Source organism: Oncorhynchus nerka, unplaced genomic scaffold (assembly GCF_034236695.1).
Source record: "Oncorhynchus nerka isolate Pitt River unplaced genomic scaffold, Oner_Uvic_2.0 unplaced_scaffold_1542, whole genome shotgun sequence".
NCBI classification, from domain to species: Eukaryota; Metazoa; Chordata; class Actinopteri; order Salmoniformes; family Salmonidae; genus Oncorhynchus; species Oncorhynchus nerka.
The window spans coordinates 26,421-98,301 of NW_027039772.1; the positions used below are offsets into that span (position 1 = coordinate 26,421).

Below are 71,881 nucleotides of genomic sequence, written 5' to 3' on the forward strand. Positions count from 1 at the left end.
GCTAAGACAGACCTCAGCCACGACCAGCGGCTAAGACAGACCACAACCACGACCAGCTTCTAAGACAGACCTCAGCCACGACCAGCGGCTAAGACAGACCTCAGCCACGACCAGCGGCTAAGACAGACCTCAGCCACGACCAGCGGCTAAGACAGACCTCAGCCATGTCAGACTTCAGCCACAACAGACCTCAGCCATGAAAGACCTCAGCCACAACAGACCTCAGCCACGACAGACCTCAGCCACGACAGACCTCAGCCACGACAGACCTCAGCCACGACAGACCTCAGCCACGACAGACCTCAGCCACGACCAGCAGCTAAGACAGACCTCAGCAACGACAGACCTCAGCAACGACAGACCTCAGCAACGACAGACCTCAGTCACGACCAGCAGCTAAGACAGACCTCAGCCACGACCAGCAGCTAAGACAGACCTCAGCCACGACCAACTGCTAAGACAGACCTCAGCTACGACCAGCGGCTAAGACAGACCTCAGCCACGACCAGCGGCTAAGACAGACCTCAGCCACGACAGACCTCAGCAACGACCAGCAGCTAAGACAGACCTCAGCCACGACAGACCTCAGCAACGACCAGCAGCTAAGACAGACCTCAGTCACGACCAGCGGCTAAGACAGACCTCAGTCTCGACCAGCAGCTAAGACAGACCTCAGCCACGACCAGCAGCTAAGACAGACCTCAGCCACGACCAGCGGCTAAGACAGACCTCAGCCACGACCAGCGGCTAAGACAGACCACAACCACGACCAGCTTCTAAGACAGACCTCAGCCACGACCAGCGGCTAAGACAGACCTCAGCCACGACCAGCGGCTAAGACAGACCTCAGCCACGACCAGCGGCTAAGACAGACCTCAGCCATGTCAGACTTCAGCCACAACAGACCTCAGCCATGAAAGACCTCAGCCACAACAGACCTCAGCCACGACAGACCTCAGCCACGACAGACCTCAGCCACGACAGACCTCAGCCACGACAGACCTCAGCCACGACCAGCAGCTAAGACAGACCTCACCTCAGCAACGACAGACTTCAGCAACGACAGACCTCAGCAACGACAGACCTCAGACCTCAGCCACGACAGACCTCAGCCACGACCAGCAGCTAAGACAGACAGACGACCAGCGGCTAAGACAGACCTCAGTCACGACCAGCAGCTAAGACAGACCTCAGCCACGACCAGCAGCTAAGACTGACCTCAGCCACGACCAGCAGCTAAGACAGACCTCAGCCACGACCAGCAGCTAAGACAGACCTCAGTCACGACCAGCAGCTAAGACAGACCTCAGTCACGACCAGCAGCTAAGACAGACCTCAGTCACGACCAGCAGCTAAGACAGACCTCAGCCACGACCAGCAGCTAAGACAGACCTCAGCCACGACCAGCAGCTAAGACAGACCTCAGCCACGACCAGCAGCTAAGACAGACCTCAGTCACGACCAGCAGCTAAGACAGACCTCAGCCACGACCAGCAGCTAAGACAGACCTCAGCCAGTCAGACCTCAGCCATGAAAGACCTCAGACCAGCGGGTAAGACAGACCTCAGTCACGACCAGCAGCTAAGACAGACCTCAGCCACGACCAGCAGCTAAGACAGACCTCAGCTAAGACAGACCTCAGCCACGACCAGCAGCTAAGACAGACCTCAGTCACGACCAGCAGCTAAGACAGACCTCAGCCACCACAGACCTCAGCGACAGACCTCAGACGACAGACCTCAGCCACGACAGACCTCAGCAGACCTCAGCCACGACAGACCTCAGCCACGACCAGCAGCTAAGACAGACCTCAGCAACGACAGACCTCAGCAACGACAGACCTCAGCAACGACAGACCTCAGCCACGACAGACCTCAGCAACGACCAGCAGCTAAGACAGACCTCAGTCACGACCAGCGGCTAAGACAGACCTCAGTCTCGACCAGCAGCTAAGACAGACCTCAGCCACGACCAGCAGCTAAGACAGACCTCAGCCACGACCAGCGGCTAAGACAGACCTCAGCCACGACCAGCGGCTAAGACAGACCACAACCACGACCAGCTTCTAAGACAGACCTCAGCCACGACCAGCGGCTAAGACAGACCTCAGCCACGACCAGCGGCTAAGACAGACCTCAGCCACGACCAGCGGCTAAGACAGACCTCAGCCATGTCAGACTTCAGCCACAACAGACCTCAGCCATGAAAGACCTCAGCCACAACAGACCTCAGCCACGACAGACCTCAGCCACGACAGACCTCAGCACGACAGACCTCAGCCAGACAGACCTCAGCCACGACAGACCTCAGCCACGACCAGCAGCTAAGACAGACCTCAGCAACGACAGACCTCAGCAACGACAGACTTCAGCAACGACAGACCTCAGCAACGACAGACCTTAGCAACGACAGACCTCAGCCACGACAGACCTCAGCCACGACCAGCAGCTAAGACAGACCTCAGCCACGACCAGCGGCTAAGACAGACCTCAGTCACGACCAGCAGCTAAGACAGACCTCAGCCACGACCAGCAGCTAAGACTGACCTCAGCCACGACCAGCAGCTAAGACAGACCTCAGCCACGACCAGCAGCTAAGACAGACCTCAGTCACGACCAGCAGCTAAGACAGACCTCAGTCACGACCAGCAGCTAAGACAGACCTCAGTCACGACCAGCAGCTAAGACAGACCTCAGCCACGACCAGCAGCTAAGACAGACCTCAGCCACGACCAGCAGCTAAGACAGACCTCAGCCACGACCAGCAGCTAAGACAGACCTCAGTCACGACCAGCAGCTAAGACAGACCTCAGCCACGACCAGCAGCTAAGACAGACCTCAGCCATGTCAGACCTCAGCCATGAAAGACCTCAGCCACGACCAGCGGGTAAGACAGACCTCAGTCACGACCAGCAGCTAAGACAGACCTCAGCCACGACCAGCAGCTAAGACAGACCTCAGTCACGACCAGCAGCTAAGACAGACCTCAGCCACGACCAGCAGCTAAGACAGACCTCAGTCACGACCAGCAGCTAAGACAGACCTCAGCCACTACAGACCTCAGCCACGACAGACCTCAGCCACGACAGACCTCAGCCACGACAGACCTCAGCCACGACAGACCTCAGCCACGACCAGCAGCTAAGACAGACCTCAGCAACGACAGACCTCAGCAACGACAGACCTCAGCAACGACAGACCTCAGCAACGACAGACCTCAGCAACGACAGACCTCAGCCACGACAGACCTCAGCCACGACCAGCAGCTAAGACAGACCTCAGCCACGACCAGCAGCTAAGACAGACCTCAGTCACGACCAGCAGCTAAGACAGACCTCAGCCACGACCAGCAGCTAAGACAGACCTCAGCCACGACCAGCAGCTAAGACAGACCTCAGTCACGACCAGCAGCTAAGACAGACCTCAGTCACGACCAGCAGCTAAGACAGACCTCAGCGACGACCAGCAGCTAAGACAGACCTCAGCCACGACCAGCAGCTAAGACAGACCTCAGCCACGACCAGCAGCTAAGACAGACCTCAGTCACGACCAGCAGCTAAGACAGACCTCAGCTACGACCAGCAGCTAAGACAGACCTCAGCCACGACCAGCAGCTAAGACAAACCTCAACCACGACCAGCAGCTAAGACAGACTTCAGCCACGACCAGCAGCTAAGACAGACCTCAGTCCCGACCAGCAGCTAAGACAGACCTCAGCCACGACCAGCAGCTACGACAGATCTCAGCTACGACCAGCAGCTAAGACAGACCTCAGCCACGACCAGCAGCTAAGACAGACCTCAGCCAAGACCAGCAGCTAAGACAGACCTCAGCCACGACCAGCAGCTAAGACAGACCTCAGCCACGACCAGCAGCTAAGACAGACCTCAGCCACGACCAGCAGCTAAGACAGACCTCAGCCACGACCAGCAGCTAAGACAGACCTCAGCCACGACCAGCAGCTAAGACAGACCTCAGCCACGACCAGCAGCTAAGACAGACCTCAGCCACGACCAGCAGCTAAGACAGACCTCAGCCACGACCAGCAGCTAAGACAGACCTCAGCCACGACCAGCTGCTAAGACAGACCTCGACCAGCAGCTAAGACAGACCGACAGACCTCAGCCACGACCAGCAGCTAAGACAGACCTCAGCCACGACCAGCTGCTAAGACAGACCTCAGCCTCGACCAGCAGCTAAGACAGACCTCAGCCACGACCAGCAGCTAAGACAGACCTCAGCCACGACAGATCTCAGCCACAACCACCAGCTAAGACAGACCTCAACCACGACCGGCAGCTAAGACAGACCTCAGCCACGACCAGCAGCTAAGACAGACCTCAGCCACGACCAGCAGCTAAGACAGACCTCAGCCACGACAGATCTCATCCACAACCACCAGCTAAGACAGACCTCAGCCACGACCGGCAGCTAAGACAGACCTCAGCCACAAACAGCAGCTAAGACAGACCTCAGCCATGACCAGCAGCTAAAACAGATCTCAGCCACAACCAGCAGCTAAGACAGACCTCAGCCACGACCAGCAGCTAAGACAGACCTCAGCCACAAACAGCAGCTAAGACAGACCTCAGCCACGACCAGCAGCTAAGACAGACCTCAGCCACGACCAGCAGCTAAGACAGACCTCAGCTACGACCAGCAGCTAAGACAGACCTCAGCCACGACCAGCAGCTAAGACAGACCTCAGCTACGACCAGCAGCTAAGACAGACCTCAGCCACGACCAGCAGCTAAGACAGACCTCAGCCACGACCAGCAGCTAAGACAGACCTCAGCTACGACCAGCAGCTAAGACAGACCTCAGCCACGACCAGCAGCTAAGACAGACCTCATCCACGACCAGCGGCTAAGACAGACCTCAGCCACGACCAGCGGCTAAGACAGAACTCAGCCACGACCAGCGGCTAAGACAGAACTCAGCCACGACCAGCGGCTAAGACAGACCGCTAGAGTTCTATGTTATTCTATGAATACCCGTCTCTTACTACTGGAGATGGTGGATAAGTCAGAAACACTACCCCCTGTACACTGTTGCATCACTTCCTGGTGCTCTCTGTCTCTCTCCCTACTCTGATAGGAACTGGGCACCCCCTGTACACTGTTACATCACTTCCTGGTTCTCACTGTCTCATTCCCTACTCTGATAGGAATTAGTGTTGTGAAGTGCTGTGGTACTGTGGTGTTCAGTCAGTGGAGGCTGTGGTTTAGATGGTTGTAGCATTGTAAGGTTAGATATCAGCCTGTCTGGGGCTCACAGTCACTGAAAGTAACAGAGATGTTCTATCGAAGGTTCTTTGATGTCAAAGGTCTCTCCATGAAGTTAAAGTGTGGGCGAGGACTAGAGGTAGGTACAGTAGGAGGACCGGGGTAGATACAGTAGGAGGACAGGGGTAGATACAGTATGAGGACAGGGGTAGAGGACAGGGGTTGGTACAGTAGGAGGACAGGGGTAGATACAGTAGGAGGACAGGGGTAGAGGACAGGGGTAGGTACAGTAGGAGGACAGGGGTAGAGGACAGGGGTAGGTACCGCAGGAGGACAGGGGTAGAGTACAGGGGTAGTGGACAGTAGGGGGACAGGGGTAGAGGACAGTTGGAAGACAGGGGTAGAGGACATGGGTAGAGGACAGGGGTAGGTACCGCAGGAGGACAGGGGTAGAGGACAGGGGTAGGTACCGCAGGAGGACAGGGGTAGAGGACAGTAGGATACAGATGGGTTTGGTAGGATACAGATGGGTTTGGTAGGATACAGGTGGGTTTGGTAGGATACAGATCGGTGTGGTAGGATACAGATCGGTGTGGTAGGATACAGATCGGTGTGGTAGGATACAGATGGGTTTGGTAGGATACAGATGGGTTTGGTAGGATACAGATCGGTGTGGTAGGATACAGATGGGCTTGGTAGGATACAGATGGGTTTGGTAGGTCTGGGAGAAATGAACAGTGTGATTCTGGTCTTGTTAGCATCTCCATTTCCAATAGGTGTAAAATATATCCTGTTAATGCAGCCTGTTTTCAGCTGTTTATCTATTTTTGATATTGTGTTTAACCAATCAAAATGCCTCTCTGCATTGACAACATTCAGAGTTTCATTCAGTTTGTTTAAATAGCAGATTTGTCAGAGGATAACCCATGTATTGTGTGCTGACCTCTACCTCTATTGACCAGGATCTGTTACTCTCTATGGTAGGCTACCCTGCCGCCCTCTACCCTGGGGTAGCCTAGTGGTTAGAGCGTTGGACTAGTAACCGGAAGGTTGCAAGTTCAAACCCCCGAGCTGACAAGGTACAAATCTGTCGTTCTGCCCTTGAACAGGCAGTTAACCCACTGTTCCTAGACCAGTTAACCCACTGTTCCTAGACCGGTTAACCCCACTGTTCCTAGACCAGTTAACCCACTGTTCCTAGGCCGTCATTGAAAATAAGAATTTGTTCTTAACTGACTTGCCTAGTTAAATAAAGGTAAAATAAAATAAAATATTCAGGTTGTATAAATAGCAGTAAATAACCCATGTATTGTGTGCTTAGTTTTGAGAACCAGCTACTGGAAGTCCTTGTTTTAAACACCTTGATTTTTTGAGAAAAGTTGTTGAGATGACCAAGTTGTTATTCTGTATTGGAGAGTTTTTATGCTGTTCAGCAGCGTGCAACTTCCTGAATGTAAGGGGAAGTGAGCGTAAAGGGGAAGAGGCGATGTAAGCTAGATTCCAACATGTGGTCGGGAGGCGCTGTAGGGAGGGTGTGATGTAATACTGTCAAATTGTGTAACAACGTGGAGGGCTCCATATGACTCCACATTGACGTGATTGGTCGACGGTAGGTGGGGGGGCGGGAAGTCTTGTGTAAACACAAATTCACTTCCTCAACAACTTCCTTGACAACAGCTCTGTGCATACTCTGCGAAACACAGGTTGTATGAATGGCCCTGACTTCTGCAGAGGAAGTATGATTGAAACGCTGTACGGTCAACTCAGACGTCGGATTATATAAGGACTAGTTACCATGGAGATCCTGGTCAGTACAGGTCATCTGTGGTCTATATAAGGACTAGTTACCATGGAGATCCTGGTCAGTAGAGGTCATCTGTGGTCTATATAAGGACTAGTTACCATGGAGATCCTGGTCAGTAGAGGTCATCTGTGGTCTATATAAGGACTAGTTACCATGGAGATCCTGGTCAGTAGAGGTCATCTGTGGTCTATATAAGGACTAGTAACCATACAGAGTAACAGATCCTGGTCAGTAGAGGTCATCTGTGGTCTATATAAGGACTAGTAACCATAAAGAGTAACAGATCCTGGTCAGTAGAGGTCATCTGTCGTCTATATAAGGACTATCATTCTGTTTCTAGGCAGGGAAAGGAGGAACGGAGAGAGAGGGTAGCTGTACTGTCTGACCTCATTCTGTTTTTAGGCAGGGAAAGGAGGAACGGAGAGAGAGGGTAGCTGTACTGTCTGACCTCATTCTGTTTCTAGGCAGGGAAAGGAGGAACGGAGAGAGAGGGTAGCTGTACTGTCTGACCTCATTCTGTTTCTAGGCAGGGAAAGGAGGAACGGAGAGAGAGGGTAGCTGTACTGTCTGACCTCATTCTGTTTCTAGGCAGGGAAAGGAGGAACGGAGAGAGAGGGTAGCTGTACTGTCTGACCTCATTCTGTTTCTAGGCAGGGAAAGGAGGAACGGAGAGAGAGGGTAGCTGTACTGTCTGACCTCATTCTGTTTCTAGGCAGGGAAAGGAGGAACGGAGAGAGAGGGTAGCTGTACTGTCTGACCTCATTCTGTTTCTAGGCAGGGAAAGGAGGAACGGAGAGAGAGGGTAGCTGTACTGTCTCACCTCATTCTGTTTATAGGCAGGGAAAGGAGGAACGGAGAGAGAGGGTAGCTGTACCGTCTGACCTCATTCTGTTTCTACTCCTAATCCCCCTTCTTCCACCTGCAGGAAAAGGATGGAGAGAAGAGTCGAGACAAAGACGAGAGGAGAGAGGCGAAGGCCAGAGAGAGATGTACGCTGAACGGACATCACTTCAGCATGGTCTCCTCCCAGACACAATCCTCCTCCTGCCACCAATGCAGCAAAACCATCAACACTAAGGATGCCTTTCTCTGCACCAGTAAGACATCATCAGTCAATACAACTGTAATAAAACCAACTATTAGCAGGTTTAGTAGATACACACCATATCGCTCAAGATGGCGCCGACAGAGAGGGCTGCCTTGCTTCTAATCCTTAGGATACATTTCAGTATTTTTATTTTATTTTGATGTATTATTTCTTACATTGTTAGCCCAGACAATCTTAAGTTTTATTACATGCAGCCGGGAAGAACTATTGGATATCAGAGCGATGTCAACTTACCAGCACTACGACCAGGAATACGACTTTCCCGAAGCGGATCCTTTGTCCGCAACACTCGGGGCAATTGAACTGATTCCAGAGGCCGATCCAAAACAACTCTGCCGGAGAAGAGGCAGACAGATCAGTCTTCTGGTCAGACTTCGGAGGTGCGCACACCACCCACCACTCCCGAGTATATTACTCGCCAATGTCCAGTCCCTAGATAACAAGGTCGATGAAATCAGGGCGAGGTTTGCTTTCCAGAGAGACATCAGGGATTGGAACATACTCTGTTTCACGGAACCATGGCTCTCTCGGGATATGCTGTCGGAGACGGTACAACTACCTGGTTTCTCAGTGCGTCGCGCCGACAGTAATAAACATCTCTTTGGGAAGAAGAAGGGCGGGGGTTTCATATTTAATGACTCATGGTGTAATTGTAACAGGAATTCAAGTATTTTTATTCACCTGACCTGGAATTCCTCATAATCAAATGCCGACCATATTATCTCCCAAGATAATTATCTTTTGTTATTGTCACAGCCATGTATATCCCCCCTCAAGTCGATACCACAATGGCCCTCAAGGAACTTCAATGGACTTTATGGAAACCTTAAATCCTGAGGCTGAATTTATTGTAGCTGGAGATTTTAACCAAGAAAATTTGAGGACAAGGCTACCTAAATTCTATCAGCATATCGACTGTAGCACTCGCACTGGAAAACCAACTGGATCATTGCTACTCTAACTTCTGCGATGCTTACAAGGCCCTCCTCCGCCCTTATTTCGTCAAATATGAACACATCTATTTTGCTCCTCCATTCCTATAGGCAGAAACTTAAACAGGAAGTACCCATGCTGAGGACTATTTAACGCCTGTCTGACCAATCGGGAATCCACATTTCAAGATTGTTTTGATTACAAGGACTGGGATATGTTCTGGGTCAGAGAATAATACGGACGACGCTGGGCCAATTGGGCTTTGCACAATTGGCTCAGCGTCGTCCGGGTTTGGCCGGGGTAGGCCGTTATTGTAAATAAGAATTTGATCTTAACTGACTTGCCTAGTTAAAGGTTAAAATAAATAAAAAGTTCAAATTAAATCAAATCATCCAAATGTCGACAAAGTGGAGTCGCAATTCAACGGCTCAGACACGAGACGATTGTCTGCAGACAATCACGGACTGCAAAAGGTAAACCAGCCACGTTACGGACACCGACGTCTTGCTTCCAGGTAAACTAAACACGTTCTTTGCCCACTTTGAGGATAATACAGTGCCACTAACGTGGCCCGCTACCAAGGACTGTGGAATCTCCTTCTCCGTGGCTGACGGAGTTCCTCTGCGTACACATCACTGACAATCTGAAATGGTCCACCCAAACAGACAGTGTGGTGAAGAAGGTGCAACAACGCCTCTTCAACCTCAGGAGGCTGAAGAAATGTGGCTTGTCACCTAAAACCCTCACAAACTTTTACACATGCACAATCGAGAGCATCCTTTCGGGCTGTATCACCGCCCGGAACGGCAACTGCACCGCCCACAACTGCAAGGCTCTCCAGAGAGTAGTGCGGTCTGCACAACGCATCACCGGGGGCAAACTACCTGCCCTCCAGGACACCTACACCACCCGATGTCACAGGAAGGCCATAAAGATCATCAAAGACAATAACCACCCGATCCACTGCCTGTTCACACCACTACCATCCAGAAAGCGAGCTCAGTACAGGTGCATCAAAGCCGACACTGAAACAGCTTCTATCTCTAGGCCATCAGACTGTTAATGGAAGCCTCTCAAACATAATCCAGGTAGAATCAGGAATTCCCCAGGGCAGCTGTTTAGGCCCCTTGCTTTTTTCAACCTTTACTAACTGAATGCCACTGACTTTGAGTGAAGACAGAGTGTCTATGTATGTGGATGACTTACGGAGTTGACGTTAGACAACAATCTGAATGAGTTTGACGTTAGACAACAACCTGAATGAGTTGTGACGTTAGACAACAACCTGAATGAGTTGTGACGTTAGACAACAACCTGAATGAGTTGTGACGTTAGACAACAACCTGAATGAGTTGTGACGTTAGACAACAACCTGAATGAGTTTGACGTTAGACAACAACCTGAATGAGTTGTGACGTTAGACAACAACCTGAATGAGTTGTGACGTTAGACAACAACCTGAATGAGTTGTGACGTTAGACAACAACCTGAATGAGTTGTGACGTTAGACAACAACCTGAATGAGTTGTGACGTTAGACAACAACCTGAATGAGTTGTGACGTTAGACAACAACCTGAATGAGTTGTGATGTTAGACAACAACCTGAATGAGTTGTGACGTTAGACAACAACCTGAATGAGTTGTGACGTTAGACAACAACCTGAATGAGTTTGAGTTATGGAATTGAAGTGGTATACAAGGTAACAATTTAGTTTTTCTTCAGTTGCTTTATGACTAAAAACTAATCAAAATAAACATATTTAAACCCAAATGAATATTCTATCAAGGAGATGGAGTTGACAGTTGATTGTTGTGACAATGGTGATTTCAATATTTTTTGTTTTCATCTATTAAAAGTAGGGAACTTTCCAGAGTGGTCTTCTTGTACTACATAGAATAAGGACATACAGAAGGGGTCCTTATGGTATAGCTGTCCCTGCTCATCCCTGATTCATTTAGGATTTAAGACCAATCTGATGGAGTTCACCATATCTCCAGGCACATCTTTTAAGACTATTTCTCTTAAAGGCAGAGAGGGCTCTCACAAGAAACTACAACATATTTATTTTAAAACTATAAAAATATTATTGCCGGTTTATAGAATAAAACATATATAATTGGAGAGTTGAAACTGGTATAATTTGTTCCAGACAAGGGCATGTGTAGGCATAGAGCCAATATGAAAATGTATAAATAAAATATTTAGAAAATTACAAAAGCAAATCTTTCCTAAATAAAATTCCACTAAATGCAATTTAATCTGAATTAAAACAACAAAAGTTGTTTTATGTGGGGTGGCTATGTGGCTATGTGGGGTGGCCAGTCCTCTTCTGGCTGTGCCAGGTGGAGATTATAACAGAACATGGCCAAGATGTTCAAATGTTCATAAATGACCAGCATGGTCGAATAATAATAAGGCAGAACAGTTGAAACTGGAGCAGCAGCACGGTCAGGTGGAAGTTGAAACTGGAGCAGCAGCACGGCCAGGTGGACTGGGGACAGCAAGGAGTCATCATGTCAGGTAGTCCTGGGGCATGGTCCTAGGGCTCAGGTCAGTTGAAACTGGAGCAGCAGCACGGCCAGGTGGACTGGGGACAGAAAGGAGTTATCATGTCAGGTAGTCCTGGGGCATGGTCCTATGGCTCAGGTCCTCCGAGAGAGAGAAAGAAAGAGAGAAGGAGAGAATTAGAGAACGCACACTTAGATTCACACAGGACACCGAATAGGACAGGAGAAGTACTCCAGATATAACAAACTGACCCTAGCCCCCCGACACATAAACTACTGCAGCATAAATACTGGAGGCTGAGACAGGAGGGGTCAGGAGACACTGTGGCCCCATCTGAGGACACCCCCGGACAGGGCCAAACAGGAAGGATATAACCCCACCCACTTTGCCAAAGCAAAGCCCCCACACCACTAGAGGGATATCTTCAACCACCAACTTACCATCCTGAGACAAGGCTGAGTATAGCCCACAAAGATCTCCGCCATGGCACAACCCAAGGGGGGGCGCCAACCCAGACAGGATGACCACATCAGTGAATCAACCCACTCAGGTGACGCACCCCTTCCAGGGACGGCATGAGAGAGCCCCAGTAAGCCAGTGACTCAGCCCCTGTAATAGGGTTAGAGGCAGAGAATCCCAGTGGAAAGAGGGGAACCGGCCAGGCAGAGACAGCAAGGGCGGTTCGTTGCTCCAGTCCACTTCTCTGGTTCTGTAGACCAGTCCAACTCTCTGGTTCTGTAGACCAGTCTAACTCTCTGGTTCTGTAGACCAGTCCAACTCTCTGGTTCTGTAGACCAGTCCAACTCTCTGGTTCTGTAGACCAGTCTAACTCTTTGGTTCTGTAGACCAGTCCAACTCTGTAGACCAGTCCAACTCTCTTGTTCTGTAGACCAGTCCAACTCTGTAGACCAGTCCAACTCTGTAGACCAGTCCAACTCTCTGGTTCTGTAGACCAGTCCAACTCTGTAGACCAGTCCAACTCTCTTGTTCTGTAGACCAGTCCAACTCTCTGGTTCTGTAGACCAGTCCAACTCTCTGGTTCTGTAGACCAGTCCAACTCTCTGGTTCTGTAGACCAGTCTAACTCTTTGGTTCTGTAGACCAATCTCCCCGGTCACAGTTCATAACATGTGAAATAACCCCCCTGGAAGATTATTCTGTGGAAGTTTTTACTTTAAGATTTAGTTGCATTTTATTTTGTATTTTTCAGATTGTAATGCACATGTTCATAAGAGTTGTCGAGAAAGCCTGCCTGTCTGTGCCAAGGTGAAGATGAAGGTAAGGAAACATTGTATTTAAAACTATTTTCAGACCGTTTTGTCAGCCTATAAATTGAGTAGCCGACAAGGACATCATGTTTTTATGTACTAGATAATTTTGTCAGCCAATAGGATGAGTAGCCAACAGGACATCAAGGTCATGAACTTATTTACACTACTGAAGTCCTGGATTGTTTTCCTCCAGACGCCCAGACAGCAGTTTGCAGTTCCAGATTCAGCCACCATTCCTGTTGTCACCCGGAGACCAAAACGAGGGTTAAACCGTGAGTCCATCTTAAATATACTCAATAGTCATACTGTTGGTGTTAACCAGAGCCACCACAGCCCTGTCCTGGTCCTAGATATGTTGGTGTTAACCAGAGCCACCACAGCCCTGTCCTGGTCCTAGATATGTTGGTGTTAACCAGAGCCACCACAGCCCTGTCCTGGTCCTAGATATGTTGGTGTTAACCAGAGCCACCACAGCCCTGTCCTGGTCCTAGATATGTTGGTGTTAACCAGAGCCACCACAGCCCTGTCCTGGTCCTAGATATGTTGGTGTTAACCAGAGCCACCACAGCCCTGTCCTGGTCCTAGATATGTTGGTGTTAACCAGTCAGAATACAATCCAAGTCTGCATGTCCTCTGGTCCCTATAGAGTCCTACAGGGCTGGATGTATCTGTTCCCTATAGAGTCCTACGGGGCTGGATGTATCTGTTCCCTATAGAGTCCTACAGGGCTGGATGTATCTGTTCCCTATAGAGTCCTACAGGGCTGGATGTATCTGTTCCCTATAGAGTCCTACAGGGCTGGATGTCTCTGTTCCCTATAGAGTCCTACAGGGCTGGATGTATCTGTTCCCTATAGAGTCCTACAGGGCTGGATGTATCTGTTCCATATAGAGTCCTACGGGGCTGGATGTATCTGTTCCATATAGAGTCCTACGGGGCTGGATGTATGTGTTCCCTATAGAGTCCTACAGGGCTGGATGTATCTGTTCCATATAGAGTCCTACGGGGCTGCATGTATCTGTTCCCTATAGAGTCCTACAGGGCTGGATGTATCTGTTTCCTATAGAGTCCTACAGGGCTGGATGTATCTGTTCCCTATAGAGTCCTACAGGGCTGGATGTATCTGTTCCATATAGAGTCCTACGGGGCTGGATGTATCTGTTCCCTATAGAGTCCTACAGGGCTGGATGTATCTGTTCATTATAGAGTCCTACGGGACTGGATGTATCTGTTCCCTATAGAGTCCTACAGGGCTGGATGTTTCTGTTCCCTATAGAGTCCTACAGGGCTGCATGTTGTTTGTTCCCTATAGAGTCCTACGGGGCTGGATGTTGTTTGTTCCCTATAGAGTCCTACGAAGCTGCATGTATCTGTTCCCTATAGAGTCCTACAGGGCTGCATGTATCTGTTCCCCATAGAGTCCTACAGGGCTGGATGTATCTGTTCCCTATAGAGTCCTACAGGGCTGGATGTATCTGTTCCCTATAGAGTCCTACAGGGCTGCATGTTGTCTGTTCCCTATAGAGTCCTACAGGGCTGGATGTATCTGTTCCCTATAGAGTCCTACAGGGCTGGATGTTGTCTGTTCCCTATAGAGTCCTACAGGGCTGCATGTTGTTTGTTCCCTATAGAGTCCTACGGGGCTGGATGTATCTGTTCCATATAGAGTCCTACAGGGCTGGATGTATCTGTTCCCTATAGAGTCCTACAGGGCTGGATGTATCTGTTCCCTATAGAGTCCTACAGGGCTGCATGTTGTTTGTTCCCTATAGAGTCCTACGGGGCTGGATGTATCTGTTCCATATAGAGTCCTACAGGGCTGGATGTCTCTGTTCCCTATAGAGTCCTACAGGGCTGCATGTTGTTTGTTCCCTATAGAGTCCTACGGGGCTGGATGTATCTGTTCCATATAGAGTCCTACAGGGCTGGATGTATCTGTTCCCTATAGAGTCCTACAGGGCTGGATGTATCTGTTCCCTATAGAGTCCTACAGGGCTGCATGTTGTTTGTTCCTTATAGAGTCCTACGGGGCTGGATGTATCTGTTCCATATAGAGTCCTACAGGGCTGGATGTCTCTGTTCCCTATAGAGTCCTACAGGGCTGGATGTATCTGTTCCCTATAGAGTCCTACAGGGCTGGATGTATCTGTTCATTATAGAGTCCTACGGGACTGGATGTATCTGTTCCCTATAGAGTCCTACAGGGCTGGATGTATCTGTTCCCTATAGAGTCCTACAGGGCTGGATGTATCTGTTCCCTATAGAGTCCTACAGGGCTGGATGTTGTTTGTTCCCTATAGAGTCCTACGAAGCTGCATGTATCTGTTCCCTATAGAGTCCTACAGGGCTGCATGTATCTGTTCCCATAGAGTCCTACAGGGCTGGATGTATCTGTTCCCTATAGAGTCCTACAGGGCTGGATGTATCTGTTCCCTATAGAGTCCTACAGGGCTGCATGTTGTCTGTTCCCTATAGAGTCCTACAGGGCTGGATGTATCTGTTCCCTATAGAGTCCTACAGGGCTGGATGTTGTCTGTTCCCTATAGAGTCCTACAGGGCTGGATGTATCTGTTCCCTATAGATTCCTACAGGGCTGGATGTATCTGTTCCCTATAGAGTCCTACAGGGCTAGATGTATCTGTTCCCTATAGTGTCCTACAGGGCTGGATGTATCTGTTCCCTATAGATTCCTACGGGGCTGGATGTATCTGTTCCCTATAGAGTCCTACAGGGCTGGATGTATCTGTTCCCTATAGAGTCCTACAGGGCTGGATGTAACTGTTCCCTATAGAGTCCTACGGGGCATCATGTATCTGTTCCCTATAGAGTCCTACAGGGCTGGATGTATCTGTTCCCTATGGAGTCCTACAGGGCTGCATGTTGTCTGTTCCCTATACAGTCCTACAGGGCTGGATGTATCTGTTCCCTATAGAGTCCTACATGGCTGCATGTATCTGTTCCCTATAGAGTCCTACAGGGCTGCATGTATCTGTTCCCTATAGAGTCCTACAGGGCTGGATGTATCTGTTCCCTATACAGTTCTACGGGGCTGCATGTTGTCTGTTCCCTATAGAGTCCTATGGGGCATCATGTATCTGTTCCCTATAGAGTCCTACAGGGCTGGATGTATCTGTTCCCTATAGAGTCCTACAGGGCTGGATGTATCTGTTCCCTATAGAGTCCTACAGGGCTGGATGTATCTGTTCCCTATAGAGTCCTACAGGGCTGGATGTATCTGTTCCCTGTAGAGTCCTACAGGGCTGGATGTATCTGTTCCCTATAGAGTCCTACAGGGCTGGATGTATCTGTTCCCTGTAGAGTCCTACAGGGCATCATGTATCTGTTCCCTATAGAGTCCTACAGGGCTGGATGTATCTGTTCCCTATAGAGTCCTACAGGGCTGGATGTATCTGTTCCCTATAGAGTCCTACAGGGCTGGATGTATCTGTTCCCTATAGAGTCCTACAGGGCTGCATGTCAACATGTGCACTTTGTAAGGATTAGGGTGCCATGTGGGACGCATCCCAATACCATCCTACCGCATTCCTCTGTTAACGCTGGCCCTCTCTTATGACATCACAGCGGGTGCATCGAGGGAGCGACCCTGGTCAGCCATCTTGTCTCCAGAAGACCACTCCTCATTGGTTGTTCCCTCCCGAAGACACACCTCCATCATACCCTTCCACGGCTCCAACCTGTCAAAGAGCATCTCCATATCCAACATCGCTGGGTGAGCAAACCAACCCAAACCTATCCCTAACCCTAACCCTGAGCCTGTTCTTAAACCTAAACCTATCCCTAACCATAATCCTAACTCTGACCCTGACCCTGTTCCTAACCATAACCCTGACTCAAACCCTGACCCTGTTCCTAACCATAACCATAACCCTGACCCTGGTCCTAACCATAACCCTGACTCAAACCCTGACCCTGTTCCTAACCATAACCCCAACCCTAACCCTGACCCTGTTCATAACCATAACCCTGACTCAAACCCTGACCCTGTTCCTAACCATAACCCTGACTCAAACCCTGACCCTGTTCCTAACCATAACCCTGACTCATACTCTGACCCTGTTCCTAACCATAACCCTGACTCATACCCTGACCCTGTTCATAACCATAACCCTGACTCAAACCCTGACCCTGTTCCTAACTATAACCATAACCCTGACCCTGGTCCCAACCCTGACTCTAACCCAAACCTAACCCAACCCTAACATCCCAGCCCTAACCTGACCCTAACCTGACCCTATCCTGAACCTGACTCTAACCCAACCCCAACCCTAACTCTAACCCAACCCTATCCCTGACTAACCTGACCCTAACCTAACCCTGACTCTAACCCTGACCCAACCCTAACCTGACTATGACCCTAACTTGACCCTAACCCTGACCCTAACCTAACCTTGACCCTAACCTGGCCCTAACCCTGACTCTGACCCTAACCTGACCCTAACCCTGACCCAACCTGACCCTAACCTAACCCTGACTCTAACCCTGACCCAACCCTAACCTGACTATGACCCTAACCCTAATCTAACCTAACCCTGACCCTCACCTGACCCTAACCCTGACCCTGACCCTAACCTAAGCCTGACTCTACCAACCCAACCCTAAATTGACTCTGACCCAACCATAAAATGAACACTGTACTACAGCTCAACCTTTCTATAATGACTGTCAAACAAAACCTTCAACCTCCCAGAGCATCTCCATCTCCAACATGGAGTAGATTCAGCATCTCCATCTCCAATATGGAGTTGATTCAGCATCTCCGTATCTAACATGGAGTTGATTCAGCATCCCCAACATGGAGTTTATTCAGCATCTCCAACATGGAGTTGATTCAGCATCTCCAACATGGAGTTGATTCAGCATCTCCAACATGGAGTTGATTCAGCATCTCCAACATGGAGTTGATTCAGCATCTCCAACATGAAGTTGATTCAGCATCCCCATCTCTAACATGGAGTTGATTCAGCATCCCCAACATGGAGTTGATTCAGCATCTCCAACATGGAGTTGATTCAGCATCTCCAACATGAAGTTGATTCAGCATCCCCATCTCTAACATGGAGTTGATTCAGCATCCCCAACATGGAGTTGATTCAGCATCTCCAACATGGAGTTGATTCAGCATCTCCAACATGGAGTTGATTCAGCATCTCCAACATGGAGTTGATTCAGCATCTCCAACATGGAGTCGATTCAGCATCTCCAACATGGAGTCGATTCAGCATCTCCAACATGGAGTCGATTCAGCATCCCCAACATGGAGTCGATTCAGCATCTCCAACATGGAGTCGATTCAGCATCTCCAACATGGAGTCGATTCAGCATCTCCAACATGGAGTCGATTCAGCATCTCTAACATGGAGTTGATTCAGCATCTCCGTATTCAACATGGAGTTGATTCAGCATCTCCGTATCCAACATGGAGTTGATTCAGCATCTCTAACATGGAGTTGATTCAGCATCTCTAACATGGAGTTGATTCAGCATCTCCGTATCCAACATGGAGTTGATTCAGCATCTCTAACATGGAGTTGATTCAGCATCTCCGTATCCAACATGGAGTTGATTCAGCATCTCTAACATGGAGTTGATTCAGCATCTCCGTATCCAACATGGAGTTGATTCAGCATCTCCAACATGGATTTGATTCAGCATCTCCGTATCCAACATGGAGTTGATTCAGCATCTCCAACATGGAGTTGATTCAGCATCTCCAACATGGAGTTGATTCAGCATCTCCAACATGGAGTTGATTCAGCATCTCCGTATCCAACATGGAGTTGATTCAGCATCTCCAACATGGAGTTGATTCAGCATCTCCAACTCTACTTCAGTCTGGGCAAAGTGGTTTTCTTAGCCTTTTTTTAGGTTGTGCCGTTGTATTTCATGGTACGGCGTTGTATATTCCCACCAGATTTAAACGGCCGATGTTGACCATATATGGTTCATTAGGGGTTGAAATGCAAATAGTCAAAGTCATGGACGAGCACTGATGCTGAGAACAGTATTTACCAAGGGTTATTTCCTGTGGGTGTGAGTACGACGCTCGCAGGATTGTTACAAAAATCACACTTTTTATATGCGTACGAACATTCAAAGTTTCTGTTCTTAATAAGTTTTATATATATAAAAATATATATATAGAATATAGTAGTATTTATATATATATATATATATATATACAATTTTATATATATATAAAATTGTCTTTATATGTAGATATATATATACACTACCGTTCAACATTTTGGCGTCACTTAAAAATGTCTTTGTTTTCCATGAAAACATACATGAAATGAGTTGAAAATGAATAGGAAATATAGTGAAGACGTTGACAAGGTTATAAATAATGATTTTTCGTTTAAATAATAATTGTGTCCTTCAAACTTTGCTTTCGTCAAATAATCCTCCATTACAGCCTTGCAGACCTTTAGCCTTCGAGTCGTCAATTTGTTGAGGTAATCTGAAGAGATTTCACCACATGCTTCCTGAAGCACCTCCAAGAAATTGGATTGGCTTGATGGGCACTTCTTATGTACCATAAGGTCAAGCTGCTCCCATAACAGCTCAATAGGGTTAAGATCCGGTGACTGTGCTGGCCACTCCATTTCTAGACAGAATACCAGCTGACTGCTTCTTCCCTAAATAGTTCTTGCATAGTTTGGAGCTGTGCTTTGGGTCATTGTCCTGTTGTAGGAGGAAATTTGGCTCCAATTAAGCACCGTCCACAGGGTATGGCATGGTGTTGCAAAATGGAGTGATAAGCCTTCCTTCTTCAAGATCCCTTTTACCCTGTACAAATCTCCCACTTTACCACCACCAAAGCATCCCCAGACCATCAGATTGCCTCCACCTCCCCCAGACCATCACATTGCCTCCACCTCCCCCAGACCATCACATTGCCTCCACCTCCCCCAGACCATCACATTTCCTCCACCTCCCCCAGACCATCACATTGCCTCCACCTCCCCCAGACCATCACATTGCCTCCACCTCCCCCAGACCATCACATTGCCTCCACCTCCCCCAGACCATCAGATTGCCTCCACCTCCCCAGACCATCAGATTGCCTCCACCTCCCCCAGACCATCAGATTGCCTCCACCTCCCCCAGACCATCAGATTGCCTCCACCTCCCCAGACCATCACAGTGCCTCCACCTCCCCCAGACCATCAGATTGCCTCCACCTCCCCCAGACCATCAGATTGCCTCCACCTCCCCCAGACCATCAGATTGCCTCCACCTCCCCCAGACCATCACAGTGCCTCCACCTCCCCAGACCATCACAGTGCCTCCACCTCCCCAGACCATCAGATTGCCTCCACCTCCCCCAGACCATCAGATTGCCTCCACCTCCCCCAGACCATCAGATTGCCTCCACCATGCTTGAGAGATGGTTCACTCCTCAGGCATCTTTCTGCGTGTCACGAATGTTCTTCTTTATGATCCGAACACCTCAAACTTAGATTCATCCAAAACACTTTGTTCCAATCTTCCTCTGTCCGGTGTCTGTTATTTTACCCATCTTAATCTTTAATTTTTATTGGCCAGTCTGAGATATGGCATTTTCTTTGCAACTCTGCCTAGAAGGCCAGCACTGCGGAGTCGCCTCTTCACTGTTGACGTTGAGACTGGTGTTTTGCGGGTACTATTTAATGAAGCTGCCAGTTGAGGACTCGTGAGGCGTCTGTTTCTCAAACTAGACACTCTAATGTACTTGTCCTCTTGCTCAGTTGTGCACCGGGGCCTCCCACACCTCTTTCTATTCTGGTTAGAGCCCGTTTGCGCTGTTCTGTGAAGGGAGTAGTACACATCGTTGTACCAGATCTTCAGTTTCTTGGCAATTTCTCACATGGAATAGCCTTCATTTCTCAGAACAAGAATAGACTGACGAGTTTCAGAAGAAAGTTCTTTGTTTCTGGACATTTTGAGCCTGTAATCTAACCCACGAATGCTGACCCTCCAGATACTCAACTAGTCTAAAGAAGGCCAGTTGTATTGCTTCTTTAATCAGAACAACAGTTTTCAGCTGTGCTAACATAAAGGGTTTTCTAATGATCAAGTAGCCTTTTAAAATGATAAACTTGGATTAGCAAACACAATGTGCCATTGGAAAACAGGAGTGATGGTTGCTGATAATGAACCTCTGTACGCCTATGTAGATATTCCATAAATCAGCCGTTTCAAGCTACAATAGTCATTTATAACATTAACAACGTCTACACTGTAATCCTGATCAATTTCATGTTATTTTAATGGATAGAAAATGTGCTTTTCTTTCCACAACAAGGACATTTCTAAGTGACCCCAAACTTTTGAACGGCAGTCACGGAAAGTCAGACTTTTCCACATTTGTTTACATTACAGCCTTACTATAAAATTGATCAAATAAAACATGTCCTTATCAATCTACACACAATACCCCATAATTAACACAAGATGGCGCCGACAGAGATGGGCACCTCTTTTCTCTTAGGAAACTATGCAGTATTTAGTTTTTTTTATATATTATTTCTTACATTGTTACCACAGCAAATCTTAAGTGTTATTACATACAGCCGGGAAGAACTATTGGATATAAGAGCAACGTCAACTTACCAACGACCAGAAATACAACATTTCCTGAATCGGATCTTCTGTTTGGACCTCCACCCAAAACAACGGCAGAAGGGGCAGACGAAGCGGCCACCTGGTCAGGCTCTGTAGATGTGCACATCGCCCACCGCTCCCGAGTATACTACTATCCAATGTCCAGTCTCTTGACAACAAGGAAGACGAAATTCGAGCAAAGGTTGCCTTCCATATAGACATCAAATCAAATGTATTTATATAGCCCTACTTACATCAGCTGATATCTCAAAGTGCTGTACAGAAACCCAGCCTAAAACCCCAAACAGCAAGCAATGCAGGTGTAGAAGCACGGTGGCTAGGAAAAACTCCCTAGAAAAGGCCAAAACCTAGGAAGAAACCTAGAGAGGAACCAGGCTATGAGGGGTGGCCAGTCCTCTTCTGGCTGTGCCAGGTGTAGATTATAACAGAACATGGCCAAGATGTTCAAATGTTCATAAATGCTAAGATAGACATCAGGGATTGTAACATTCTCTGCTTCACGGAAACATATATTGTTGGAATCGGTTCAGCCACAGGGCTTCTCCATGCATCGCGCCGATAGAGATGAACACCTGTCTGGCAAGAAGAAGGGTTTGGGTGTATTCTTTATGATTAACGACTCATTGTGTAATCATAACAACATTCAGGAACTCAAGTCCTTCTGCTCACCCAAATTCCTTACAATCAAATGCCGGCCATTTTACCTACCAAGAGAATTCTCTTCAGTTAGGTCACAGCTGTGTAGATTTCCCCTCAAGCAGACAGCAAGGCGGACATTGAGGATGTCCGCTTTGAGGATAATACAGTGCCACAATCCCGGCCCGCTAACAAGGACTGCGTCCCCCACCCCCTTTCCTTCTCCATGGCTGACGTGAGGAAAACATTTAAATGTGTTAACCCTCACAAGGCTGCTGGCCCAGACGGCATCCCTAGCCGCGTCCTCAGAGCATGTGTGGCTGGTGTGTTTACGGTGCGTTTACAGACATTTTCAACCGCTCCCTATCCCAGCCTATTGTCCCTACATGCTTCAAGATGGCTACCATTTGTTCCTGTACCCACAAAGGCAAAGATAACTGAACTAAATGACTACCGCCCCGGCACTCAATTCTGTCATCGATAAACACGAATCCGACCATCACCCCTGGTGAGACAAAACAGTGACTCGTCAGTGAAGAGCCAGTCCTGTCTGGTCCAGCGATGGTGGGTTTGTGCCCATAGGCGACGTTGTTGCCGGTGATGTCTGGTGAGGACCTGACTTACAACAGTCTTACAATCCCTCAGTCCAGCCTCTCTCAGCCTATTGCGGACAGTCTGAGCACTGATGGAGGGATTGTACATTCCTGGTGTAACTCGGGCAGTTGTTGTTGCCATCCTGTACCTGTCCCGCAGGTGTGATGTTTGGATGTACCAATCCTGTACAGGTGTTGTTACACGTGGTCTGCCACTGCGAGGACGATCATCTGTCCATCCTGTCTCCCTGTAGCGCCGTCTTAGGTGTGTCTCAGTGCGGACATTGCAATGTATTGCCCTGGCCACATCTGCAGTCCTCATGCCTCCTTGCAGCATGCCTAAGGCACATTTACACAGATGAGCAGGGACCCAGGGCATCTTTCTTTTGGTGTTTTTCAGAGTCAGTAGAAAGGCCTCCTTAGTGTCCTAAGTTTTCATAACTGTGACCTTAATTGCCTACCATCTGTAAGCTGTTAGTGTCTTAACGACCGTTCCACAGGTGCATGTTCATTAATTGTTTATGGTTCATTGAAAAAGCATGGGAAACAGTGTTTAAACGCTTTACAACGAAGATCTGTGAAGTTAATTGGCGTTTACAATAGTATTATTTTTTAGAATAGCTTCTAGTATTAATAAATGAGCTCCCAGGTGTTTGATGACATGCCTATCAAGGGTATACAGTACCTGTCCCATTCTACTGACTCTCTGTCCTCTCTCTCTGTCCTCTCTCTCTGTTTCCTCTCTCCAGTCACCAGGTGTTTGAGGACATGCCTATCAAGGGTCTGCGGTACATGTCCCATTCTACTGACTCTCTGTCCTCTCTCTCTCTCTGTGTCCTCTCTCTCTGTGTCCTCTCTCTCTCTCTGTGTCCTCTCTCTCTATGTCCTCTCTCTCTCTGTCCTCTCTCTCTGTGTCCTCTCTCTCTGTGTCCTCTCTCTCTATGTCCTCTCTCTCGGTTTCCTCTCTCCAGTCACCAGGTGTTTGATGACATGCCTATCAAGGGTCTGCGGTACCTGTCCCATTCTACTGACTCTCTGTGCAAGACCAACCTGGTCAATGAATCTACAGAGTCACTCACAGACGAAGGTTCGTAGGTTACTAATCTCTCTCAACAGCTATGGATAGAATGAACAACATGCTTTGTGTCTTTAAATGCATCTCAAATGGCACCCTTTTTCCTGTTTAGTTCCCTACTTTAGACCAGACCACTACTATAGACCAGACCACTACTATAGACCAGACCACTACTATAGACCAGACCACTACTATAGACCAGACCAGAACACTACTATAGACCAGACCACTACTATAGACCAGAACACTACTATAGACCAGACCACTACTATAGACCAGACCACTACTATAGACCAGACCACTACTATAGACCAGACCACTACTATAGACCAGAACACTACTATAGACCAGACCACTACTATAGACCAGACCAGAACACTACTATAGACCAGACCAGACCACTACTATAGACCAGACCACTACTATAGACCGGACCACTACTATAGACCAGAACACTACTATAGACCAGAACACTACTATAGACCAGACCAGACCACTACTATAGACCAGAACACTACTATAGACCAGACCACTACTATAGACCAGACCACTACTATAGACCAGACCAGACCACTACTATAGACCAGACCAGACCACTACTATAGACCAGACCACTACTATAGACCAGACCACTACTATAGACCAGACCACTACTATAGACCAGACCACTACTATAGACCAGAACACTACTATAGACCAGACCACTACTATAGACCAGACCACTACTATAGACCAGAACACTACTATAGACCAGAACACTACTATAGACCAGACCAGACCACTACTATAGACCAAAACACTACTATAGACCAGACCACTACTATAGACCAGACCAGACCACTACTATAGACCAGACCAGACCACTACTATAGACCAGAACACTACTATAGACCAGACCACTACTATAGACCAGACCAGACCACTACTATAGACCAGACCAGACCACTACTATAGACCAGACCACTACTATAGACCAGACCACTACTATAGACCAGACCACTACTATAGACCAGACCACTACTATAGACCAGAACACTACTATAGACCAGAACACTACTATAGACCAGACCAGACCACTACTATAGACCAGAACACTACTATAGACCAGACCACTACTATAGACCAGACCACTACTATAGACCAGACCAGACCACTACTATAGACCAGACCAGACCACTACTATAGACCAGACCACTACTATAGACCAGACCACTACTATAGACAAGACCAGACCACTACTATAGACTAGACCAGACCACTACTATAGACCAGACCACTACTATAGACCAGACCACTACTATAGACCAGACCACTACTATAGACCAGAACACTACTATAGACCAGACCACTACTATAGACCAGACCAGAACACTACTATAGACCAGACCAGAACACTACTATAGACCAGACCACTACTATAGACCAGACCACTACTATAGACCAGACCACTACTATAGACCAGAACACTACTATAGACCAGAACACTACTATAGACCAGACCAGACCACTACTATAGACCAGAACACTACTATAGACCAGACCACTACTATAGACCAGACCACTACTATAGACCAGACCAGACCACTACTATAGACCAGACCAGACCACTACTATAGACCAGAACACTACTATAGACCAGACCACTACTATAGACCAGACCACTACTATAGACCAGAACACTACTATAGACCAGACCACTACTATAGACCAGACCACTACTATAGACCAGACCACTACTATAGACCAGACCACTACTATAGACCAGACCACTACTATAGACCAGAACACTACTATAGACCAGACCACTACTATAGACCAGACCAGACCACTACTATAGACCAGACCAGACCACTACTATAGACCAGACCACTACTATAGACCAGACCACTACTATAGACCAGAACACTACTATAGACCAGACCACTACTATAGACCAGAACACTACTATAGACCAGACCACTACTATAGACCAGACCACTACTATAGACTAGACCAGACCACTACTATAGACCAGACCACTACTATAGACCAGAACACTACTATAGACCAGAACACTACTATAGACCAGACCACTACTATAGACCAGACCACTACTATAGACCAGACCAGACCACTACTATAGACCAGACCACTACTATAGACCAGAACACTACTATAGACCAGACCACTACTATAGACCAGACCACTACTATAGACCAGACCACTACTATAGACCAGACCAGACCACTACTATAGACCAGACCACTACTATAGACCAGAACACTACTATAGACCAGAACACTACTATAGACCAGACCACTACTATAGACTAGACCAGACCACTACTATAGACCAAAACACTACTATAGACCAGACCACTACTATAGACCAGACCACTACTATAGACCAGACCAGACCACTACTATAGACCAGACCAGACCACTACTATAGACCAGAACACTACTATAGACCAGACCACTACTATAGACCAGACCAGACCACTACTATAGACCAGACCAGACCACTACTATAGACCAGACCACTACTATAGACCAGACCACTACTATAGACCAGACCACTACTATAGACCAGAACACTACTATAGACCAGACCACTACTATAGACCAGACCACTACTATAGACCAGACCACTACTATAGACCAGAACACTACTATAGACCAGAACACTACTATAGACCAGACCAGACCACTACTATAGACCAGAACACTACTATAGACCAGACCACTACTATAGACCAGACCACTACTATAGACCAGACCAGACCACTACTATAGACCAGACCAGACCACTACTATAGACCAGACCACTACTATAGACCAGACCACTACTATAGACCAGACCACTACTATAGACTAGACCAGACCACTACTATAGACCAGACCACTACTATAGACCAGACCACTACTATAGACCAGACCACTACTATAGACCAGAACACTACTATAGACCAGACCACTACTATAGACCAGACCAGAACACTACTATAGACCAGACCACTACTATAGACCAGACCACTACTATAGACCAGACCACTACTATAGACCAGAACACTACTATAGACCAGAACACTACTATAGACCAGAACACTACTATAGACCAGAACACTACTATAGACCAGACCACTACTATAGACCAGACCACTACTATAGACCAGACCAGACCACTACTATAGACCAGACCAGACCACTACTATAGACCAGAACACTACTATAGACCAGACCACTACTATAGACCAGACCACTACTATAGACCACACCACTACTATAGACCAGAACACTACTATAGACCAGACCACTACTATAGACCAGACCACTACTATAGACCAGACCACTACTATAGACCACACCACTACTATAGACCAGAACACTACTATAGACCAGACCACTACTATAGACCAGACCACTACTATAGACTAGAACAGACCACTACTATAGACCAGACCACTACTATAGACCAGAAGTAAACACACGTTACCCCCAGCCCCCAGTAAACACACGTTACCCCCAGCCCCCAGTAAACACACGTTACCCCCAGACCCCAGTAAACACACGTTACCCCCAGCTCCCAATAAAGGTAAAGCATCAGGTAGCCTAGAGGTTAGTGTTGTGTCAGTAACCGAAAGGTCGCTGGTTCGAATACCCGAGCTGAGCGAGGCACTTAATCCTAATTGCTCCGGTAAATGTGTCTGGATTACAGTGTCTACGATAATGTCTAGATAAATACCTGTGAATGCTGAGTGTTGTGTTTCATAATCTAGGCACAGAGATGATTGACAGTCAGCTGATGGGGGAGTTTGAGGAAGACCTGAAAGAGCTGGAAGCAGACTCCTGGAGCAACGTTATGGACAGCAACTTCCTCAAACATCTGAAGAAGGACGTCATCAAGAGACAGGAAGTCATCTACGGTACCTACCACTGCTACTGTACCTACCACTGCTACAGTACCTACCACTGCTACAGTACCTACCACTGCTACTGTACATACCACTGCTACAGTACCTACCACTGCTCCAGTACCTACCACTGCTACAGTACCTACCACTGCTACAGTACCTACCACTGCTACCACAGTACCTACCACTGCTACACTACCTACCACTACAGTACCTACCACTGTACCTACCACTGCTACACCTACCACTGCACCTACCACTGCTACTGCACCTACCACTGCTACTGTACCTACCACTGCTCCAGTACCTACCACTGCTCCAGTACCTACCACTGCTACAGTACCTACCACTGCTACAGTACCTACCACTGCTACACTACCTACCACTGCTCCAGTACCTACCACTGCTACACTACCTACCACTGCTACTGTACCTACCACTGCTCCAGTACCTACCACTGCTACACTACCTACCACTGCTACTGTACCTACCACTGCTCCAGTACCTACCACTGCTACAGTACCTACCACTGCTACTGTACCTACCACTGCTACTGTACCTACCACTGCTACTGTACCTACCACTGCTCCAGTACCTACCACTGCTACAGTACCTACCACTGCTACTGTACCTACCACTGCTACAGTACCTACCACTGCTACTGTACCTACCACTGCTACAGTACCTACCACTGCTACAGTACCAACCACTGCTACAGCACCTACCACTGCTACACTACCTTCCACTGCTACAGTACCTACCACTGCTCCAGTACCTCCCACTGCTACACTACCTACCACTGCTACTGTACCTACCACTGCTACTGTACCTACCACTGCTACTGTACCTACCAATGCTACGGTACCTACCACTGCTACAGTACCTAGCACTGCTACAGTACCTACCACTGCTACACTACCTACCACTGCTACACTACCTACCACTGCTACTGTACCTACCACTGCTACTGTACCTACCACTGCTACAGTACCTACCACTGCTACTGTACCTACCACTGATACAGTACCTACCACTGCTACAGTACCTACCACTGCACCTACCACTGCTACAGTACCTACCACTGCTACTGTACCTACCACTGCTACTGTACCTACCACTGCTACAGTACCTACCACTGCTACTGTACCTACCAATGCTACTGTACCTACCAATGCTACTGTACCTACCACTGCTACAGTACCTACCACTGCTACTGTACCTACCACTGCTACTGCACCTACCACTGCTACACTACCTACCACTGCTACTGTACCTACCACTGCTACAGTACCTACCACTGCTACTGTACCTACCACTGCTACTGTACCTACCACTGCTACTGTACCTACCACTGCTACTGTACCTACCACTGCTACAGTACCTACCACTGCTACTGTACCTACCACTGCTACTGCACCTACCACTGCTACACTACCTACCACTGCTACTGTACCTACCACTGCTACAGTACCTACCACTGCTACACTACCTACCACTGCTACTGTACCTACCACTGCTCCAGTACCTACCACTGCTACACTACCTACCACTGCTACTGTACCTACCACTGCTCCAGTACCTACCACTGCTACAGTACCTACCACTGCTACTGTACCTACCACTGCTACTGTACCTACCACTGCTACTGTACCTACCACTGCTCCAGTACCTACCACTGCTACAGTACCTACCACTGCTACTGTACCTACCACTGCTACAGTACCTACCACTGCTACTGTACCTACCACTGCTACAGTACCTACCACTGCTACAGTACCAACCACTGCTACAGCACCTACCACTGCTACACTACCTTCCACTGCTACAGTACCTACCACTGCTCCAGTACCTCCCACTGCTACACTACCTACCACTGCTACTGTACCTACCACTGCTACTGTACCTACCACTGCTACTGTACCTACCAATGCTACGGTACCTACCACTGCTACAGTACCTAGCACTGCTACAGTACCTACCACTGCTACACTACCTACCACTGCTACACTACCTACCACTGCTACTGTACCTACCACTGCTACTGTACCTACCACTGCTACAGTACCTACCACTGCTACTGTACCTACCACTGATACAGTACCTACCACTGCTACAGTACCTACCACTGCACCTACCACTGCTACAGTACCTACCACTGCTACTGTACCTACCACTGCTACTGTACCTACCACTGCTACAGTACCTACCACTGCTACTGTACCTACCACTGCTACTGTACCTACCAATGCTACTGTACCTACCACTGCTACAGTACCTACCACTGCTACTGTACCTACCACTGCTACTGCACCTACCACTGCTACACTACCTACCACTGCTACTGTACCTACCACTGCTACAGTACCTACCACTGCTACAGTACCTACCACTGCTACTGTACCTACCACTGCTACTGTACCTACCACTGCTACTGTACCTACCACTGCTACTGCACCTACCACTGCTACACTACCTACCACTGCTACTGTACCTACCACTGCTACAGTACCTACCACTGCTACAGTACCTACCACTGCTACTGTACCTACCACTGCTACAGTACCTACCACTGCTACAGTACCTACCACTGCTCCAGTACCTACCACTGCTACTGTACCTACCACTGCTACTGTACCTACCACTGCTCCAGTACCTACCACTGCTACTGTACCTACCACTGCTACTGTACCTACCACTGCTACAGTACCTACCACTGCTACTGTACCTACCACTGCTACTGTACCTACCACTGCTACAGTACCTACCACTGCTACACTACCTACCACTGCTACTGTACCTACCACTGCTACTGTACCTACCACTGCACCTACCACTGCTACACTACCTACCACTGCTACTGTACCTACCACTGCTACAGTACCTACCACTGCTACAGTACCTACCACTGCTACAGTACCTACCACTGCTCCAGTACCTACCACTGCTACACTACCTACCACTGCTACTGTACCTACCACTGCTCCAGTACCTACCACTGCTACTGTACCTACCACTGCTACTGTACCTACCACTGCTACTGTACCTACCACTGATACAGTACCTACCACTGCTACTGTACCTACCACTGCTACAGTACCTACCACTGCTACTGTACCTACCACTGCTACTGTACCTACCACTGATACAGTACCTACCACTGCTACTGTACCTACCATGGCTACTGTACCTACCACTGCTACAGTACCTACCACTGCTACTGTACCTACCACTGCTACAGTACCTACCACTGCTACTGTACCTACCACTGCTACAGTACCTACCACTGCTACTGTACCTACCACTGCTACACTACCTACCACTGCTACACTACCTACCACTGCTACTGTACCTACCACTGCTACAGTACCTACCACTGCTACTGTACCTACCACTGCTACTGTACCTACCACTGCTACTGTACCTACCAATGCTACGGTACCTACCACTGCTACAGTACCTACCACTGCTACAGTACCTACCACTGCTACTGTACCTAACACTGCTACAGTACCTACCACTGCTACAGTACCTACCACTGCTACACATACCACTGCAACTGTACCTACCACTGCTACTGTACCTACCACTGCTACTGTACCCTACTCTACCTTGAATTATACCAGGCACTACTACCCCTCTATCTAGAGTTACAATACACTACTACCCCTCTATCTAGAGTTACAGCATACTACTACCCCTCTATCTAGAGTTACAATGCACTACTACCCCTCTATCTAGAGTTACAATGCACTACTACCCCTCTATCTATAGTTACAATGCACTACTACCCCTCTATCTAGAGTTACAATGCACTACCAGCCCTCTATCTAGAGTTACAACGCACTACTACCCCTCTATCTAGAGTTACAATGCACTACTACTCCTATCTAGAGTTACAGCATACTACTACCCCTCTATCTAGTTACAATGCACTACTACCCCTCTATCTAGAGTTACAGCATACTACTACCCCTCTATCTAGAGTTACAGCATAATACTACCCCTCTATCTAGAGTTACAATGCACTACCACCCCTCTATCTAGAGTTACAGCATACTACTACCCCTCTATCTAGAGTTACAATGCACTACTACCCCTCTATCTAGAGTTGCAGCATACTACTACCCCTCTATCTAGAGTTACAATGCACTACTACCTCTCTATCTAGAGTTACAATACACTACTACCTCTCTATCTAGAGTTACAATGCACTAACACCCCTCTATCTAGAGTTACAGCATACTACTACCCCTCTATCTAGAGTTACAATGCACTACTACCCCTCTATCTAGAGTTGCAGCATACTACTACCCCTCTATCTAGAGTTACAATGTACTACTACCCCTCTATCTAGAGTTACAATGCACTACTACCCCTCTATCTAGAGTTACAGCGCACTACTACCCCTCTATCTAGAGTTACAATGCACTACTACCCCTCTATCTAGAGTTACCAGGAACTACTACCCCTCTGTCTAGAGTTACAATGCACTACTACCCCTCTATCTAGAGTTACAATGCACTACTACCCCTCTATCTAGAGTTACAGCGCACTACTACCCCTCTATCTAGAGTTACAATGCACTACTACCCCTCTATCTAGAGTTACCAGGAACTACTACCCCTCTATCTAGAGTTACAATGCACTACAACCCCTCTATCTAGAGTTACAGCACACTACCACCCCTCTATCTAGAGTTACAGCATACTACTACCCCTCCATCTAGAGTTACAATGCACTACTACCCCTCTATCTAGAGTTACAATGCACTACTACCCCTCTATCTAGAGTTACAATGCACTACTATCCCTCTATCTAGAGTTACAGCATACTACTACCCCTCTATCTAGAGTTACAATGCACCACTACCCCTCTATCTAGAGTTACCAGGCACTACTACCCCTCTATCTAGAGTTACAATGCACCACTACCCCTCTATCTAGAGTTACCAGGCACTACTACCCCTCTATCTAGAGTTACAATGCACCACTACCCCTCTATCTAGAGTTACAATGCACCACTACCCCTCTATCTAGAGTTACCAGGCACTACTACCCCTCTATCTAGAGTTACAATGCACCACTACCCCTCTATCTAGAGTTACAATGCACCACTACCCCTCTATCTAGAGTTACAATGCACCACTACCCCTCTATCTAGAGTTACAATGCACCACTACCCCTCTATCTAGAGTTACAATGCACCACTACCCCTCTATCTAGATGTAACAGTACTCTTCTGGCGTTGTGTACATCAGTCATCGACACGGAACTCCAATATGTAGCACCAGTCATGTAGCTGTATTCTGTTAGGAACGGCACAAAATTGCACGTCATGCAATGCACGTCTCACCATCCAACTCTGCACTCACGCACGCTGGTTTGGTGCTTGTTCACTGGGACGATTCTAACTGGAACATACCCTCGTAAGCAAGCTACGCAAACCAGGCAATAAGATGCCATGTTGAGTAGGTGAAGGCAAGACAAACTCAAACCAAAAACCCATTGGCTTAACAATAAAGTGGCAAGGGGAATCACCAATATAACCCTGTTACATAGAGTTACAGCATACTACTACCCCTCTATCTAGAGTTACAGCATACTACTACCCCTCTATCTAGAGTTACAATGCACTACCACCCCTCTATCTAGAGTTACAGCATACTACTACCCCTCTATCTAGAGTTACAATCCACTACTACCCTCTATCTAGAGTTACAGCATACTACTACCCCTCTATCTAGAGTTACAATGCACTACTACTCCTATCTAGAGTTACAATACACTACTACCCCTCTATCTAGAGTTACAGCATACTACCACCCCTCTATCTAGAGTTACAGCATACTACTACCCCTCTATCTAGAGTTACAATGCACTACTACCCCTCTATCTAGAGTTACAGCATACTACTACCCCTCTATCTAGAGTTACAATGCACTACTACCCCTCTATCTAGAGTTACAGCATACTACTACCCCTCTATCTAGAGTTACAATGCACTACAACCCCTCTATCTAGAGTTACAGCACACTACCACCCCTCTATCTAGAGTTACAGCATACTACTACCCCTCTATCTAGAGTTACAATGCACTACTACCCCTCTATCTAGAGTTACAATACACTACTACCCCTCTATCTAGAGTTACAATGCACTACTACCCCTCTATCTAGAGTTACAATGCACTACTATCCCTCTATCTAGAGTTACAGCATACTACTACCCCTCTATCTAGAGTTACAATGTACTACTACCCCTCTATCTAGAGTTACAATGCACCACTACCCCTCTATCTAGAGTTACCAGGCACTACTACCCCTCTATCTAGAGTTACAATGCACCACTACCCCTCTATCTAGAGTTACCAGGCACTACTACCCCTCTATCTAGAGTTACAATGCACCACTACCCCTCTATCTAGAGTTACCAGGCACTACTACCCCTCTATCTAGAGTTACAATGCACCACTACCCCTCTATCTAGAGTTACAATGCACCACTACCCCTCTATCTAGAGTTACAATGCACCACTACCCCTCTATCTAGAGTTACAATGCACCACTACCCCTCTATCTAGATGTAACAGTACTCTTCTGGCGTTGTGTACATCAGTCATCGACACGGAACTCCAATATGTAGCACCAGTCATGTAGCTGTATTCTGTTAGGAACGGCACAAAATTGCACGTCATGCAATGCACGTCTCACCATCCAACTCTGCACTCACGCACGCTGGTTTGGTGCTTGTTCACTGGGACGATTCTAACTGGAACATACCCCCTCGTAAGCAAGCTACGCAAACCAGGCAATAAGATGCCATGTTGAGTAGGTGAAGGCAAGACAAACTCAAACCAAAAACCCATTGGCTTAACAATAAAGTGGCAAGGGGAATCACCAATATAACCCTGTTACATAGAGTTACAGCATACTACTACCCCTCTATCTAGAGTTACAGCATACTACTACCCCTCTATCTAGAGTTACAATGCACTACCACCCCTCTATCTAGAGTTACAGCATACTACTACCCCTCTATCTAGAGTTACAATCCACTACTACCCTCTATCTAGAGTTACAGCATACTACTACCCCTCTATCTAGAGTTACAATGCACTACTACTCCTATCTAGAGTTACAATACACTACTACCCCTCTATCTAGAGTTACAGCATACTACCACCCCTCTATCTAGAGTTACAGCATACTACTACCCCTCTATCTAGAGTTACAATGCACTACTACCCCTCTATCTAGAGTTACAGCATACTACTACCCCTCTATCTAGAGTTACAATGCACTACTACCCCTCTATCTAGAGTTACAATGCACTACTACCCCTCTATCTAGAGTTACAATGCACTACTACCCCTCTATCTAGAGTTACAATGCACTACTACCCCTCTATATAGAGTTACAATGCACTACTACCCCTCTATCTAGAGTTACAATGCACTACTACCCCTCTATCTAGAGTTACAATGCACTACCACCCCTCTATCTAGAGTTACAGCATACTACTACCCCTCTATCTAGAGTTACAATCCACTACTACCCTCTATCTAGAGTTACAGCATACTACTACCCCTCTATCTAGAGTTACAATGCACTACTACTCCTATCTAGAGTTACAATACACTACTACCCCTCTATCTAGAGTTACAGCATACTACCACCCCTCTATCTAGAGTTACAGCATACTACTACCCCTCTATCTAGAGTTACAATGCACTACTACCCCTCTATCTAGAGTTACAGCATACTACTACCCCTCTATCTAGAGTTACAATGCACTACTACCCCTCTATCTAGAGTTACAGCATACTACTACCCCTCTATCTAGAGTTACAATGCACTACAACCCCTCTATCTAGAGTTACAGCACCCTCTATCTAGAGTTACAGCATACTACTACCCCTCTATCTAGAGTTACAATGCACCCCTCTATCAACCCTCTATCTAGAGTTACAGCCCCTCATCACTGCACTACTATCCCTCTATCTAGAGTTACAGCATACTACTACCCCTCTATCTAGAGTTACAATGCACTACTACCCCTCTATCTAGAGTTACAATACCACTACCCCTCTACCCCTCTATCTAGAGTTACAATGCACCACTACCCTCTATCTAGAGTTACCAGGCACTACTACCCTCTATCTAGAGTTACAATGCACCACTACCCCTCTATCTAGAGTTACCAGGCACTACTACCCCTCTATCTAGAGTTACAATGCACCACTACCCTCTATCTAGAGTTACAATGCACCACTACCCCTCTATCTAGAGTTACAATGCACCACTACCCCTCTATCTAGATGTAACAGTACTCTTCTGGCGTTGTGTACATCAGTCATCGACACGGAACTCCAATATGTAGCACCAGTCATGTAGCTGTATTCTGTTAGAACGGCACAAAATTGCACGTCATGCAATGCACGTCTCACCATCCAACTCTGCACTCACGCACGCTGGTTTGGTGCTTGTTCACTGGGACGATTCTAACTGGAACATACCCCTCGTAAGCAAGCTACGCAAACCAGGCAATAAGATGCCATGTTGAGTAGGTGAAGGCAAGACAAACTCAAACCAAAAACCCATTGGCTTAACAATAAAGTGGCAAGGGGAATCACCAATATAACCCTGTTACATAGAGTTACAGCATACTACTACCCCTCTATCTAGAGTTACAGCATACTACTACCCCTCTATCTAGAGTTACAATGCACTACCACCCCTCTATCTAGAGTTACAGCATACTACTACCCCTCTATCTAGAGTTACAATCCACTACTACCCTCTATCTAGAGTTACAGCATACTACTACCCCTCTATCTAGAGTTACAATGCACTACTACTCCTATCTAGAGTTACAATACACTACTACCCCTCTATCTAGAGTTACAGCATACTACCACCCCTCTATCTAGAGTTACAGCATACTACTACCCCTCTATCTAGAGTTACAATGCACTACTACCCCTCTATCTAGAGTTACAGCATACTACTACCCCTCTATCTAGAGTTACAATGCACTACTACCCCTCTATCTAGAGTTACAATGCACTACTACCCCTCTATCTAGAGTTACAATGCACTACTACCCCTCTATCTAGAGTTACAATGCACTACTACCCCTCTATCTAGAGTTACAATGCACTACTACCACTCTATCTAGAGTTACAGCATACTACTACCCCTCTATATAGAGTTACAATGCACTACTACCCCTCTATCTAGAGTTACAATGCACTACTACCCCTCTATCTAGAGTTACAATGCACTACTACCCCTCTATCTAGAGCTAGACATACCCTGATCTCCCCCTCCTAACCTTTAACCCCTCCCTGTATCTCCCCCTCCCTGTATCTCCCCTCCCTGTATCTCCCCTCCTGTTTCTCCCTCCTAACCTTTAACCCTCCCTGTATCTCCCCTCTGTATCCCTCCCTATCTCCCTCCTAACCTTTAACCCCTCCCTGTATCTCCCCCCTGTATCTCCCCTCCTAACCTTAACCCCTCCCTGTATCTCCCTCCTAACCTTTAACCCCTCCCTGTATCTCCCCTCCTAACCTTAACCCCTCCCTGTATCTCCTCCCTGTATCTCCCTCCTAACCTTTAACCCCTCCCTGTACCCTCCCTGTATCTCCTCCTAACCTTTAACCCCTCCCTGTATCTCTCCTAACCTTTAACCCTCCCTGTATCTCCCCTCCCTGTATCTCCTCCCTGTATCTCCCTCCTAACATTTAACCCCTCCCTGTATCTCCCTCCTAACCTTTAACCCCTCCCTGTATCTCCCTCCCTGTATCTCCCTCCTAACCTTTAACCCCTCCCTGTATCTCCCTCCATGTATCTAACCCCCTCCCTGTATCTCCCACTCCTAACCTTTAACCCCTCCCCCTGTATCTAACCCCCTCCCTGTATCTCCCCCTCCTAACCTTAACCCCTCCCTGTATCTCCCTCCTAACCTTTAACCCTCCCTGTATCTCCCTCCTAACCTTTAACCACTCCCCTGTATCTCCCTCCTAACCTTTAACCCTCCCTGTATCTCCCCTCCCTGTATCTCCCCTCCTAACCTTTAACCCCTCCCTGTATCTCCCTCCTAACCTTTAACCCTCCCTGTATCTCCCCTCCCTGTATCTCCCTCCCTGTATCTCCCTCCTAACCTTAACCTCCCTGTATCTCCCTCCTAACCTTTAACACCTCCCTGTATCTCCTCCTGTATCTCCCCTCCTGTATCTCCCTCCCTGTATCTCCCCTCCTAACCTTTACCCTCCCTGTATCTCCCCTCCCTGTATCTCCTCCTAACCTTTAACCCTCCCTGTATCCCCCTCCCTGTATCTCCCCTCCTAACCTCCTAACCTTTAACCCTCCCTGTATCTCCCAACCCCCTCCCTGTATCTCCCCTCCTAACCTTTAACACCTCCCTGTATCTCCTCCCTGTATCTCCCCTCCCTGTATCTCCCCCTCCCTGTATCTCCCTCCTAACCTTTACCCCTCCCTGTATCTCCCCTCCCTGTATCTCCCCTCCTAACCTTAACCCTCCCTGTATCTCCCTCCCTGTATCTCCTCCTAACCTTTAACCCCTCCCTGTATCTCCCCTCCCTGTATCTCCCTCCTAACCTTTAACCCTCCCTGTATCTCCCTCCTAACCTTTAACCCCTCCCTGTATCTCCCCTCCCTGTATCTCCCCTCCTAACCTTTAACCCCTCCCTGTATCTCCCTCCTAACCTTTAACCCCTCCCTGTATCTCCTCCCTGTATCTCCCTCCTAACCTTTAACCCCTCCCTGTATCTCCTCCCTGTATCTCCCCTCCTAACCTTTAACCCCTCCCTGTATCTCCCCTCCTAACCTTTAACCCTCCCTGTATCTCCTCCTAACCTTAACCCCTCCCTGTATCTCCCCTCCCTGTATCTCCCCTCTCCTAACCTTTAACCCCTCCCTGTATCTCCCCTCCCTGTATCTCCCCCTCCCTGTATCTCCCCTCCTAACCTTTAACCCCTCCCTGTATCTCCCTCCTAACCTTAACCCTCCCTGTATCTAACCCCCTCCCTGTATCTCCCCTCCTAACCTTTAACCCTCCCTGTATCTCCTCCTAACCTTTAACCCCTCCCTGTATCTCCCTCCTAACCTTTAACCCCTCCCTGTATCTCCCTCCTAACCTTAACCCCTCCCTGTATCTCCCTCCCTGTATCTCCCTCCTAACCTTTAACCCCTCCCTGTATCTCCTCCCTGTATCTCCCTCCTAACCTTTAACCCCTCCCTGTATCTCCCTCCCTGTATCTCCCCCCTCCTGTATCTCCCCTCCTAACCTTTACCCCTCCCTGTATCTCCCTCCCTGTATCTCCCCCTCCTAACCTTTAACCCTCCCTGTATCTCCTCCCGGTATCTCCCTCCTAACATTTAACCCCTCCCTGTATCTCCCCTCCTAACCTTTAACCCCTCCCTGTATCTCCTCCCTGTATCTCCCTCCTAACCTTTAACCCCTCCCTGTATCTCCTCCTCCCTGTATCTCCCCTCCCTGTATCTCCCTCCCTGTATCTCCCTCCTAACCTTTAACCCCTCCCTGTATCTCCTCCTCCCTGTATTCCCCTCCTAACCTTTAACCCTTCCCTGTATTCCTCTCCTCCTAACCTTTAACCCCTCCCTGTATCTCCCTCCTAACCTTAACCCCTCCCTGTATCTCCTCCTCCTAACCTTTAACCCCTCCCTGTATCTCCCTCCTAACCTTTAACCCCTCCCTGTATCTCCTCCTCCCCTAACCTTTAACCCCTCCCTGTATCTCCCTCCCTGTATCTCCCCCTCCTAACCTTTAACCCTCCCTGTATCTCCCCCTAACCTTTAACCCCTCCCCTTTAACCCCTCCCTGTATCTCCCCTCCTAACCTTTAACCCTCCCTGTATCCCTCCCTGTATCTCCTCCTCCTAACCTTTAACCCCTCCCTGTATCTCCTCCTCCCTGTATCTCCCTCCTAACCTTTAACCCCTCCCTGTATCTCCCCTCCTAACCTTAAATCTCCCCTCCCTGTATAACCTTTAACCCCTCCCTGTATCTCCCCTCCTAACCTTTAACCCCTCCCTGTATCTCCCTCCTAACCTTTCCTCCCTGTATCTCCCCCTCCTTAACCCCTCCCTTATCTCCCTCCCTGTATCTAACCCCTCCCTGTATCTCCCTCCCTGTATCTCCTTACCTTTAACCCCTCCCTGTATCTCCTCCTCCTAACCTTTAACCCTCCCTGTATCCTCCCTCCTAACCTTTAACCCTCCCCTCCTCCAGAGTTGATGCAGACAGAGATGCACCACGTGAGGACCCTGCTGATCATGATGGAGGTGTACAGTAAGGGTCTGGTGAAGGAGCTGCAGCTGGAACCTCAAACAGTAGACAGGCTGTTCCCTGCCCTGGGGGAGCTCCTGGACCTTCACGCCTCCTTCCTGACACGTCTCCTGGAGAGGAAGAGAGAGAGCCAGCAGGAGGGAGAGGACAGAGGATTCATCATCAACAAGATAGGAGACATCCTGGAGACACAGGTTAGAGGAGGGAGAGAGCCCACACTACAGAACACCACACTACACCACAGAACACCACACTACAGAACACACACTACAGAACACCACACCACACACCACACAGAACACCACACTACAGAACAGAACACCACACTACAGAACACCACACTACAGAACACCAAACTACAGAACACCACACTACAGAACACCACACTACACTACAGAACACCACACTACAGAACACACACTACAGAACACCAACTACACCACAGAACACCACACTACAGAACAGAACACCACACTACAGAACACCACTCACACTACAGAACTCCACCTGAACACCACTACAGAACACCACACTCACACCACAGAACACCACACTACAGAACACCACACTAACACCACAGAACACCACACTACAGAACAGAACACCACACCACACTACAGAACACCACTAACACTCACAGAACACCACACACACTACAGAACACCACACTACACTACATAACACCACTACAGAACACCACACTACAGAACACCACACACACCACAGAACACCACACTACACCACAGAACACCACACTACAGAACACCCACTAACCAGAACACCACACTACAGAACACCACACTACAGAACACCACACCACACTACAGAACACCACACTACAGAACACCACACTACAGAACACCACACTACACTACAGAACTCCACTACACTACAGAACACCACACTACAGAACACCACACTACAGAACACCACACTACACCACAGAACACCACACTACACTACAGAACACCACACCACAGAACACCACACACACCACAGAACACCACACTACACACAGAACACCACACTACAGAACAGAACACCACACTACAGAACACCACACTACAGAACATCACACTACACCACACTACAGAACACCACACTACAGAACACCACACACTACAGAACACCACACTACAGAACACCACACTACAGAACACCACACTACAGAACACTACACTACAGAACACCACACTACAGAACACCACACTACAGAACACACAACACTACAGAACACCACACACAGAACACCACACTACAGAACACCACACTACACTACAGAACACCACACCACAGAACACCACACTACAGAACACCACACTACACTACAGAACACCACACTAACACCACAGAACACCACACCACACTACAGAACACCACACTCACACTACAGAACACCACTACACTACAGAACACCACTACACTACAGAACACCACACTACACTACAGAACACCACACTACACTACAGAACACCACACACACCACAGAAACACCACACTACAGAACACCACACTACACCACAGAACACCACACTACACCACAGAACACCACAGAGAGCACCACAGAACACACACAGAACACCACACTACAGAACACCACACTCAGAACACACACTACACTACAGAACACCACACTACAGAACACCACACTACAGAACACACACACTACAGAACACCACACTACAGAACACCACACTACAGAACACCACACTACAGAACACACTACAGAACACCACACTACAGAACACAGAACACACACTACACTACAGAACACCACACTACACTACAGAACACACACTACACCACAGAACACCACACAGAACACCACAGAACACCCACTACACCACAGAACACCACACTACAGAACACCACACTACAGAACATCACACTACACTACAGAACACTACAGAACACACACTACACAGAACACCACACTACACTACAGAACACTCACACTACAGAACACCACTACAGAACACCACACACTACAGAACACCACACAGAACACCACACTACAGAACACCACACACTACACAGAACACCACACTACAGAACAGAACACACACTACAGAACACCACACTACAGAACACCACTACACCACAGAACACCACACTACACACAGAACACCACACTACACCACAGAACACCACACACCACAGAACACCACACTACACCACAGAACACCACACTACACCACAGAACACCACCACACTACAGAACACCACACTACACCACAGAAGAACACTACACTACAGAACACTACACTACAGAACACCACACTACACTACAGAACACCACACTACAGAACACCACACTACAGAACACCACACAGAACACCACACACAGAACACCACAGAACAGAACACCACACTACAGAACACCACACTACACTACAGAACACCACACTACAGAACACCACACTACAGAACACCACACACACTACAGAACACCACACTACAGAACACCACACACACTACAGAACACCACACTACACACAGAACACCACACAGAACACCACAGAACACTACACCACAGAACACACACACTACAGAACACCACACACCACAGAACACCACACACTACAGAACACCACACTACAGAACACCACACCACAGAACACCACACACACACAGAACACACACTACACCACAGAACACCACACTACACACTACAGAACACCACACTACACTACAGAACACCACACTACAGAACACCACACAGAACACCACACTACAGAACACCACACACTACAGAACACAGAACACCACACCACAGAACACCACACTACACAGAACACACTACACTACAGAACACCACACCACACTACAGAACACCACACCAGAATACACCACAGAACACCACACTACAGAACACTACAGAACACCACACTACACCACAGAACACCACACAGAACACCACTAGAAACACACACAGAACACCACACTACAGAACACCACACACACTACAGAACACCACACTACAGAACACCACACAGAACACACTACAGAACACCACACCAGAACACCACACCACAGAACACCACACTACACAGAACACACACACTACAACACAGAACACCACACTACACAACACCACACCACAGAACACACACTACACTACAGAACACCACACTACAGAACACCACACTACACACACACACTACAGAACACCACACTACAGAACACCACACTACACCACACTACAGAACACCACACACAGAACACCACACCACAGAACACCACACTACACCACAGAACACCACACTACAGAAACCACTACAGAACACACACACTACAGAACACCACACTACAGAACACCACACTACAGAACACCACACTACAGAACAGAACACCACACAGAACACCACACAGAACACCACCACACAGAACACCACCACACTACAGAACACCACACTACACTACAGAAACACACTACACCACAGAACACCACACTACAGAACACCACACCACAGAACACCACACACACACAGAACACCACACTACACTACAGAACACACTACAGAACACCACACTACACACAGAACACCACACACACCACAGAACACCACACCACAGAACACCACACTACAGAACACCAACAGAACACACTACAGAACACCACACTACACCACAGAACACCACACTACAGAACACCACACTACAGAACAGAACACCACAGAACACCACACCACAGAACACCACACTCACAGAACACCACACTACAGAACACCACACTACAGAACACACACTACAGAACACCACACAGAACACTACAGAACACCACTACAGAACACCACACTACAGAACACCACACACACACACAGAACACCACACACAGAACACCACACTACAGAACACCACACACCACAGAACACCACACTACACCACAGAACACCACACTACAGAACACCACACTACACCACAGAACACCACACAGAACACCACAGAACACCACACTACACACAGAACACCACCACAGAACACACACACACACTACAGAACACCACACACACCACAGAACACCACACTACACTACAGAACACCACACCACAGAACACCACACTACAGAACACACACACACTACAGAACACCACAGAACACACACACAGAACACCACACTACACCACAGAACACCACAGAACACACTACAGAACACCCACTACAGAACACCACTACAGAACACACACTACAGAACACCACACTACAGAACACCACACTACAGAACACCACACTACAGAACAACACCAGAACACCACACTACAGAACACCACACCACACTACAGAACAACACTACAGAACACACACACTACAGAACACCACACTACAGAACACCACACTCAGAACACCACACTACAGAACACCACACTACACCACAGAACACCACACACTACAGAACACAGAACACCACACCACAGAACACCACACTACACCACAGAACACCACACTACAGAACACCACACTACAGAACACCACACTACAGAACACACAGAACACACACACTACACTACAGAACACACACACACTACAGAACACCACACTCACAGAACACCACTACAGAACACACACACACTACAGAACACCACACTACAGAACACCACACTACACAGAACACCACACTACACCACAGAACACCACACTACACCACAGAACACCACACACAGAACACCAGAACACACACACACCACAGAACACCACACAGAACACAGAACACCACACTACAGAACACCACACTACAGAACACCACACTACAGAACACCACACCACACAGAACACCACACACAGAACACCACACTACACCACAGAACACCACACTACACTACAGAACACCACACACACAGAAATACACACACAGAACACACACTACAGAACACCACACTACACTACAGAACACCACACTACAGAACACCACACACAGAACACCACACAGAACACCACTACACCACAGAACACCACACACACCACAGAACACCACACACAGAACACCACACTACAGAACACCACACTACAGAACACCACACTACAGAACACCACACTACAGAACACCACACACAGAACACCACACACACTACACCACAGAACACCACACTACAGAACACCACACTACAGAACACCACACACACAGAACAACACACACACAGAACACCACACTACAGAACACCACACTACAGAACACCACACTACAGAACACCACACACAGAACACCACACTACACACAGAACACCACACTACAGAACACCACACCACAGAACACCACACTACACCACAGAACACCACACACACCACAGAACACCACACTACAGAACACCACACTACAGAACACCACACTACAGAACACCACACTACAGAACACCACACTACACAGAACAACACCACAGAACACCACACTACAGAACACCACACTACAGAACACCACACTACAGAACACCACATTACAGAACACCACACAGAACAGAACACTACAGAACACACACACTACAGAACAGAACACCACACTACACCAATACAGAACACCACACCACAGAACACCACACTACAGAACACCACACTACAGAACACACACTACACAGAACACCACACTACAATACAGAACTACAGAACACCACACTACACTACAGAACACCACACTACAGAACACCACACTACAGAACACCACACCACACCACAGAACACCACACTACAGAAACACCACACTACAGAACACCACACCACACTACAGAACAGAACACTACAGAACACCACACTACAGAACACCACACTACAGAACACACACACACTACAGAACACCACACAGAACACCACACTACAGAACACCACACTACACTACAGAACACCACACTACACTACAGAACACCACACTACACTACAGAACACCACACTCCAGAACACCACACACTACAGAACACACACTACAGAACACCACAGAACACCACACCACAGAACACCACACTACAGAACACAGAACACTACAGAACACCACACTACAGAACACCACACTACACTACAGAACACCACACTACACAGAACACCACACTACACAGAACACCACACACTACAGAACACCCACAGAACTACACACAGAAACCACACTACACTACAGAACACCACACTACAGAACACCACACTACAGAACACCACACTACAGAACACCACACTACAGAACACCACACTACAGAACACCACACCACAGAACACCACACCACAGAACACTACACTACAGAACACCACACTACAGAACACCACACCACAGAACACCACACTACAGAACACTACACTACAGAACACTACACTACAGAACACCACACTACACCACAGAACACCACACTACACTACAGAACACCACACTACAGAACACCACACTACAGAACACCACACTACAGAACACCACACACTACAGAACACCACACTACAGAACACAGAACACACACACAACACCACACTACAGAACACCACACACAGCACAGAACACCACACTACAGAACACCACACTACAGAACACCACACTACACTACAGAACACCACACTACACTACAGAACACCACACTACACCACAGAACACCACACTACACCACAGAACACCACACTACACCACAGAACACCACTACAGAAACACACACACTACAGAACACCACACTACACTACAGAACACCACACTACAGAACACCACACCACAGAACACCACACTACAGAACACCACACCACAGAACACCACACTACAGAACACCACACTACACAACACAGAACACACACAGAACACCACACTACACCACAGAACACCACACTACAGAACACCAACACCACACTACAGAACACCACACTACAGAACACCACACTACAGAACACCACACCACAGAACACCACACACAGAACACCACACTACAGAACACACACTACAGAACACCACACTACAGAACACCACACCACAGAACACCACACTACAGAACACCACACCACAGAACACCACACTACAGAACACCACACTACACAGAACACAGACACACAGAACACCACACCACAGAACACCACACTACAGAACACCACACTACAGAACACCACACTACAGAACACCACACTACACAGAACACCACACTACAGAACAGAACACAGAACACCACACTACAGAACACACACACCACAGAACACCACACTACAGAACACCACACTACAGAACACAGAACACACACTACAGAACACCACACTACAGAACACCACACTACAGAACACCACACACACACCACACTACAGAACACCACACTACACCACAGAACACCACACTACACCACAGAACACCACACTACAGAACACCACACACTACAGAACACACACTACAGAACACACACACAGAACACCACACTACAGAACACCACACACTACAGAACACCACACTACAGAACACACACACTACAGAACACCACACACACTACAGAACACCACACTACACTACAGAACACCACACTACAGAACACACACTACACCACAGACACACAGAACACCACACTACAGAACACCACACTACACAGAACAACACTACACCACACTACAGAACACCACACTACACTACACCACACTACACTACACCACACCACAGAACACCACACTACAGAACACCACACTACAGAACACCACACTACAGAACACCACACCACAGAACACCACACCACAGAACACCACACTACAGAACACACACACAGAACACCACACCACAGAACACCACACACACACAGAACACCACACTACAGAACACTACACTACAGAACACCACACTACACCACAGAACACCACACCACACTACAGAACACCACACTACAGAACACCACACTACAGAACACCACACTACAGAACACCACACCACACTACAGAACACCACACTACAGAACACAGCACTACAGAACACCACACTACAGAACACCACACAACACTACAGAACACTAAACTACAGAACACCACACTACAGAACACCACACTACACTACAGAACACCACACTACACTACAGAACACCACACTACACCACAGAACACCACACTACACCACAGAACACCACACTACACCACAGAACACCACACTACACTACAGAACACCACACTACACCACAGAACACCACACTACAGAACACCACACTACAGAACACCACACTACAGAACACCACACACAGAACACCACACTACAGAACACCACCACACTACACCACACCACAGAACACCACACTACACCACAGAACACCACACTACAGAACACCACTACAGAACACCACACTACAGAACACCACACTACAGAACACCACACTACAGAACACCACACCACAGAACACCACACACAGAACACTACACCACAGAACACCACACTACAGAACACCACACTACAGAACAACACCACAGAACACCACACTACAGAACACACACACAGAACACACACACAGAACAACACCAGAACACCTACACTACAGAACACCACACTACAGAACACCACACTACAGAACACACACACTACAGAACACCACACCACAGAACACCACACACAGAACACCACACTACAGAACACCACACTACAGAACACCACACTACACCACAGAACACACCACAGAACACCACACCACAGAACACCACACTACAGAACACCACACTACAGAACACACTACACTACAGACACACCAGAACACTACAGAACACACTACAGAACACCACACACAGAACACCACACACACCACAGAACACACACACTACACAGAACACCAACACCACAGAACACCACACTACAGAACACCACACACACTACAGAAACCACACTACAGAACACCACACCACAGAACACCACACCACAGAACACCACACTACAGAACACCACAGAACACCACACTACACACAGAACACCACACAGAACACACCACAGAACACCACACTACACCACAGAACACCACACTACACCACAGAACACCACACTACAGAACACCACACTACACCACAGAACACCACACTACAGAACACCACACTACAGAACACCACACTACAGAACACCACACTACAGAACACCACACTACAGAACACACACACAGAACACACCACACCACAGAACACCACACTACACCACAGAACACCACACTACACTACAGAACACCACACTACAGAACACCACACTACAGAACACCACACTACAGAACACCACACCACAGAACACCACACACAGAACACCACACTACAGAACACCACACTACAGAACACCACACCACAGAACACCACACCACAGAACACCACACCACACCACACTACAGAACACACACACAGAACACCACACCACAGAACACCACACTACACACCACACACAGAACACCACACTACAGAACACCACACTACAGAACACCACACTACAGAACACCACAACACCACACACACACAGAACACCACTACACTACACAGAACACCACACTACACACAGAACACACACTACAGAACACCACACTACACTACAGAACACCACACTACACCACAGAACACCACACTACACCACAGAACACCACACTACAGAACACCACACTACACTACAGAACATCACACTACAGAACACCACACTACAGAACACCACACTACACTACACCACACTACAGAACACCACACTACACTACACTACACGACAGAACACCACACTACACTACAGAACACCACACTACACCACAGAACACCACACTACACCACAGAACACCACACTACACCACAGAACACCACACTACACCACAGAACACCACACTACAGAACACCACACTACAGAACACCACACTACAGAACACACTACACCACAGAACACCACACTACAGAACACCACACACAGAACACACACACACAGAACACCACACTACACCACAGAACACCACACTACACTACAGAACACCACACTACAGAACACCACACTACAGAACACCACACTACAGAACACCACACCACAGAACACCACACTACAGAACACCACACTACAGAACACCACACTACAGAACACCACACCACAGAACACCACACCACAGAACACCACACCACAGAACACCACACTACAGAACACCACACCACAGAAGAACACTACAGAACACACACTACAGAACACCACACCACAGAACACCACACCACAGAACACCACACTACAGAACACCACACTACAGAACACCACACACAGAACACACACACAGAACACCACACTACAGAACACCACACTACACTACACCACACTACACCACACTACACCACACTACAGAACACCACACTACACCACAGAACACCACACTACACCACAGAACACCACACTACAGAACACCACACTACACTACAGAACACCACACTACAGAACACCACACTACAGAACACCACACTACAGAACACCACACTACAGAACAGACACACCACACACACAGAACACCACACTACACTACAGAACACCACACTACACCACAGAACACCACACTACACCACAGAACACCACACTACACTACAGAACACCACACTACACCACAGAACACACACTACAGAACACCACACTACAGAACACCACACTACAGAACACACACACACTACAGAACACCACACTACACTACAGAACACACCACAGAACACCACACTACACCACAGAACACCACACACACACAGAACACCACACTACAGAACACCACACTACAGAACACCACACTACAGAACACCACACTACAGAACACCACACTACAGAACACCACACCACAACACCAGAACACCACAGAGAACACTACACTACAGAACACCACACTACAGAACACACACCACAGAACACCACACTACAGAACACCACACTACAGAACACACACTACAGAACACCACACTACACCACAGAACACCACACTACACTACAGAACACCACACTACAGAACACCACTACAGAACACCACACTACAGAACACCACACTCACAGAACACCACACTACAGAACACTACACTACAGAACACCACACTACAGAACACCACACTACACTACAGAACACCACACTACAGAACACACACTACAGAACACCACACTACAGAACACCACACTACACTACAGAACACCACACTACACCACAGAACACCACACTACACTACAGAACACCACACTACACCACAGAACACCACACTACACCACAGAACACCACACTACACTACAGAACACCACACTACACCACAGAACACCACACTACAGAACACCACACTACAGAACACCACACTACAGAACACCACACCACAGAACACCACACTACAGAACACCACACTACACTACACCACACCACAGAACACCACACTACACCACAGAACACCACACTACACTACAGAACACCACACTACAGAACACCACACTACAGAACACCACACTACAGAACACCACACCACAGAACACCACACCACAGAACACCACACCACAGAACACCACACTACAGAACACCACACTACAGAACACCACACCACAGAACACCACACTACAGAACACCACACCACAGAACACACACAGAACACTACAGAACACCACACTACAGAACACCACACTACAGAACACCACACCACAGAACACCACACCACAGAACACCACACTACAGAACACCACTACAGAACACCTACAGAACACCACACCACAGAACACCACACCACAGAACACCACACTACAGAACACCACACTACAGAACACCACACCACAGAACACCACACTACAGAACACCACACTACAGAACACCACACCACAGAACACCACACTACAGAACACCACACTACAGAACACCACACTACAGAACACCACACTACACTACAGAACACCACACACAGAACACCACACCACAGAACACCACACTACAGACACACCACACTACAGAACACCACACTACACCACAGAACACCACACTACACCACAGAACACCACACTACAGAACACCACACTACACCACAGAACATCACACTACAGAACACCACACTACAGAACACCACACACCACAGACACACCACACTACAGAACACCACACACACACACTACAGACAGAACACCACACTACACTACAGAACACCACACTACACCACAGAACACCACACTACAGAACACCACACTACACCACAGAACATCACACTACAGAACACCACACTACAGAACACCACACTACACTACACCACACTACACTACACCACACTACAGAACACCACACTACAGAACACCACACTACACCACAGAACACCACACTACACCACAGAACACCACACTACAGAACACCACACTACAGAACACCACACTACAGAACACCACACCACACTACAGAACACCACACTACAGAACACCACACTACACTACAGAACACCACACTACACTACAGAACACCACACTACAGAACACCACACTACAGAACACCACACTACACCACAGAACACCACACAGAACACACTACAGAACACCACACCACAGAACACACACACAGAACACCACACTACAGAACACCACACTACAGAACACCACACCACAGAACACCACACTACAGAACACCACACTACACTACACCACACCACAGAACACCACACTACACCACAGAACACCACACTACACTACAGAACACCACACTACAGAACACCACACTACAGAACACCACACCACAGAACACCACACCACAGAACACCACACCACAGAACACCACACCACAGAACACCACACCACAGAACACCACACTACAGAACACCACACTACAGAACACCACACCACAGAACACCACACTACAGAACACCACACCACAGAACACCACACTACAGAACACCACACTACAGAACACCACACCACAGAACACCACACTACAGAACACCACACTACAGAACACCACACTACAGAACACCACACTACAGAACACCACACACAGAACACCACACTACAGAACACCACACTACACCAGAACTACACCACACAGAACACCACACTACAGAACACCACACTACACCACAGAACACCACACTACACCACAGAACACACACACTACAGAACACCACACTACACAGAACATCACACTACAGAACACCACACTACAGACACCACACACACCACACTACAGAACACCACACTACAGAACACTACACTACAGAACACCACACTACAGAACACCACACTACAGAACACCACACTACAGAACACCACACTACAGAACACCACACTACACTACACCACACTACACTACACCACACTACACTACACCACACTACAGAACACCACACTACACCACAGAACACCACACTACACCACAGAACACCACACTACAGAACACCACACTACAGAACACCACACACACACAGAACACCACACCACAGAACACCACACTACACTACAGAACACCACACTACACTACAGAACACCCACACAGAACACACACTACAGAACACCACAAACAGAACACCACACCACACTACAGAACACCACACTACAGAACACACACTACACTACAGAACACCACACTACAGACAGAACACCACACACACAGAACACACACTACACCACAGAACACCACACTACACCACAGAACACCACACACACACCACAGAACACCACACTACACTACAGAACACCACACTACACTACAGAACACCACAGAACACCACACTACACCACAGAACACCACACTACACCACAGAACACCACACTACAGAACACCACTACAGAACACCACACTACAGAACACCACACTACACAACACCACACCACAGAACACCACACACACCACAGAACACCACACACACCACAGAACACCACACTACAGAACACCACACTACAGAACACCACACTACAGAACACCACACCACACTACAGAACACCACACTACACTACAGAACACCACACTACACTACAGAACACCACACTACACCACAGAACACCACACTACACCACAGAACACCACACTACACTACAGAACACCACACTACACCACAGAACACCACACCACAGAACACCACACTACAGAACACCACACTACAGAACACCACACTACAGAACACCACACTACAGAACACCACACTACACACACACCACACCAGAACACCACACAGAACACCACACTACAGAACACCACACTACAGAACACCACACTACAGAACACCACACTACAGAACACCACACTACAGAACACCACACTACAGAACACCACACTACAGAACACCACACTACAGAACACCACACCACAGAACACCACACCACAGAACACCACACTACAGAACACCACACTACAGAACACCACACTACAGAACACCACACCACAGAACACCACACTACAGAACACCACACTACAGAACACACACTACACCACAGAACACCACACTACAGAACACCACACTACACAACACCACACCACAGAACACCACACTACAGAACACCACACTACAGAACACCACACCACAGAACACCACACTACACCACAGAACACCACTACACACAGAACACCACACTACAGAACACCACACTACAGAACACACACTACAGAACACCACACCACAGAACACCACACCACAGAACACCACACCACAGAACACCACACCACAGAACACCACACTACAGAAACACACACTACAGAACACCACACCACAGAACACCACACAGAACACCACACCACAGAACACCACACTACAGAACACACACTACAGAACACCACACCACACAGAACACCACACCACAGAACACCACACTACAGAACACCACACTACAGAACACCACACTACAGAACACCACACTACAGAACACCACACTACAGAACACCACACTACACTACACCACACTACACTACACCACACTACACCACACTACACCACACTACAGAACACCACACTACACCACAGAACACCACACTACACCACAGAACACCACACTACAGAACACCACACTACACACAGACACATCACACTACAGAACACCACACTACAGAACACCACACTACACAACACACCTACAGAACACCACACTACAGAACACCACACTACAGAACACCACACACAGAACACCACACTACAGACAGAACACCACACTACACCACAGAACACCACACACACCACAGAACACCACACTACAGAACACCACACACAGAACACCACACTACAGAACACCACACTACAGAACACCACACTACAGAACACCACACTACAGAACACCACACACCACAGAACACCACACTACAGAACACCACAGAACACCACACACAGAACACACTACAGAACCACACTACAGAACACCACACACACCACACTACAGAACACACACACACTACAGAACACCACACTACACTACAGAACACCACACTCACAGAACACACACAGAACACCACACCACACTACAGAACACCACACCACAGAACACCACACTACAGAACACAACACCACACTACACAGAACAACACCACACTACACTACAGAACACCACACTACACTACAGAACACCACACTACACTACAGAACACCACACTACAGAACACCACACTACAGAACACCACACTACACTACAGAACACCACACTACACTACAGAACACCACACCACACTACAGAACACCACACTACAGAACACCACACCACAGAACACACACCACAGAACACACAGAACACCACACTACAGAACACCACACTACAGAACACCACACCACAGAACACCACACTACAGAACACCACACTACAGAACACCACACAGAACACCACACTACAGAACACCACACTACAGAACACAGAACACACACACAGAACACCACACTACAGAACACCACACTACAGAACACCACACTACACCACAGAACACCACACTACACTACAGAACACCACACTACAGAACAACACACTACACCACACAGAACACACACTACAGAACACACCACACTACAGAACACCACACTACAGAACACCACACTACACAGAACACACACTACACCAGAACACCACACTACACCACAGAACACCACACTACACCACAGAACACCACACTACAGAACACACACCACAGAACACCACACTACAGAACACACACACTACAGAACACCACACTACAGAACACCACACTACAGAACACCACACTACAGAACACCACACTACAGAACACCACACTACAGAACACCACACCACACTACAGAACACCACACTACAGAACACAGCACTACAGAACACCACACTACAGAACACCACACTACACTACAGAACACCACACTACACTACAGAACACCACACTACACCACAGAACACCACACTACACTACAGAACACCACACTACACACACCACAGAACACCACACTACACCACAGAACACCACACTACACTACAGAACACCACACTACAGAACACCACACTACAGAACACCACACTACAGAACACCACACCACAGAACACCACACCACAGAACACCACACCACAGAACACCACACTACAGAACACACACACTACAGAACACCACACCACAGAACACCACACCACAGAACACCACACTACAGAACACCACACTACAGAACACCACACTACAGAACACCACACTACAGAACACCACACCACAGAACACCACACCACAGAACACCACACTACAGAACACCACACTACAGAACACCACACTACAGAACACCACACTACAGAACACCACACCACAGAACACCACACTACAGAACACCACACTACAGAACACCACACTACAGAACACCACACTACACTACACCACACCACACTACACCACACTACAGAACACCACACTACACCACAGAACACCACACTACACCACAGAACACCACACTACAGAACACCACACTACACTACAGAACACCACACTACAGAACACCACACTACAGAACACCACACTACACTACACTACACGACAGAACACCACACTACACTACAGAACACCACACTACACCACAGAACACCACACTACAGAACACCACACTACACCACAGAACATCACACTACAGAACACCACACTACAGAACACCACACTACACTACACCACACTACAGAACACCACACTACAGAACACCACACTACACTACACCACACTACAGAACACCACACTACACCACAGAACACCACACTACAGAACACCACACTACAGAACACCACACTACAGAACACCACACCACACTACAGAACACCACACTACAGAACACCACACTACAGAACACCACACTACAGAACACCACACACAGAACACCACACACCACAGAACACCACACTACACTACAGAACACCACACTACAGAACACCACACTACAGAACACCACACCACAGAACACCACACTACAGAACACCACACACAGAACACCACACTACAGAACACCACACTACAGAACACCACACACAGAACACCACACCACAGAACACCACACTACAGAACACCACACTACAGAACACCACACACAGAACACCACACCACAGAACACCACACAGAACACCACCACACCACAGAACACCACACCACAGAACACCACACTACAGAACACCACACTACAGAACACCACACTACAGAACACCACACCACAGAACACCACACTACAGAACACACACACAGAACACCACACTACAGAACACCACACCACAGAACACCACACTACAGAACACACACAACACCACACCACAGAACACCACACTACAGAACACCACACTACAGAACACCACACTACAGAACACCACACCACAGAACACCACACACTACAGAACACCACACCACACACTACACTACAGAACACCACACTACAGAACACCACACCACAGAACACACACACAACACCACACCACAGAACACACACCACAGAACACCACACTACAGAACACCACACTACAGAACACCACACTACAGAACACCACACCACAGAACACCACACTACAGAACACCACACTACAGAACACCACACTACAGAACACCACACCACAGAACACCACACTACAGAACACCACACAACACCACACCACAGAACACCACACCACAGAACACCACACTACAGAACACCACACTACAGAACACCACACTACAGAACACCACACCACAGAACACCACACTACAGAACACCACACTACAGAACACCACACTACAGAACACCACACCACAGAACACCACACTACAGAACACCACACTACAGAACACCACACTACAGAACACCACACCACAGAACACCACACTACAGAACACCACACTACAGAACACCACACTACAACAACACAGCACATACAACTTATACCCTACAACCACACAGCACATACAACTTATACCCTACAACCACACAGCACATACAACTTATACCCTACAACCACACAGCACATACAACTTATACCCTACAACCACACAGCACATACAACTTATACCCTACAACCAACACAGCACATACAACTTATACCAACCCTACAACCACACAGCACATACAACTTATACCCTACAACCACACAGCACATACAACTTATACCCTACAACCAACACAGCACATACAACTTATACCCTACAACCACACAGCACATACAACTTATACCCTACAACCACACAGCACATACAACTTATACCCTACAACCACACAGCACATACAACTTATACCCTACAACCACACAGCACATACAACTTATACCCTACAACCACACAGCACATACAACTTATACCCTACAACCACACAGCACATACAACTTATACCAACCCTACAACCACACAGCACATACAACTTATACCCTACAACCACACAGCACATACGAAGAAGCTCTCTTTTCCTAACAAAGGAACACTGGCTTTTAAAGCTAATTGAAGACAACTGTATCCCCTGACGAGAGGGCGGGGTCAGAGGGCCACTTAGCAATGGGGCCGACCAATCAGCTGCTTGGAATCCAAGGAAGCTCTTTCCTGAAACACACACACACAAACCCACAGCACAGAAACAGAGGAAACGTAACACATATCATGTGTTTTTCAGTTCTCAGGGACCAAAGCAGCGATAATGAAGAGAGTTTACGGGAAGTTCTGCAGCCGTCACAACGAGGCCGTAAACATCTACAAGGAGCTGCACTCCAGAGACAAACGCTTCCAGGCCTTCATCAGGGTGAGCACTTTACCGTGCACTACTCATTTACAGCATCCGTTATCATTAGACATCAGCTAAACCAACATCACATATCATCTCTGTGTCTAGTCATCTAACTGTTGCATCATCATCAATTCTGTCTTCCTGTCATGTGACTTTTAAGAAGAAGATGAGTAGCAGTATCGTCCGGAGGCTAGGTATCCCAGAGTGCATTCTGTTAGTCACCCAGAGGATCACCAAGTATCCCGTCCTGATGCAGAGAATACTACATCACACCAAAGGTTTGTCTGCTGTCCCCCAGTTCTGCCCTCTGCTGGACAGATAAGGTGGTCTCTGTATACACACGAACACACACACACACTCACACACACACACACACACACACACACACACACACACACACACACACACACACACACACACACACACACACACACACACACACACACACACAGACTGGTCAAGGCACACATCAACTTCATCATCCCGGACACCCAGGACTCCAACTTGAACACCTCCCTCTGCAACTGGATCCAGGACCTCCTGACGGGCCGCACCCCCAGATGGTAAGGGTGGGTAACAACACATATGTCACCCTGATCCTCAACACAGGGCCCCTCACGACCATGTAGATAGGTAACAACACATATGTCACCCTGATCCTCAACACAGGGCCCCTCACGACCATGTAGACAGGTAACAACACATATGATCCTCAACACAGGGGCCCCTCACGACCATGTAGACAGGTAACAACACATATGTCACCCTGATCCTCAACACGGGGGCCCCTCACGACCATGTAGACAGGTAACAACACATATGTCACCCTGATCCTCAACACAGGGCCCCTCACGACCATGTAGACAGGTAACAACACATATGTCACCCTGATCCTCAACACAGGGGCCCCTCACGACCATGTAGACAGGTAACAACACATATGATCCTCAACACAGGGCCCCTCACGACCATGTAGACAGGTAACAACACATATGTCACCCTGATCCTCAACACAGGGCCCCTCACGACCATGTAGACAGGTAACAACACATATGTCACCCTGATCCTCAACACAGGGCCCCTCACGACCATGTAGACAGGTAACAACACATATGTCACCCTGATCCTCAACACAGGGCCCCTCACGACCATGTAGACAGGTAACAACACATATGATCCTCAACACAGGGCCCCTCACGACCATGTAGACAGGTAACAACACATATGTCACCCTGATCCTCAACACGGGGGCCCCTCACGACCATGTAGACAGGTAACAACACATATGTCACCCTGATCCTCAACACGGGGGCCCCTCACGACCATGTAGACAGGTAACAACACATATGTCACCCTGATCCTCAACACGGGGGCCCCTCACGACCATGTAGACAGGTAACAACACATATGATCCTCAACACAGGGCCCCTCACGACCATGTAGATAGGTAACAACACATATGCCACCCTGATCCTCAACACAGGGCCCCTCACGACCATGTAGACAGGTAACAACACATATGCCACCCTGATCCTCAACACAGGGCCCCTCACGACCATGTAGACAGGTAACAACACATATGATCCTCAACACAGGGCCCCTCACGACCATGTAGACAGGTAACAACACATATGTCACCCTGATCCTCAACACAGGGCCCCTCACGACCATGTAGACAGGTAACAACACATATGTCACCCTGATCCTCAACACGGGGGCCCCTCACGACCATGTAGACAGGTAACAACACATATGATCCTCAACACAGGGCCCCTCACGACCATGTAGATAGGTAACAACACATATGTCACCCTGATCCTCAACACAGGGCCCCTCACGACCATGTAGACAGGTAACAACACATATGTCACCCTGATCCTCAACACGGGGGCCCCTCACGACCATGTAGACAGGTAACAACACATATGTCACCCTGATCCTCAACACAGGGCCCCTCACGACCATGTAGACAGGTAACAACACATATGTCACCCTGATCCTCAACACGGGGGCCCCTCACGACCATGTAGACAGGTAACAACACATATGATCCTCAACACAGGGCCCCTCACGACCATGTAGACAGGTAACAACACATATGATCCTCAACACAGGGCCCCTCACGACCATGTAGATAGGTAACAACACATATGATCCTCAACACAGGGCCCCTCACGACCATGTAGACAGGTAACAACACATATGATCCTCAACACAGGGCCCCTCACGACCATGTAGACAGGTAACAACACATATGTCACCCTGATCCTCAACACGGGGCCCCTCACGACCATGTAGACAGGTAACAACACATATGTCACCCTGATCCTCAACACAGGGCCCCTCACGACCATGTAGACAGGTAACAACACATATGCCACCCTGATCCTCAACACAGGGCCCCTCACGACCATGTAGACAGGTAACAACACATATGATCCTCAACACAGGGCCCCTCACGACCATGTAGACAGGTAACAACACATATGTCACCCTGATCCTCAACACAGGGCCCCTCACGACCATGTAGACAGGTAACAACACATATGATCCTCAACACAGGGCCCCTCACGACCATGTAGATAGGTAACAACACATATGATCCTCAACACAGGGCCCCTCACGACCATGTAGACAGGTAACAACACATATGATCCCTCAACACAACGACCATGTAGATAGGTAACAACACATATGATCCTCAACACAGGGCCCCTCACGACCATGTAGATAGGTAACAACACATATGTCACCCTGATCCTCAACACAGGGCCCCTCACGACCATGTAGACAGGTAACAACACATATGATCCTCAACACAGGGCCCCTCACGACCATGTAGACAGGTAACAACACATATGTCACCCTGATCCTCAACACGGGGCCCCTCACGACCATGTAGACAGGTAACAACACATATGATCCTCAACACAGGGCCCCTCACGACCATGTAGACAGGTAACAACACATATGATCCTCAACACAGGGCCCCTCACGACCATGTAGACAGGTAACAACACATATGTCACCCTGATCCTCAACACGGGGCCCCTCACGACCATGTAGACAGGTAACAACACATATGATCCTCAACACAGGGCCCCTCACGACCATGTAGACAGGTAACAACACATATGATCCTCAACACAGGGCCCCTCACGACCATGTAGATAGGTAACAACACATATGATCCTCAACACAGGGCCCCTCACGACCATGTAGACAGGTAACAACACATATGTCACCCTGATCCTCAACACAGGGCCCCTCACGACCATGTAGACAGGTAACAACACATATGTCACCCTGATCCTCAACACGGGGCCCCTCACGACCATGTAGACAGGTAACAACACATATGATCCTCAACACAGGGCCCCTCACGACCATGTAGACAGGTAACAACACATATGTCACCCTGATCCTCAACACAGGGCCCCTCACGACCATGTAGACAGGTAACAACACATATGTCACCCTGATCCTCAACACAGGGCCCCTCACGCCCATGTAGACAGGTAACAACACATATGATCCTCAACACAGGGCCCCTCACGACCATGTAGACAGGTAACAACACATATGTCACCCTGATCCTCAACACATGGGCCCCTCACGACCATGTAGACAGGTAACAACACATATGTCACCCTGATCCTCAACACGGGGGCCCCTCACGACCATGTAGACAGGTAACAACACATATGTCACCCTGATCCTCAACACAGGGCCCCTCACGACCATGTAGACAGGTAACAACACATATGTCACCCTGATCCTCAACACAGGGCCCCTCACGACCATGTAGACAGGTAACAACACATATGATCCTCAACACAGGGCCCCCTCACGACCATGTAGACAGGTAACAACACATACCTCACCCTGATCCTCAACACGGGGCCCTCACGACCATGTAGATAGGTAACAACACATATGATCCTCAACACAGGGCCCCTCACACCATGTAGACGGGTAACAACACATATGATCCTCCAACACGGGGCCCCTCACGACCATGTAGACAGGTAACAACATATGTCACCCTGATCCTCAACACAGGGCCCCTCACGACCATGTAGACAGTAACAACACATATGCCCGCCTTGATCCTCAACACGGGGCCCTCACGACCATGTAGACAGGTAACAACACATATGTCACCCTGATCCTCAACACAGGGCCCTCACGACCATGTAGACAGGTAACAACACATATGTCACCTGATCCTCAACACAGGGCCCCTCACGACCATGTAGACAGGTAACAACACATATGTCACCCTGATCCTCAACACAGGGCCCCTCACGACCATGTAGACCAGGTAACAACATATGATCCTCAACACAGGGCCCCTCACGATGTAGATAGGTAACTAAACACATATGTCACCTGATCCTCAACACAGGGGCCCCTCACGACCATGTAGATAGGTAACAACACATATGTCACCCTGATCCTCAACACAGGGGCCCCTCACGACCATATAGACAGGTAACAACACATATGATCCTCAACACAGGGCCCCTCACGACCATGTAGATAGGTAACAACACATATGTCACCCTGATCCTCAACACGGGGCCCCTCACGACCATGTAGACAGGTAACAACACATATGATCCTCAACACAGGGCCCCTCACGACCATGTAGACAGGTAACAACACATATGATCCTCAACACGGGGGCCCCTCACGACCATGTAGATAGGTAACAACACATATGTCACCCTGATCCTCAACACAGGGCCCCTCACGACCATGTAGACAGGTAACAACACATATGTCACCCTGATCCTCAACACGGGGCCCCTCACGACCATGTAGACAGGTAACAACACATATGATCCTCAACACAGGGGCCCTCACGACCATGTAGATAGGTAACAACACATATGTCACCCTGATCCTCAACACAGGGCCCTCACGACCATGTAGACAGGTAACAACACATATGTCACCCTGATCCTCAACACGGGGCCCCTCACGACCATGTAGATAGGTAACAACACATATGATCCTCAACACAGGGCCCCTCACGACCATGTAGACAGGTAACAACACATATGTCACCCTGATCCTCAACACAGGGCCCCTCACGACCATGTAGACAGGTAACAACACATATGTCACCCTGATCCTCAACACAGGGCCCCTCACGACCATGTAGATAGGTAACAAACATATGATCCTCAACACAGGGCCCTCACGACCATGTAGACAGGTAACAACACATATGTCACCCTGATCCTCAACACAGGGCCCCTCACGACCATGTAGACAGGTAACAACACATATGTCACCCTGATCCTCAACACAGGGCCCCTCACGACCATGTAGACAGGTAACAACACATATGATCCTCAACACAGGGCCCCTCACGACCATGTAGACAGGTAACAACACATATGTCACCCTGATCTCAACACAGGGCCCTCACGACCATGTAGACAGGTAACAACACATATGTCACCCTGATCCTCAACACAGGGCCCCTCACGACCATGTAGACAGGTAACAACACATATGATCCTCAACACAGGGCCCCTCACGACCATGTAGACAGGTAACAACACATATGCCACCCTGATCCTCAACACAGGGCCCCTCACGACCATGTAGACAGGTAACAACACATATGATCCTCAACACAGGGCCCCTCACGACCATGTAGACAGGTAACAACACATATGTCACCCTGATCCTCAACACGGGGGCCCCTCACGACCATGTAGACAGGTAACAACACATATGTCACCCTGATCCTCAACACGGGGGCCCCTCACGACCATGTAGACAGGTAACAACACATATGTCACCCTGATCCTCAACACAGGGCCCCTCACGACCATGTAGACAGGTAACAACACATATGTCACCCTGATCCTCAACACATGGGCCCCTCACGACCATGTAGACAGGTAACAACACATATGTCACCCTGATCCTCAACACATGGGCCCCTCACGACCATGTAGACAGGTAACAACACATATGTCACCCTGATCCTCAACACGGGGGCCCCTCAAGACCATGCAGACAGGTAACAACACATATGTCACCCTGATCCTCAACACAGGGCCCCTCACGACTATGTAGACAGGTAACAACACATATGTCACCCTGATCCTCAACACAGGGCCCCTCACGACCATGTAGACAGGTAACAACACATATGTCACCCTGATCCTCAACACAGGGGCCCCTCACGACCATGTAGACAGGTAACAACACATGTGTCACCCTGATCCTCAACACAGGGGCCCCTCACGACCATGTAGACAGGTAACAACACATATGTCACCCTGATCCTCAACACAGGGGCCCCTCACGACCATGTAGACAGGTAACAACACATATGTCACCCTGATCCTCAACACGGGGGCCCCTCACGACCATGTAGACAGGTAACAACACATATGTCACCCTGATCCTCAACACGGGGGCCCCTCACGACCATGTAGACAGGTAACAACACATATGTCACCCTGATCCTCAACACAGGGCCCCTCACGACCATGTAGACAGGTAACAACACATATGTCACCCTGATCTTCAACACGGGGGCCCCTCACGACCATGTAGACAGGTAACAACACATATGTCACCCTGATCCTCAACACGGGGGCCCCTCACGACCATGTAGATAGGTAACAACACATATGTCACCCTGATCCTCAACACGGGGGCCCCTCACGACCATGTAGACAGGTAACAACACATATGCCACCCTGATCCTCAACACGGGGGCCCCTCACGATCATGTAGGCACGCACGACTCGAACTCCATCATCAAGTTTGCTGACGACACGACGGAGGTTGGCCAGATCACCGACGACAATGAGACAGCTTATAGGGAGGAGGTCAGAGAACTGTCAGTGTGGTGCCATGACAACAACCTCTCTCTCAACGTCAACAAGACCAAGGAGCTGGTCCTGGACTACAGGGAGGAGGTCAGAGAACTGACAGTGTGGTGCAATGACAACAACCTCTCTCTCAACGTCAACAAGACCAAGGAGCTGGTCCTGGACTACAGGGAGGAGGTCAGAACCCTGGCAGTATGGTGCCATGACAACAACCTCTCTCTCAACGTCAACAAGACCAAGGAGCTGGTCCTGGACTACAGGGAGGAGGTCAGAACCCTGGCAGTGTGGTGCCATGACAACAACCTCTCTCTCAACGTCAACAAGACCAAGGAGCTGGTCCTGGACTACAGGGAGGAGGTCAGAACCCTGGCAGTGTGGTGCCATGACAACAACCTCTCTCTCAACGTCAACAAGACCAAGGAGCAGGTCCTGGACCACAGGGAGGAGGTCAGAACCCTGGCAGTGTGGTGCCATGACGACAACCTCTCTCTCAACGTCAACAAGACCAAGGAGCAGGTCCTGGACTACAGGGAGGAGGTCAGAACCCTGGCAGTGTGGTGCCATGACAACAACCTCTCTCTCAACGTCAACAAGACCAAGGAGCTGGTCCTGGACTACAGGGAGGAGGTCAGAGAACTGACAGTGTGGTGCCATGACAACAACCTCTCTCTCAACGTCAACAAGACCAAGGAGCTGGTCCTGGACTACAGGGAGGAGGTTAGAACCCTGGCAGTGTGGTGCCATGACAACAAGCTCTCTCTCAACGTCAACAAGATCAAGGAGCTGGTCCTGGACTACAGGGAGGAGGTTAGAACCCTGGCAGTGTGGTGCCATGACAACAACCTCTCTCTCAACGTCAACAAGACCAAGGAGCTGGTCCTGGACTACAGGGAGGAGGTTAGAACCCTGGCAGTGTGGTGCCATGACAACAACCCCTCTCAACGTCAACAAGATCAAGGAGCTGGTCCTGGACTACAGGGAGGAGGTTAGAACCCTGGCAGTGTGGTGCCATTGACAACAACCCTCTCTCAACGTCAACAAGACCAAGGAGCTGGTCCTGGACTACAGGAGGAGGTCAGAACTCTGGTCAGTGTGGTGCCATGACGACAACCTCTCTCAACGTCAACAAGACCAAGGAGCTGGTCCTGGACTACAGGGAGGAGGTCAGAACTCTGGCAGTGTGGTGCCATGACGTAAACCTCTCTCAACTGAGGTCAACAAGACCAAGGAGCTGGTCCTGGTCAACAGGATTGGAGGTCAGAACCTGTGGCAGTGTGGTGCCATGACAACAACCTTGGACTCAACGCCAACAAGACCAGTTGAGGAGCTGGTCCTGGACTACAGGGAGGAGTTCAGAACCCTGGCAGTGTGGTGCCATGACAACAACCTCTCTCTCAACGTCAACAATTCAAGGAGCGGGTCCTGGACTACAGGGAGGAGGTCAGAACTCTGGCAGTGTGGTGCCATGATTGGACTCAACCTCTCTCTAAACGTTCAACAAGACCGAGGAGCTGGTCTGGACTACAGGGAGGAGGTCAGAACTCTACCTGTGGTGCCATGATTGGACAACCTGAGAGTAACGTCACAAGATTGGAGCAGGTCCTGGACCACAGGGAGGAGGTCAGAACCCTGGCAGTGTGGTCCCTGTGGACAACTCTCTCTCTCAACGTCTACCAAGAAAGGAGCTGATTGGACTACCTGTGGTAAATTCAGAGAACTGACAGTGTGGTGCCATGACAACAACCTCTCTCTCAACGTCAATTCAAGACCAAGGAGCTGGTCCTGGTAACTTCAGGATTGGAGGTTAGAACCCTGGTCAATTCAGGTGCCATGACTCAACCTCTCTCTCAACGTCAACAAGATTGGAGCTGGTCCTGGACTCAGGGGAGGAGGTTGGAACCCTGGCAGTGTCAGGTGATTGACAACAACCTCTCTCTCAACGTCAACAAGATTGGAGCTGGTCCTGGACTACAGGGACTCTACCTGAGGTTAGAACCCTGGCAGTGTGGTGCCAGTTGACAACAACCTGTCTCTCAACGTCAACAAGATTGGAGCTGGTCCTGGTAAATTCAGGGAGGAGGTCAGAACCCTGGCAGTGTGGTGCCATGACAACAACCTCTGGTCAATTCGTCAACAAGACCTGTGGTAAATTCAGCTGGTCCTGGACTACAGGGAGGAGGTCAGATTGGACCTGGCAGTGTGGTAAATTCAGTTGACAACTCTCTCTCAACGTCAATTCAAGACCAAGGAGCTGGTCCTGGACTACAGGGAGGAGGTCAGAACCTGGCAGTGTGGTGCCATGAAATTCAACCTGGACTCTCTCAACGTCAACAAGACCAGTTGAGCTGGTCCTGGACTTCAGTTGAGGGAGGTCAGTTGATTGGACTCTCTGGTAAGTGTGGTGCCATGACAACAACCCTCTAAACGTCAACAAGACCAAGGAGCTGGTCCTGGACTACAGGGAGGAGGTCAGAACTCTGGCAGTGTGGTGCCATGACAACAACCTCTCTCTCAACATCAGTTGACAAGACCAAGGAGCTGGTCCTGGACTACAGGGAGGAGGTCAGAACTCTGGCAGTGTGGTGCCATGACAACAACCTCTCGCATCAGCGTCAACAAGACCAAGGTTGCAGGTCCTGGACTACAGGGAGGAGGTCAGAGAACTGGCAGTGTGGTGCCATGACAATCAACCTCTCTCTCTAAGCGTCAACAAGACCAAGGAGCTGGTCCTGGACTAGTCTCAGGAGGAGTTCAGAACCCTGGCAGTGTGGTGCCATGACAAGACTCTCTCTCTCAACGTCAACAAGACCAAGGAGCTGGTCCTGGACTACAGGGAGGAGGTCAGAACTCTGGCAGTGTGGTGCTATGAGCTGACAACCTTGGAAAGGCACAACGTCAGCAAGACCAGGAGCGGATCGTGGAGTACAGGTAACAGGGGTGGTGCACCCTCACCCCATCCATACCCTCACCCCCACCCCATCCACAAGGACGCAGTGGAGAGGGTCAAGAGCTTTAAGTTCCTCGGTGTCCACATCACTGAGGATTTCATTGTCTCTCAGCATTTTCTTACATTACAGCCTTATTCGGGGTGGCAGGGTAGCCTAGTGGTTAAGAGCTGGAGTCTTTCTGGGTAACCGGAAGGTTGCAAGTTCAAACCCTGAGCTGACAAGAGTACAAATCTGTAATTCTGCCCCTGAACAGGCAGTTAACCCACTGTTCCTAGAGCCGCCATTGAAAATAAGAATTTGTTCTTAACTGACTTGCCCGGTTAAACATTTTTTTAAATCTAAAATATATATTGTTCCTCATCAATCTACACACAATACCCCATAATGACATAAATGCTAAGAGCTGGGGTTTTTAGAAAGTATTTAATTTATTTACATAAGTATGCATCCTGTTTCCATGGGAGTCTTTTGAGAAGTTTCTAAGACTTGATTGGACTCTACCTGTGGTAAATTCAGTTGGTTGGACTCTACCTGTGGTCAATTCAGTTGGTTGGACTCTACCTGTGGTCAATTCAGTTGATTGGACTCTACCTGTGGTCAATTCAGTTGATTGGACTCTACCTGTGGTCAATTCAGTTGATTGGACTATACCTGTGGTCAATTCAGTTGATTGGACTCTACCTGTGGTAAATTCAGTTGATTGGACTCTACCTGTGGTAAATTCTACCTGTGGTAAAGTTGATTGGACTCTACCTGTGGTCAATTCAGTTGATTGGACTCTACCTGTGGTCAATTCAGTTGATTGGACTCTACCTGTGGTAAATTCAGTTGATTGGACTCTACCTGTGGTCAATTCAGTTGATTGGACTCTACCTGTGGTCAATTCAGTTGATTGGACTCTACCTGTGGTTAATTCAGTTGATTGGACTCTACCTGTGGTAAATTCTGTTGATTGGACTCTACCTGTGGTAAATTCAGTTGATTGGACTCTACCTGTGGTAAATTCTATTGATGTGACATGATTTGGAAAGGCACAAACCTGTCTATATAAGGTCCCACAGTCGAAAGTGCATATCAGAGTAGAAACCAAGCCATGAGGTTGAAGGAATTGTCCGTAGAGCTCAGAGACAGGGCTGTGAAACACATATATAAATCAGCTGGGAGTCTTTCTGACTAAGTCTCTAAGAGCTGGGAGTCTTTCTGACTAAGTCTCTAAGAGCTGGGAGTCTTTCTGACTAAGTCTCTAAGAGCTGGGAGTCTTTCTGACTAAGTCTCTAAGAGCTGGGAGTCTTTCTGGATAAGACTCTAAGAGCTGGGAGTCTTTCTGGATAAGACTCTAAGAGCTGGGAGTCTTTCTGGATAAGACTCTAAGAGCTGGGAGTCTTTCTGACTAAGTCTCTAAGAGCTGGGAGTCTTTCTGACTAAGTCTCTAAGAGCTGGGAGTCTTTCTGGATAAGACTCTAAGAGCTGGGAGTCTTTCTGACTAAGTCTCTAAGAGCTGGGAGTCTTTCTGACTAAGTCTCTAAGAGCTGGGAGTCTTTCTGGGTAAGTCTCTAAGAGCTGGGAGTCTTTCTGACTAAGTCTCTAAGAGCTGGGAGTCTTTCTGACTAAGTCTCTAAGAGCTGGGAGTCTTTCTGACTAAGTCTCTAAGAGCTGTGAGTCTTTCTGACTAAGTCTCTAAGAGCAGGGAGTCTTTCTGGATAAGTCTCTAAGAGCTGGGAGTCTTTCTGACTAAGTCTCTAAGAGCTGGGAGTCTTTCTGACTAAGTCTCTAAGAGCTGGGAGTCTTTCTGACTAAGTCTCTAAGAGCTGGGAGTCTTTCTGACTAAGTCTCTAAGAGCTGGGAGTCTTTCTGACTAAGTCTCTAAGAGCTGGGAGTCTTTCTGTGTAAGTCTCTAAGAGCTGGGAGTCTTTCTGTGTAAGTCTCTAAGAGCTGGGAGTCTTTCTGGGTAAGTCTCTAAGAGCTGGGAGTCTTTCTGGATAAGTCTCTAAGAGCTGGGAGTCTTTCTGACTAAGTCTCTAAGAGCTGGGGGTCTTTCTGACTAAGTCTCTAAGAGCTGGGAGTCTTTCTGACTAAGTCTCTAAGAGCTGGGAGTCTTTCTGACTAAGTCTCTAAGAGCTGGGAGTCTTTCTGGGTATTGTGTGTCTAAGAGCTGGGGTATTGTCTTTCTATTGTGTGTAAGTGACATCTAAGAGCTGGGAGTCTTTCTGTGTAAGTCTCTAAGAGCTGGGAGTCTTTCTGACTAAGTCTCTGAGAGCTGGGAGTCTTTCTGGGTAAGTCTCTAAGAGCTGGGAGGTCTCTATGAGCGTTGCACACCGTGATTGTTATGGGGTATTGTGTGTAGGCCAGTGACATTATGGGGTACTGTGTGTAAGCCAGTGACATTATGGGGTATTGTGACATTATGGGGTATTGTGACATTATGGGGTACTGTGTGTAGGCCAGTGACATTATGGGGTACTGTGTGTAAGCCAGTGACATTATGGGGTACTGTGTGTAGGCCAGTGACATTATGGGGTACTGTATGTAGGCCAGTGACATTATAGGGTACTATGTGTAGGCCAGTGACATTATGGGGTATTGTGTGTAGGCCAGTGACATTATGGGGTATTGTGTGTAGGCCAGTGACATTATGGGGTATTGTGTGTAGGCCAGTGACATTATGGGGTACTGTGTGTAGGCCGGTGACATTATGGGGTACTGTTTGTAGGCCAGTGACATTATGGGGTACTGTGTGTAGGCCAGTGACATTATGGGGTATTGTGTGTAGGCCAGTGACATTATGGGGTACTGTGTGTAGGCCGGTGACATTATGGGGTACTGTTTGTAGGCCAGTGACATTATGGGGTTACTGTGTGAAGGCCAGTGACATTATGGGGTACTGTGACATTATGGGGTTATTGTGTGTAGGCCAGTGACATTATGGGGTACTGTGTGTAGGCCAGTGACATTATGGGGTATTGTGTGTAGGCCAGTGACATTATGGGGTACTGTGTGTAGGCCAGTGACATTATGGGGTATTGTGTGTAGGCCAGTGACATTATAGGGTATTGTGTGTAGGCCAGTGACAT

At 48.3% G+C, this 71,881-nt stretch overlaps 1 protein-coding gene across 3 annotated transcripts; it reads left to right on the plus strand.

Moving 5' to 3' along the window:
- Positions 1 to 5,170: 5,170 nt before the first annotated feature.
- LOC115119912 (A-kinase anchor protein 13-like) lies at positions 5,171 to 59,814 on the plus strand. 3 transcript variants are annotated; one of them, XR_010462652.1, is made up of 11 exons: positions 5,171 to 5,363; positions 7,954 to 8,125; positions 12,789 to 12,856; positions 13,043 to 13,121; positions 16,432 to 16,579; positions 23,678 to 23,793; positions 27,539 to 27,685; positions 39,944 to 40,194; positions 58,886 to 59,011; positions 59,157 to 59,569; positions 59,743 to 59,814. XR_010462652.1 is itself a non-coding variant. In XM_065015289.1 (10 exons), exons 1-10 carry the CDS (start codon positions 5,295 to 5,297, stop codon positions 59,316 to 59,318), a joined length of 1,338 nt encoding a protein of 445 aa, XP_064871361.1. In that variant the 5' UTR covers positions 5,171 to 5,294; the 3' UTR covers positions 59,319 to 59,587. The 3 variants fall into 3 exon arrangements, 1 of the variants encoding a protein (XP_064871361.1); XR_010462651.1 differs by having other exon boundaries at positions 59,160 to 59,569; XM_065015289.1 differs by lacking the exon at positions 59,743 to 59,814 and having other exon boundaries at positions 59,157 to 59,587.
- Positions 59,815 to 71,881: the final 12,067 nt, after the last annotated feature.

Coding starts and splice junctions, on each gene's coding strand:
- LOC115119912 (XM_065015289.1), top strand. CDS start 5,295: ATGTTCTATCGAAGGTTCTTTGATGTCAAAGGTCTCTCCATGAAGTTA. Junction 16,580..23,677: donor TCCATATCCAACATCGCTGG/GTGAGCAAACCA, acceptor TCCTCTCTCCAG/TCACCAGGTGTTTGATGACA. Junction 27,686..39,943: donor GAGACAGGAAGTCATCTACG/GTACCTACCACT, acceptor CCCCTCCTCCAG/AGTTGATGCAGACAGAGATG.